The sequence below is a fragment of the Pinus tabuliformis genome, chromosome 8 (genome assembly GCF_031772625.1).
Source record: "Pinus tabuliformis cultivar Carrire ecotype Pingquan chromosome 8, CPIR1, whole genome shotgun sequence".
Classification (NCBI taxonomy): Eukaryota; Viridiplantae; Streptophyta; class Pinopsida; order Pinales; family Pinaceae; genus Pinus; species Pinus tabuliformis.
The window spans coordinates 483,936,063-484,003,984 of record NC_142294.1 but is presented as its reverse complement, the minus strand read 5'-3'; the positions used below and the strand labels follow the sequence as shown (position 1 = coordinate 484,003,984).

The 67,922-nt window shown below is 37.4% G+C and overlaps 3 protein-coding genes across 3 annotated transcripts; all 3 read left to right on the top strand.

Annotated features, from left to right (window-relative positions):
* The first annotated feature begins 10,084 nt into the window (after window positions 1–10,084).
* On the top strand, window positions 10,085–10,597 carry LOC149236189 (S-adenosylmethionine decarboxylase proenzyme-like). Its single transcript, XM_089368803.1, has one exon. It carries the CDS (start codon window positions 10,085–10,087, stop codon window positions 10,595–10,597), a length of 513 nt encoding a protein of 170 aa, XP_089224929.1.
* A 6,082-nt stretch (window positions 10,598–16,679) lies between these two features.
* Window positions 16,680–18,395, top strand: LOC149236188 (galactinol synthase 1-like). The gene is made up of 3 exons (XM_089372330.1): window positions 16,680–17,154; window positions 17,574–18,029; window positions 18,132–18,395. Exons 1-3 carry the CDS (start codon window positions 16,804–16,806, stop codon window positions 18,366–18,368), a joined length of 1,044 nt encoding a protein of 347 aa, XP_089228456.1. The 5' UTR covers window positions 16,680–16,803; the 3' UTR covers window positions 18,369–18,395.
* A 3,513-nt stretch (window positions 18,396–21,908) lies between these two features.
* LOC149236187 (galactinol synthase 1-like) lies at window positions 21,909–23,802 on the top strand. Its single transcript, XM_089372328.1, has 3 exons — window positions 21,909–22,380; window positions 22,815–23,270; window positions 23,370–23,802. Exons 1-3 carry the CDS (start codon window positions 22,030–22,032, stop codon window positions 23,604–23,606), a joined length of 1,044 nt encoding a protein of 347 aa, XP_089228454.1. The 5' UTR covers window positions 21,909–22,029; the 3' UTR covers window positions 23,607–23,802.
* The last annotated feature ends 44,120 nt before the right edge of the window (window positions 23,803–67,922 follow it).

The following is a 67,922-nucleotide window of genomic DNA, read 5'->3' as shown; positions in this document are numbered from 1 at the left end:
GCATAACCAAAAATGCTTTAAAGAATCATTATTCATCCATAATTCTTACAACAAACTATAACATATTCGTATCATACCCCAACTTTATAGATATGTGTAAAAAAGTTCTTCATACAATCGGAAATGAGGAAATCATGAATTCTAATTTGTTATGCTCATAAGCTTTATATGTATGTATCCAAATATCAGAGGAGTTTTTTTCATAAAATGTTTCAATGTGAGATCCAAGAATCTTAAATGTGAATCAGAACTGAAACTTCTCATTCAAATGAAAATTGGAAGTTCTCATTTAAATATGAGAAAAGCTTCTCATTCCAATACCTAAAATATTTATTATGATAAATGATGTTTGAATGTCAAAGACAAGGAACCAATATAGGTCTAAAGATAGCTTCCTAAAAATTCAATATCATTCTTAGATATTTTGCTAGCAAAGGAACGCCAATCTTTACACTAATCTTCAAAGAGATATACCAAGGTTTTGTGTATAAACACACAAGGATATGATATATTATAAAGGACAGAGTTATATTAAATCATGTGTATACATACATGAAATTCTGGCATAGGATAGAGGGAAAGGTACTGTATTTGTGTTCTAATTTGAAATGAAATTGTTTATTAAGGAATAACAATTTATGATCAAAACAAGGTTGTATAGTTAGCGTCTTACGAATTAGTTTAATTATTGAACTTTCAAATATATGAATTAATTTTTATACTTGAATAAAGGTAACATTATAGATGCCTTTGCTTAGTTTAAATAAAGTTAAATTACAATCAAGAACCAAATTTTCATTGGGATGATTGAGAGAGACGTAATTATAATAATGGGAAAAGTATAAAACTTAGTTTTAAATTTTATGTGCATAAAGCTTCGAGTTTGATTGTATTAATCTTGAATTAATCATATTCATATTTTTTAAATTTGTTGTTTCATAGTTAATATTCTTTTGGCCACATTTACAAAACCGTAGATGGTACAAGTACTTACAGTCATTATATTATACAAGGATTTGAGTGAGTGGAATTATCATAGGAATTATAATATTATATATAATTAAATTATTAATATTAAAAATATTGTCTACATACATATTATATATTGAATTAAATTAATAATAATAAAAATAAAAGCTTATAAAAAAATCCTACATGATTTAAAAATGGAGTTAATTTAAATTAATAAAAAATAATATTTCATAAGAGTTGTAATTGTTATATAATAATTAATTTTTAATTAAAATAAATATTATTCAAAAATATGATATTTTTTTTGGTGACGTGATGAAATTTAGTATGGTTTCATGCCTTTCCATATGACTCGAATTCTTTAATAATCATATCTTCACATATTCGAGAAATCAAAAGTAGATCAATTGCTTGCACTTTAATACATTCCTTGAACTCTAGAGAAAGTGGCCTTTTGTCTTAAATTATGACAATGCCAGGTGAAAAATGCAAATCATCATAAACTTTCCTATGTGATATCCCTTAAGGTAGAGAATGGGTTCACAAAACAATTTTGCAAAGCACAAACTTTGCCCAAAGACCATGATGAACAATGACCCTTATATGAGTATTAAATAATATTAACTATTTTTCCAAGAAACTAATATGAAAACCACATTTTAATTTATGCAGTCCAAAAATGGTAAATAAAATAAAATAACATATATCCAAAATTAATATAGGTGGGATAACTTTATTAGTAATACATTTTCACATAATAATTATTAACTAATCAATCATACTTAGATGTCCATATTTATACCACTTGTGATCTAGGTGGATATTGGTGGCCACCTGCCAAGTCCACTTGGACCCCCACCAGTGTTTCTTTCAGCTTTTCAGTTTCCTTAATTGTAGCACAGTTTACTATTTTTAGCAGTTTTTCAGGGGCTGAACTTCCGAAGCCATTTTAAGGCCTAAACGACATTTTTTGAGAAAACTGGGAGCAGCATGGGTCCATGGACCGATGTTGCTCTTCCCAAAGTTGTAGTTCTCGGATAGATCTTTCTAACGAGATACTGTGTGCATCAAACGGAGATCACATGCCAAAGTTACGACCCTGGGAAGTTGATGTACCAATTTACCCAAACGGGGCCCACAGTTTGCCATTTCATCTTCTAGGGTTAGGTTTTTGGATGTTTAGGGTTTTCCATTGTTTCTCAACAATAAATAGGCATTCGAGCCTCATTGTAACACAGTTCAGAGGCATGTAGCCGCCGCATCTCTTCTCAGAGATAAGCTACCATCGCCCTAGCTGGTTTATTTCCATTTCTGTTTGTAAGCATAGTTCAGTATTTTACATTAATGAAATGAAGTATTATTTCCGCTGCATCTTTGTGTATATGGTTATCTCTGTATTTTGTTGCGTTCCTGTTTAAATCTGAATTAGTGGTGTCAGAGCGATCTGTTTTTTTCTCTGTTTTTCTTTGCATGTCCCCAACGAGGTCGGGATATAAGGGGGCTTGAACTGGTCGAACCTTTGCAAGTCCAACCTCACAAATCCCAACAGTCTCCCATGGCGGATGAAAAGAAAGACGAGGGGGCAGGAGATCCTATCAAAATCTTGCTTGAAGAAACCCTCAAGTGACGAAGGAACGCAATGATTGACAACTTTGCCCAGAGCCTTCAGAGGCTACCCAGGGGCGATGCATCGACTTCCAACAGCTACTTTGGAAACACCACACCGTTTAAGGTACAAGTTAGTTTTGAAATCCCCATATTCGAGGGTTAGATAGACGCAAATATCATCAATAAATGGTTAAATCTACTAGAGGGTAATTTTTCTGTTCATGACTTTTCCAGTTGGGAAAAGATTATTTTCGCTCTTCTCAAAGCAACCCCCCACATCAAGGACTGATGGGAAACCTACTGCAAGCATAAGTATGAAAGTACAGGCTCACTATTTTCGGTCGCACCCACTTGGAATTCATTCCGGGATGCCATCAAGGAGTAGTACTACCCTATCAGAAGCTATGAGGATCAATACATAAAGTGGACCATGCTGCGGCAGGGAAGGGACCAAGATGTGCCAGAGTTCACCAATATTTTCCATACCCTTCGCACAAAGTTGGGTATCAAGGATTCATAGCAGGATTTGGTACTCAAATACCGTGGCTGCCTACACAAGTACATCCAGGAAGAAATAGAATTCCTGAACATCTCCTCGCTCGACACTGCATACTGATATGCTGTTAGGATCGAGCAAAAGTTTAAACAAAAGAAGCGAGACTTTGGATCTGTGAATCCGAAGAAAGGGAAAGGTGCCCCCAAACCGTAGAACAAAGGACAAAGCCAAGGCGGGGCATCCCAAGACAACCCGCCAAAGCTGCAAGCAAAGAACAACACCATAAAGCCGAAAAAGGACACGGGAAAGTGGTGTGAGTTCCATAAGAGCTCCACTCAGAACACAAGTGAGTGTCAGGCCAAGCAGTCACTGGTGGTTGAGCTAAAGGTTTCAGAATCGGATGCAGGTTCTGACTCTAAGTCAGAACCCAACAAGGGGAATGACAAAGGGAAGTAGATTATTGATGCGAAGCCCAATACCATCGTTGTCACCATGAAGATCCAGAAGGAGGAACCTGGAGATCCAGAGGAGGAGGAGCGTCTCTTCCACTCCGAGATGTGGGTAAAGGACTCCCCGCTATAGTTCTTTGTCGACAGCCGGAGCCAAAAGAACCTCATTTCGTCAAAGGTCGTGAAGTGGCTAGGCTTACCGACCACAGCACATCCACAACCATACACCATCGGGTGGCTTCACCAAGGACGGGATCTTTGCGTGAGCCAGCAGTGTCGCCTTCCATACAACATCAAGCCCTTCATGGATGGGGTATTGTGTGACATTGCTCCCCTTGAAGTGTGTGATGTATTACTAGGACAACCATACTTGTGGAAGCGACATGTTGTGTATGAATCAATGCCCCGTGTTGTTATTGTTACTTTGGGAGATAAGTTGTATAGGATACCAGAGGTAGCACCACCTACCGCCATCTCTTTGATTACTCGAAAACAATGTAGTAAGCTCGTTTCCAAAACCAGGAAATTTGTTTTCCTGATGATACGCCCTCAAGGAAAGAAGAAGACGGTGGCCACGACCTCCAGACAGGGCCCCTCCGCATGACAACTACAGATGGACAAGGTCATGGAGGAGTACGAGGACATCTTCACCACCCCCGCAGGGGTTCCTCTGCACTATCAGGTCAAGCACTCCATCGATTTGACCCCAGGTGCGCCGCTGCCCAATGGATCAATCTATCAGTGCTCCATTTTGGAGAATGATGAAATCAAGAGGCAAATTCGGAAGCTATTGTATAAAGGTCACATCCGTCCAAGTTCATTGCCCTGTGGGAGCCCGATCGTGTTGGTACAGAAGAAGGATGGAACTTGGAGACTCTGTATTGACTATTGGGCACTAAATAAGATCATTGTCTGTAATAGGTACCCGATCCCATAGATTGATGACCTCTTGGACCAACTAAAGGGGGAAAAATATTTCAGCAAGATCGATTTGAAGTCAGGATATCACCAGGTACCAATCGAACCCTTCGATGTGTGGAACACTACCTTCAAAGCCAAGGAGGGCCTGTTCGAATGGTTGGTGATGCCTTTCGGATTAATGAATGCTCCTGCAACCTTCATGAGGCTAATGGATGACATCTTGTAGCCATTCACCAACTCATTTGTAGTGGTATACTTGGATGGCATCCTAATATTCATCCAGAGTTGGGAAGAGCACCTCCACCACATCCGACAGGTTCTCCAAACACTGCGGCAACACAAGTTATGTGCCAATTTGGAGAAATGCACTTTTGGCATGACCCAGGTTCAGTATCTGGGATACATTATTGATGAACAGGGGTGCATGTGGATCCATCCAAGATCCAAGTAATTCGAGATTGACCATCTCCAACCACTCTGACAGAGCTCCGCAACTTTCTAGGTCTTGCCAACTTCTACCACAGGTTCGTGTTGGTATTTTCTCATATCACTTGGCCCTTGAGTCAAGTCACCAAGGGAGGAGCGAAAGTGAAATCCTTTTGGTCTGAATCTCAATAGAGGGCATTCACAGAGTTGAAATATCGCCTCTGCACGAAACTTGTGCTCGCATTACCAAACTTGCAACAACCAATTGAGGTCGAGACAGATGCCTCTAACTATGCTATTGGGGTAGTCCTAACTCAACACGGGCATCCAGTGGCATATCACAGTGAGACACTTTCAGACACAGTCCAGAAGTATCCCACTTATGACAAAGAGATGTACTCCATTGTGCAGGCTTGCCGACAATGGAAGCATTACATTTTGGGGAAGGAAACAATCATCCACATAGACCACCGATCCCTGCAGTTCATACAAACCCAAGGGAAATTGCAGAATGATCTCCATTAGAAGTGGTCCACATACCTGCAACAGTTCCATTTGAATATCAAGTATAAGAAGGGTAGCACCAATAATGTTGCAGATTGCCTTAGTCGACCACCGATCATGGCGTTAACCACTGTGCTCAACTTTTGTGGGCATGAGACTTCTGATTGGCCACTTCTCTACAAAAGCGACCCAGAATTTGGCCACACATACCAAACACTCTTGGAGGGTTAGCATGTTCCAGATTTTCACCTCCAGGATGCCCTGCTATGCCACCTGGGTCACCTTTGTGTTCCTTCAAGCGAGCGTGCCAATATTATTTGGGAAGCATACTACAGTCGGGCTATTGGACATTTCGGGGTCGAGAAAACAGTGGCAGTACTGTAGAAGTATTTCTATTGGCCAAATCTTCGACATGATGTCGGGAAGTACATCAGATCATGCACTACTTGCGCCATTGCCAAACCAACCATCAAGAAGCAACGCCTCTATACCCCGCTGCCTACCCCTAGTCGACCTTGGGAATCCATCCCCATGTATTACATGTCAGTTCTTCCTTCCACTAAGCATGGAAACAACTGTGTTTTTGTGGTCGTCGACAGATTCTCGAAGATGGCCGTTATGGCCGCCTACAAGAAGAATATCACAACAAAAGCCATTACTAAACTCTTCTTTGAACGAGTTTGGGTACACTTTGGGATCCCATAGTCTATCATCTCAGATCGGGACAACAGGTTCCTCCGTACATTTTGGTCCAGTCTCTGGTCGATGCTCGACACCAAACTCACTAAGTCCACAACGTTCCATCCTCAAACTGATGGCCAGACAGAGGTTGTCAACAGGATGATCGTACACATTCTTTGCATGTACAACTCAAAGCATCCACGCACATGGGACAAGATCCTCCCCTATGTTCAACATAGCTACAACTAGGCTCTTCACAGCTCGAGTGGCCACAACCCTTTTGAGGTGGGCTTAGGATTCCAGCCACTATGTCCCATTGATATGGCCATGCTAGTTGCAGCTACTCATGCAGATTCGGCTCATGTCCAGTCTGAAACAGATAAGGCAAATAGCTTCAATGAGCACATCCAACATATTCGCCAGCAAGTCCATGACATTCTGGATAAATCAAATGGCAAGTACAAGCAGCGACATGATCAACATCGGGTGCCACACAAGTTTCAGGTGGGCGAAAAAGTCTGGTTGCATTTGCAAAAAGAACACCTTACCGGAGTCTATCGGAAACTCAGACCACTCCGATATGGTCCTTACACCATTACCAAGGCTGTGGGAGACAATGCATTTGAGCTCAGCATTCCCCCATTCCTTGGTCTGCACCCAGTGTTCAATGTGGACTGCTTTCGGCCATACTTTCCACCATTACTAGACACATCCGACATTGCAGAACAGCTCACACCCACATAGTTAAACCCAGATTGCATGGAACAAGCTACAACTGATCGGATCATGGACACAAATATCAAGCATGCTCACCAGCAGAATATCCAATTGTATCGAGTTGTCAAAGCAAGCCAACTCCTTCACCAGGGCAAGTGGCTCACCAAGGACCAAGTTCAGCAGAAGTTTCCTCATCTCATGGAGGAACTCAACACAATGGGGACCATTGCTTCCTAAGGGGGGAGGAATGATCCAGGTGGATATTGGTGGCCACTTGCCAAGTGCACTTGGACCCCCACTAGTGTTTCTTTCAGCTTTTCAGTTTCCTTAATTGTGGCATAATTTACTATTTTAGCAGTTTTTCAGGAACTGAACTTCCGGAGCCATTTTGAGGCCCTAAACAACGTTTTTTGGGAAAACTGGGAGCAACATGGGTCCATGGACCGATGTTGCTCTTCCCAAAGTTGTATTTCTTGGATAGATCTTTTTAACGAGATACTGTGCGCGTCAAACGGAGATCGTATGCCAAAGTTACCACCCCGGGAAGTTGATGTACCAATTTACCCAAACAGGGCTCATAGTTTGGCGTTTCATCTTCTAGGGTTAGGTTTTTGGATGTTTAAGGTTTTCCATTGTTTCTCAACAATAAATAGGCCTTCAAGCCTTATTGTAACACAGTTCAGAGGCATGTAGCCGCCACATCTCTTCTTAGAGATAAGCTACCATCGCCCTAGCCGATTTATTTCCATTTTTGTTTGTAAGAATAGTTCAATATTTTACATTAATAAAATGAAGTATTATTTTCGTTGTATCTTTGTGTATATGGTTATCTCTATATTTTGTTGCGTTCTTGTTTAAATCTGGATCAACTTTTCACATGTTTTAACTTAACACATGACCACATAATACACTTATATTAAGAATAATGAAAATTACGATTTCACTTACCATTTTAACTAAGATATATAAAACATAACAATCTATTTACTTGTGATTGGACATAAATAGTACTAATGCCATTGATATGAAATAAAATAGGTTAAACATGGAATCCATTTAATTGGAAAATTCTGACTGTCACATGACCCGGTACCCCGCACCTCCCAACATACATATATCTATATTGTTATTTTCTAAGGTCCAGTACCGCACCTCCCAACTTACATTTATCTATAATGTTATTTTTTACAATAAGTATTGCTTTATGTTATGGAACTTTACTTTAGCTTATTAAACCATATAAGTTAAAATGATTATATCTATTAGCAAATTTGGATTACTAAAATAAATGATGATTATGTAAATTTATAATAAAAATTGACTTTAAAAAATAATCATTTTTTAATTAATGTAAATAGAATTTAAATGTTTTTGTTTAACCTATAACATAAATTAATATTGTAAAATTATAATAAATGAGATAAAGTTAATTTTTTTTAGTTTGATTAAGTTTTTAAATTGGACATATATGAGTGAATTTCAAAGTATGGGCTATATAAACCAACAATTCAATACACTAAAGTATGGAAAGAATATAATATGATATATAAAGAATCAATGTGTGGTAGAGTTGTCATCTATGTTGACTTTTAAACTTATAGTGTAAATAGTTATGTTCCCTTTGGCCTTTCTTAGATATAAATCATATAGAAACAAAGAGCTTATTTATATATGAAAGTGAATAAATTCAAGGTTAAATATTTTATCAATAAATAAGCTTTAATTAATAAAAGATGGCCACCTCTTCGTGGATTCAAATAAATCATATGAACAAGACGCATGATCCCACTAATGCCATTGATATGAAATAAACAACGCGCACAGTCTCCACGTCAGCTATTACACAGGTGTCGTACACTTATGGAGGATCATTGTCATTTCATAGTAGTTGAATGTGATTTGAGTAAGGGTGTTAAATGAATTTTATAGTCAAATTATTTAGAAGTTGTAATACTATTTTTCAGTTCGTATCTTTCTCCATTGGAGCTCCTTCCAAAATAATTTTGGATTATTTTTCCAAGGAAAGTTAGTTCTTCCCTCCTTGAAACCATGAAATTGACCTTTTTCTTTCTTAATATCTACTTCTAAGCTTTGAGCTTTATGTTATCCTTGTTTGACTCTTTCCACATTCTCCTTGCCTTTAATATCTGCTTGTAAGCTTTGAGCTTTATGTTATCCTTGTTGACTCTTTCCACATTCTCCTTGCCTTTTTGCATTCCTTGTCAAACCAAGCATTAATCGTAAAGCAATTTGTTCAGACTTCGTAATTTTTGCTCTTTTGTACTCTACAAGTGCGCTTTGAATTAAATGTGTTAATTTGTGACTATGAAGGCCATGAATTGAGGTTTTCTCCTTCTCGAAGAGCCTCTCTAGCGTCATTTTGAAGGTATTACAATTTTCTCAGTCAAAAGAATTCTGCCCTTTGGGAGACTTTTGTTGAACACAATGAGTTTTTGACTCTATTTTTTTTTCTTGGTCCAAGAGAAACTTAAATAAATTGGCTTGTGATCTGATTTTAAGTCCCAAAACTTATCTCCAATCAAAACTTCCTCCATTTTCTAACATAAACCATGCAATCAAATTACATAATCTACTACATTTGGGGATTAACACTTCAATATAATATTTTTTCTTTCTCCATAGTTCCTTATCCCAAATACAAGGAGCCTGTAGAACTTATCCATAACAAAAGTTTTTATCTCTTTCCTATTTATCCATAACAAATTTTTTTTATCTCTTTACTATTTATAAAACATTTGTTCAAGTAAAAACCCCCTTTACCAAACCATTATTTTGTTAAATCCAAATGTTTTTTGTTTTGCACAATAAACCTTAAAAATATTTTATTAGACTGAGAGGTCTTTCTATTGAATCAGTGTCGTAGTTAACACTTGCATTCTCCTATTGACATCTAGCCTGGTTTCTTATTAACATTTGGGCACAGATTTTACGTCACCTTTCTACTCCCCACTTACATATTTGCACACCAGTTTTATGCCAGAGTCTTTTACGTCGGAGTTCCAGGACAATCCGTTTCAATGCTGCGTGGATTGCTACAATTGTAGATACTATGCATCTTCATTATCAAATACTGTTACTGAATATTTTATTGTACAGTATCTCACATCTGGTTTTGGTTTGCATTTCTGTGCAGTGCGTCCGAGAGCCATCCTAATATTCTCGGAGTAACAACTGTGCACTTAGGATTTAGAATTAGATCGCTAGGAGGAGGTCTGTAAGGCTGTCAGATTAGATTCCTATCCCTCAACGCGCTACCTTGTTTTGTATTCCATCTTTGCTGCAATTCAAAATGGATATGGCTTGTGAAGAAGTGGTTGCCGGCCCGATGACTACAATTGGTTTCAAAGGATTTGAAAAGCGGTTAGATATTGAGCTTTTTGTATCTTCATTTTTTACTGAATCAGAGGGCAGAGGCCTAAGGGCACTCACTCGAACCCAATTGGATGAAATGCTCAACGCAACCGAATGCAAAATAGTTTCTGAGCTCTCTAATGAACATTTCAATTCATATCTCTTGTCAGAGTCAAGTCCCTTTGTTTACCCATTTAAGATCATTCTCGAAACCTGTGGGACAACCAAGCTGCTGCTTTCCATCCCTCCGATTTTAAGCAATGCAACTAGCCTATCTCTTTCTGTAAAAAAAGTTAAATTCACTCGTGGAACATTCATCCATCACGGAGCACAGCCATTTCCTCATCGGAGCTTTTCTGAGGAAGTGTCATATCTGGATAAGTACTTTGGAGCTCTTGGATCTGGTGGAATGGCTTATGTTATGGGAAATTCTGGAACGTTTTACAACTAGCATATCTACTCCGCTTCTTCACTGGCATATCTACTCCGCTTCTTCTAATGATTTCGCATCGGAGGGTGCACCTTCTCTAGTTTTTACATTGGAGATGTGCATCACTCAGCTTGACAACAACTGTGCTTCCCTGTTTTATAAGCGTCATTGTAATTCTGCGACAGAAATGACACTTAATTCCGGTATATCAAAAATTCTTCCTCAGGCGAAATTCTTTGATCTTGAATTTGATCCTTGCAGTTACTCCATGAATTCTATTGAAGGCCCTGCTTTATCTACAATTCATGTAACTCCGGAAGATGGTTTCAACCTTACATGCAGGTAGACAGTTTGAAATGCGTTGGTGAGGAAAGAAGCAGAAGTAGCACAGTTATAGAATATGAGAGAACCTCCGCTTATTGACCAACAAAAACTCCAAATGCCAATGCTAACTTGCAGATTGATCCTTGAAGGGCCTAGAATAAGCATAGTTGAGTTACGTGCATATTAAGAATGTTTGGAAGTTTCTATTTTGAAGTCCATACTATTGAGTTCTATTAGTCCATTGATGATGAATTTTGATTGTAGGTATAAAATGGTATTTATAGTTTTGGGATGGCTATCTATGATGACAAGTTGGTAGATTCAGGGGAGAGAGCCAAACTTAATGAGATGTCGATAGGGCAAACAAAATGGCAACCGTCAAAGTACTCTGAGAAATGACCTTAGAAATTTATCAGGGTTAAAAAGTGGTGGTACAGAGGGTGAAACAAATACAAATACAGGAACTGATACTATGGCTCCATCTGCATCTAAAAAGGCTACTCAATTTCACGTTAAAACAAATACAGGAAGTGATGCTATGGCTCCATCTGCATCTAAAAAGGGTACTCAATTTCACGTTAAAGCTATTGAAATGATCATAGTAACAAATCTCACCCAGGAGATTAATACAAAGTATCTCCATTCCTAATTTTATATGCATATTCCACGTCACCATGCCTTGTGCTAACATGTTGAGGCATAAACCACAGTTCATGTGTATTCTCGTCTCCACTTCGGTAAACACATTCAACATATACATCTTCAATTATATAATCTAATCATTATTTTACACTTATTTTCTATTTTTAGTGTTTTATTAGAAATATATCAAATTAATCTAATCATTATTTTAATTGAATTTAAATAGTGGTTTCCAATCACAATTATTTTCTATTTTCAGTGTTTTATTAGAAATATATTACATTAATGTTTTTAGTGTTTTTAGTTTGAGCTAATCCATAAAACTAAAATATCATCTTTTACAATATCTATATAAAATTTAAATTTAACAATACATATCACATATCACAACAAATCATGATTTCATCTCAATTTCTTCCGCCGGATTCCGTCACCGGAATCTCAAAAAGTCGCATTATAGACAACTCCATAAAGACGTAGTCTTTAACGCGACTTTTTGAAAGTCTTTCCGGCGATTTTTTCCGGTGAAAATCCGGCAGTAATTTATTGAAATCGAAATTTGATAACTAGTTTCTGCACAATGAAAGCGTCCCAGGGGTTTTTGAGGGTGCTGAATCCGAATATGCAGTTAAAAAACCATTTTAACTGCAACAAATCATGATTTCATCTCAATTTCTTCCGCCGGATTCCGTCACCGGAATCTCAAAAAGTCGCATTATAGACAACTCCATAAAGACGTAGTCTTTAACGCGACTTTTTGAAAGTCTTTCCGGCGATTTTTTCCGGTGAAAATCCGGCAGTAATTTATTGAAATCGAAATTTGATAACTAGTTTCTGCACAATGAAAGCGTCCCAGGGGTTTTTGAGGGTGCTGAATCCGAATATGCAGTTAAAAAACCATTTTAACTGCAACAAATCATGATTTCATCTCAATTTCTTCCGCCGGATTCCGTCACCGGAATCTCAAAAAGTCGCATTATAGACAACTCCATAAAGACGTAGTCTTTAACGCGACTTTTTGAAAGTCTTTCCGGCGATTTTTTCCGGTGAAAATCCGGCAGTAATTTATTGAAATCGAAATTTGATAACTAGTTTCTGCACAATGAAAGCGTCCCAGGGGTTTTTGAGGGTGCTGAATCCGAATATGCAGTTAAAAAACCATTTTAACTGCAACAAATCATGATTTCATCTCAATTTCTTCCGCCGGATTCCGTCACCGGAATCTCAAAAAGTCGCATTATAGACAACTCCATAAAGACGTAGTCTTTAACGCGACTTTTTGAAAGTCTTTCCGGCGATTTTTTCCGGTGAAAATCCGGCAGTAATTTATTGAAATCGAAATTTGATAACTAGTTTCTGCACAATGAAAGCGTCCCAGGGGTTTTTGAGGGTGCTGAATCCGAATATGCAGTTAAAAAACCATTTTAACTGCAACAAATCATGATTTCATCTCAATTTCTTCCGCCGGATTCCGTCACCGGAATCTCAAAAAGTCGCATTATAGACAACTCCATAAAGACGTAGTCTTTAACGCGACTTTTTGAAAGTCTTTCCGGCGATTTTTTCCGGTGAAAATCCGGCAGTAATTTATTGAAATCGAAATTTGATAACTAGTTTCTGCACAATGAAAGCGTCCCAGGGGTTTTTGAGGGTGCTGAATCCGAATATCATCTTTTACAATATCTATATAAAATTTAAATTTAACAATACATATCACATATCACAACAAATCATGATTTCATCTCAATTTCTTCCGCCGGATTCCGTCACCGGAATCTCAAAAAGTCGCATTATAGACAACTCCATAAAGACGTAGTCTTTAACGCGACTTTTTGAAAGTCTTTCCGGCGATTTTTTCCGGTGAAAATCCGGCAGTAATTTATTGAAATCGAAATTTGATAACTAGTTTCTGCACAATGAAAGCATCCCAGGGGTTTTTGAGGGTGCTGAATCCGAATATGCAGTTAAAAAACCATTTTAACTGCAACAAATCATGATTTCATCTCAATTTCTTCCGCCGGATTCCGTCACCGGAATCTCAAAAAGTCGCATTATAGACAACTCCATAAAGACGTAGTCTTTAACGCGACTTTTTGAAAGTCTTTCCGGCGATTTTTTCCGGTGAAAATCCGGCAGTAATTTATTGAAATCGAAATTTGATAACTAGTTTCTGCACAATGAAAGCGTCCCAGGGGTTTTTGAGGGTGCTGAATCCGAATATGCAATTAAAAAACCATTTTAACTGCAACAAATCATGATTTCATCTCAATTTCTTCCGCCGGATTCCGTCACCGGAATCTCAAAAAGTCGCATTATAGACAACTCCATAAAGACGTAGTCTTTAACGCGACTTTTTGAAAGTCTTTCCGGCGATTTTTTCCGGTGAAAATCCGGCAGTAATTTATTGAAATCGAAATTTGATAACTAGTTTCTGCACAATGAAAGCGTCCCAGGGGTTTTTGAGGGTGCTGAATCCGAATATGCAGTTAAAAAACCATTTTAACTGCAACAAATCATGATTTCATCTCAATTTCTTCCGCCGGATTCCGTCACCGGAATCTCAAAAAGTCGCATTATAGACAACTCCATAAAGACGTAGTCTTTAACGCGACTTTTTGAAAGTCTTTCCGGCGATTTTTTCCGGTGAAAATCCGGCAGTAATTTATTGAAATCGAAATTTGATAACTAGTTTTTGCACAATGAAAGCGTCCCAGGGGTTTTTGAGGGTGCTGAATCCGAATATGCAGTTAAAAAACCATTTTAACTGCAACAAATCATGATTTCATCTCAATTTCTTCCGCCGGATTCCGTCACCGGAATCTCAAAAAGTCGCATTATAGACAACTCCATAAAGACGTAGTCTTTAACGCGACTTTTTGAAAGTCTTTCCGGCGATTTTTTCCGGTGAAAATCCGGCAGTAATTTATTGAAATCGAAATTTGATAACTAGTTTCTGCACAATGAAAGCGTCCCAGGGGTTTTTGAGGGTGCTGAATCCGAATATGCAGCTAAAAAACCATTTTAACTGCAACAAATCATGATTTCATCTCAATTTCTTCCGCCGGATTCCGTCACCGGAATCTCAAAAAGTCGCATTATAGACAACTCCATAAAGACGTAGTCTTTAACGCGACTTTTTGAAAGTCTTTCCGGCGATTTTTTCCGGTGAAAATCCGGCAGTAATTTATTGAAATCGAAATTTGATAACTAGTTTCTGCACAATGAAAGCGTCCCAGGGGTTTTTGAGGGTGCTGAATCCGAATATGCAGTTAAAAAACCATTTTAACTGCAACAAATCATGATTTCATCTCAATTTCTTCCGCCGGATTCCGTCACCGGAATCTCAAAAAGTCGCATTATAGACAACTCCATAAAGACGTAGTCTTTAACGCGACTTTTTGAAAGTCTTTCCGGCGATTTTTTCCGGTGAAAATCCGGCAGTAATTTATTGAAATCGAAATTTGATAACTAGTTTCTGCACAATGAAAGCGTCCCAGGGGTTTTTGAGGGTGCTGAATCCGAATATGCAGTTAAAAAACCATTTTAACTGCAACAAATCATGATTTCATCTCAATTTCTTCCGCCGGATTCCGTCACCGGAATCTCAAAGAGTCGCATTATAGACAACTCCATAAAGACGTAGTCTTTAACGCGACTTTTTGAAAGTCTTTCCGGCGATTTTTTCCGGTGAAAATCCGGCAGTAATTTATTGAAATCGAAATTTGATAACTAGTTTCTGCACAATGAAAGCGTCCCAGGGGTTTTTGAGGGTGCTGAATCCGAATATGCAGTTAAAAAACCATTTTAACTGCAACAAATCATGATTTCATCTCAATTTCTTCCGCCGGATTCTGTCACCGGAATCTCAAAAAGTCGCATTATAGACAACTCCATAAAGACGTAGTCTTTAACGCGACTTTTTGAAAGTCTTTCCGGCGATTTTTTCCGGTGAAAATCCGGCAGTAATTTATTGAAATCGAAATTTGATAACTAGTTTCTGCACAATGAAAGCGTCCCAGGGGTTTTTGAGGGTGCTGAATCCGAATACGCAGTTAAAAAACCATTTTAACTGCAACAAATCATGATTTCATCTCAATTTCTTCCGCCGGATTCCGTCACCGGAATCTCAAAAAGTCGCATTATAGACAACTCCATAAAGACGTAGTCTTTAACGCGACTTTTTGAAAGTCTTTCCGGCGATTTTTTCCGGTGAAAATCCGGCAGTAATTTATTGAAATCGAAATTTGATAACTAGTTTCTGCACAATGAAAGCGTCCCAGGGGTTTTTGAGGGTGCTGAATCCGAATATGCAGTTAAAAAACCATTTTAACTGCAACAAATCATGATTTCATCTCAATTTCTTCCGCCGGATTCCGTCACCGGAATCTCAAAAAGTCGCATTATAGACAACTCCTATCTATAAATATGTTCCTCTTCCTTATTAGCGTCTCTTTACACCTTTTCAGCACATTGTAAGTTTTATTTATTTTATTTTATTAATGCTTTATCGTAAGCGTGTGAACCCCGCCATTATTGCTGACCTCTGATTCATTTCGAAGACAGTAGATAGATCTACCGTCGACCGAGACACCTTTCCAATGCTCTACTTGACACGTCAACGTCTAGGGACAGTTGTCAGCAGAGAGTGAATAGTAATGGAAATGCTTGCATGTACTTGACACGTCAACGTCTAGATACACTTGTGAGCGTAGACTGAATGGCGACAATAGTGCTTACATGGACGAATAGTAGGACAGGATTTTGATTCCTTTCATAAACCTTATCACGGATTTGTCAGCCATCGTAGATTCTAACTAGGTTATCATTTAGACACGTGTCAGAAATTTACTGAGGGAATCGGGGGAAACACGAGAGCCACAAACTCAACTCTTTTTTATCTCGCAAATCGGGCCGTCGATTTTTGGAGCATGAATCGATCTGAACGGTCCGCCCGGTGCACCAGAAGGTTCTAGTCGTGCCCATAACATGGGTGATTAGCGAGAAGTTACTGGGAGGCGGTTCAGCCGCCGGCGCCCTTCTGGATTCTTCTTCTGGTTTTCATTTCGTTTCATTTCGGATTTCCGTGGATGGTCATTTAATTTCATTTCATGAGGAAGAGCTCTATATAACACCACAGAACTGTGAATAAATTCAAGCAGAGTTCACTTACTGAGCGGCAATTGCTTCCTTAGTAATTGCGAGGTAAGGTTTTCTGGGTCGTCTTCTTGTTGAGACAGAGATTTGTGCTTCAGGGAGTAGAGATGGCTCCAGAGGTAACAGCCGAAGTATTGATCAACATTGCCGGAGGTAAGGCGATGGCGGTGAGCGGCCTGCGCACCGTATACTCGAAGAGAGCTTATGTGACGTTCTTGGCTGGCGCAGGCGACTACGTCAAGGGCGTTGTCGGCCTCGTAAAAGGCCTGCGCAAGGTTAATTCGGCGTATCCCCTCATCGTAGCCGTTCTTCCAGATGTTCCCGAGGAACACAGGCAGCTTCTGAGGAGTCAGGGTTGCATTGTTCATCAAATTGAGCCCATCTATCCTCCGGAGAACCAGGTCCAGTTTGCTATGGCTTATTATGTCATCAATTACTCCAAGCTCCGGATATGGGAGGTATAATTTGAACTAACTTCCATTCGTATTCCGATTCCCTTTTCTTGAATCTTTTATTTATTATTTCTTGAATCTTTTAGAGCAGAAATGTAAAGAACTCTGACATTTCGTATTTTGACTCCCTTTTCTTGAACCTTTTATGTATTATTTCTTGAATCTTTAGGGGAAGCAATAACAATAACTCTTCCGTGTCAGATTCTGATTAACATTTCTTGAATCTTTCATGTTATTTCTTGAATCTTCTAGGCAAGAAATGAAAAGAACTCTTACATTTCGTATTCCGATTCCCTTTTCTTGAATCTTTTATGTATTATATCTTAAACCTTTTCTCGAATCTTTTAGGGAAGAAATGAAAAGAACTCTTACGTTTATCTAATTTGTTAAATATCTGAAATCTGTGTTGGTTTGTGCTGGTCCAGTTCGAGGAATACAGCAAGCTTCTATACCTGGATGCAGACATTCAAGTGTATGAGAACATCGATCACCTCTTCGATCTTCCGGACGGCCATTTCTATGCTGCGATGGACTGCTTTTGCGAAAAGACGTGGAGCCACACTCGGCAGTACGAGATCGGTTACTGCCAGCAGTGCCCGGAGAAGGTGCAGTGGCCAGAGGAATTAGGACAGCCCCCTTCCCTCTACTTTAATGCGGGCATGTTCGTGTTCGAGCCCAGCAAGCTGACGTACGATACGCTCCTTGAAACCCTAAGGGTCACCCCTCCCACGGCCTTCGCGGAGCAGGATCTTTTGAACATGTTCTTTAACAAGGTGTACAAACCAATTCCCTTGGCCTACAATCTGGTCTTGGCCATGCTGTGGCGCCACCCGGAGAACGTGGATTTGGACGGAGTGAAAGTTGTCCATTACTGCGCTGCCGTAAGTATTTTCATTTCGGCCTGAACTGCAGTAACTATTTCCCAAATCTTTGGAAAACTTTAATTCATATCTAAAATATGTGCGGTGATGGACGTGGTGCAGGGATCGAAGCCGTGGAGGTACACAGGCAAGGAGGAGAACATGGACAGAGAAGATATAAAGATGTTGGTAAAGAAGTGGTGGGATATCTATAATGATCCGTCCTTGGACTTCAAATCATCTGACTCGATGCCCGATTCGGAGACGCTCTCAGAGCTGCAAAAGATGACTAGCAGCTCCATACTGGCTGCAGCCATTCCTGGACCAAACGCTTGGCTCTCTCTTTCGCCTGCCGCTTAGGCAGCTGAATTCCGTTATCGGTCGGCAGGAGTTCGATTCTTATGCAATACAAAGTATGCTCGTCGAAGTGGTCACGCAGTTCCGTCTCATTATTTGCGAAACATACCACTGAAATCGTCTGTATTTTTGTATTTATAGCCGAGAGGCTCGTTGTGCCCTGCAATGCCCTACAGGCCATAAATGAAAATGATAATTGATATTTCAAAATATATTGGTTTAAAGGGATAAAGCCTGATATGTGATGCGGAAAACTCTTGAATTTATAATCACAATTTTCTGTTTACTACCGCTCAAAAGTCTCACTATCTGATTCAGCGGCACACACTGCAAAGCGCTAAATATGTGATTTAGAAAACTCTTGAAAGTATTATCTCAGCTCTCCGGTTGCTACCATTCAAAAGTCTCGCAATCCAATGCACTCGCTACAAAGTACTGACAATTCAGAACCGAGTTTTCAATCACGACAGTGGCATGTTGAGATAAGTGTATAAATGATTTTTATGTGTATAATATGCACTAATACTGTTTTGTGTTTTTAGTCTCGATGACAAGACAATGTGACAATGTGTTTTTTGTATTTTTAATGAAAAGATAATAATGTGTTTTTAGTATTTTCAATGAAAAGATAATATCAATTCATTGAGGCTAATATGATATCATAATTGAATGCATCACATTCTGAAATGAAATATTTTTTTCAGTTCAGTTCCTTGAAAGCATTATATTCATCTTCTGAAGAAGTAATTTGAACTATCGTGATATGTTTTTACTTTGAAGTGTCTTCCTATTAGGTATGAATACAATTTATTAACTGCATATAGTATGGCTAACATTGATTTTTAATAGATGGGTTTGAGTAAGTTCATTCCTTTAAGTTCACTACTTTCAAAGACAATGAGCCCTCTTCCCTGCATCAAAACTACACCAATGTTATGTCCTGAGGCATCAAACTCCACAATGAATATTTTTGTGAAGTCATGTGTCACTAAGATGGGAGTTGTACACATAATCTCTCTAAGTTCTTCAGATGCTTTGGTTGAGTCGCAGAAAATGCTTCCTTATTCAACAATTTTTTTAGAGTTGTTGTTATTTGACCATAATTCTTGACAAATTTGTGATAATATCTTGCCAAACCTAACAATCTTATGAGCTTCTTCAAGGTATTGTGGATTGGTCATTCTCTCATTTTTTTTATTTTGTTAGGATCCACCTTGACACCATCATGTGATACAATATGACCCAAATATTCCATTTATTGAATCCTAAGGCACAATTGGAAGGCTTTCCATATATATTTTCTCTTCCAAAAATGTTAAGACCTTGTCAGCGTGTTGTACATGCTCTTCCAAAGATTTGTTGTAAATTAGTATATTTTTTCGTCATTTTCATCATTGCATTATTATTTTTCCAAATTTAAGAGAATCATCCAAAGTGAAATTTATGAATCCATTTCCCTCTTCACATGTCTTTACCCTTCTATGTTAGATATCTTAATATCTCATTGCTTTGAAAAATGTGTATAAACTTAACCTTTTTGGATTATGTTTGAAGTTTATTATTATTACAAAATTATATTGTGACATTCTCATTTGAAAAATATAGTGACATTTTGATAAACATAAATCTTAAATTATAGTATTAAATTTTTGAACATGATTGACTTTATATAGTTTATGTGGGCTTAATGGTTAAGAGTATGTGTTTCTTCATAAGAGGTCACAAGTTCAAAACCAGAGGGGTAGAGTGTGTATCTGCCAAACCTAATCTAAGGAAGACCCAGGATCATTGCTTTGAAAAATGTGTATAAACTTAACCTTTTTGGATTATGTTTGAAGTTTATTATTATTACAAAATTATATTGTGACATTCTTATTTGATAGTGGAAAAATATAGTGACATTTTGATAAACATAAATCTTAAATTATAGTATTAAATTTTTGAACATGATTGACTTTATATAGTTTATGTGGGCTTAATGGTTAAGAGTATGTGTTTCTTCATAAGAGGTCACAAGTTCAAAACCAGAGGGGTAGAGTGTGTATCTGCCAGACCTAATCTAAGGAAGACCCAGGATCAATTCTTGTAGCTACCACTATAACACCAAGAGTACATTCAACAACTTGCAAGCCAGATATACTAATTTCTTATGATTTTGGCAAGAGCGGAGATTCACGCTAGGGGGAGTCCTTTAACTGCACACCATAGCAAGACAATATACTCAATGTGATTTGAACCTTGACCTCGTGGGTTTCACCCAACGAACCCAACCGTCTCACCACACATCACTGTATGTATGTCTTTGTAGACTTAGCAGTCAAATTGCTATGCGGAGGTTTCATACACCAATTTCTCCCACAAATAAGAGAGTCTCATACACTAATTTCACTACGCGGAGGTGGGTGAGTTCCTTGTACCACAAACAAGGGGTCTCATACACCAATTTGTCCCACAAACAAGAGAGTCTTATACACCAATTTGGTATCTTACCGTGACCTTAAAAATCTATTTAGCGAGGGTTTTGCCAAGAAGCTGGGAGCATTTATTGTGAGGCCTCACAGAAAAATGGTCAAATACATCAAGCACATGAAGAAGCAATTTGTCCCATAAACTATCTTTAGCCTCATGGACTTTAAAATAATTTTTTTCTTTTTTCTTTAAATATTATATAATTTTAATTTTTTATTTATTTTTAACCTATCAACCTTCATACACTTTTATAATTTTATTATTAATATAAAATTTCTAAATTAATATTTTTTTTTAATATAAAATATAAAAAATAAAAATTAATATTTTTTTTTAATATAAAATATAAAAAATAAAAATAAAATTATTTTATTAAAAATAGATATTAAAATATTTTATTTATAATGAAATGAAAAATATTTTATTTTATTAATGCTTTCTCGAACGCATGTGAACTCAACCGCTATTGCTGACCTCAGATTCATTTCGAAGACCGTAGATAGATCTGCCGAGACACATTTCCAATGCTCTACTTGACACGTCAACGTCTAGGTGCACTTGTCAGCAGATAGTGAATAGTAATGAAAACGCTTACATGTACCTGACACGTCAACGTCTAGGTACAGTTGTGAGCGCAGACTGAATAGCGACAATAGTGCTTACATGGACGAATAGTAAGATAGGATTTTGATTCCTTTCATAAACCCTAACACGGCTTTGTCAGGAATCGTAGATTCTAACTAGCTTATTATTTAGACACGTGTCAGCAATTTACTGAGGGAATCGGGGGAAACACGAGAGCCACAAACTCAACTCTTTTTTATCTCGCAAATCGGACCTTCGATTTGTGGAGCACTAGGCGATCTGAACCGTCCGCCTGGTGCACCAGAAGGTTCTAGTCGTGCTCACAACATGGGTGATTAGCGAGAAGATACTGGGAGGCGGTCTCAGCCACCGGCTCTGGGAGGCGGTCGCGATTCTTCTTCTGGTGTTCATTTCGTTTCATTTTGGATTTCCGTGTAATGTCATTTAATTTCATTTCATGAGGAAGAGCTCTATATAACACCACAGAACTGCAAATAAATTCAAGCAGACTTCACTCACTGAGCGGCATTCGCTTTCTTAGTAATTGTGAGGTAGGGTTTTCTGGTTCGTCTTCTTGTTGAGACAGAGATTTGTGCTTCAGGGAATAGAGATGGCTCCAGAGGTAGCAGCCGAGGTATTGATCAACGCTGCCAGAGGTAAGGCGATGGCGGTGAGCGGCCTGCGCCGTGGATACTCGAAGAGAGCTTATGTGACGTTCTTGGCTGGCGCAGGCGACTACGTCAAGGGCGTTGTCGGCCTCGTAAAAGGCCTGCGCAAGGTTAATTCGGCGTATCCCCTCATCGTAGCCGTTCTTCCAGATGTTCCCGAGGAACACAGGCAGCTTCTGAGGAGTCAGGGTTGCATTGTTCATCAAATTGAGCCCATCTATCCTCCGGAGAACCAGGTCCAGTTTGCCATGGCTTATTATGTCATCAATTATTCCAAGCTCCGGATATGGGAGGTATAATTTGAACTAACGTCCATTCGTATTCCGATTCCCTTTTCTTGAATCTTTTATTTATTATTTCTTGAATTTTTAGAGCGGAAATGTAAAGAACTCTTATTTCGTATTCTGATTCCCCTTTTTTTGTATGTTTTATGTATTATTTCTTCAATCTTCTAAAGAAGAAATGAAAATAACTGCCATTTCGTATTCCGATTCACTTTTCTTGAATCTTTTATGTATTATTTCTTGAATCTTTTCCTGAATCTTTTAGAGCAGAAATGAAAAGAACTCTTACATTTCGTATTCCGATTCCCTTTTCTTGAATCTTTTATGTATTATTTCTTAAATCTTTTCTAGAATCTTTTAGGGAAGAAATGAAAATAACTCTTACGTTTATCTGAGTAATTAAATATCTGAAATCTTTGTTTTATGGGGTTGTGATGGTCCAGTTCGAAGAATACAGTAAGCTTATATACCTGGATGCAGACATTCAAGTGTATGAGAATATCGATCACCTCTTCGATCTTCCGGATGGCCATTTCTATGCTGCGATGGACTGCTTTTGCGAAAAGACGTGGAGCCACACTCGGCAGTACAAGATAGGTTACTGCCAGCAGTGCCCGGAGAAGGTGCAGTGGACAGAAGAATTAGGACAGCCCCCTTCCCTGTACTTTAATGCGGGCATGTTCGTGTTCGAGCCCAGCAAGCTGACGTACGATACGCTCATTGAAACCCTAAGGGTCACCCCTCCCACGCCCTTCGCGGAGCAGGATTTATTGAACATGTTCTTTAACAAGGTGTACAAACCAATTCCCTTGGCCTACAATCTGGTCTTGGCCATGCTGTGGCGCCACCCGGAGAACGTTGATTTGGACAGAGTGAAAGTCGTCCATTACTGTGCTGCCGTAAGTATTTTCATTTATGCCTGAATCGTAGTAACTATTTCCTAAATTTTTGGAAAACTTCAATTCATATCTAAAATATATGCGGTCATGGTGGCGCAGGGATCGAAGCCGTGGAGGTACACAGGCAAGGAGGAGAACATGGACAGAGAAGATATAAAGATGTTGGTAAAGAAGTGGTGGGATATCTATAACGATCCGTCCTTGGACTTCAAATCGACTGACTCGATGCCCGATTCGGAGACTCTCTCAGAGCTGCAACAGATGACTAGCAGCTCCAGACTGGCTGCAGCCTTTCCTGTACCAAACCCTTTGCTCTCTCTTTCGCCTGCCGCTTAGGCAACTTAATGCCGTTATCGGTCGGCAGAAGATCGATTCTTATGCAATACAAAGTGTGATGTCAAAGTGGTCACGCAGTTCCGTCTCGTTATTTACGAAACATACCACTGACATCGTTTGTATTTTTGTATTTATAGCCGAGAGGCTCGTCGTGCCCTGAGCCATTAATGAAAATGATATTTGATATTTTAAAATATATTGGTTTAAATGAATAAAGCTTAATATGTGATGTTGAACAACTCTTGAAATTATAATCTCAATTCTCTGTTTACAACAGCTCAAAAGTCTCACTATCTGATTCAGCGGCACACTACAAAGCGCTAAATATGTGATTTACAGAACTCTGGAAAGTATTATCTCAGCTATCTGGTTGCTACCATTCAAAAAGTCTCACAGTCCAATGCGACGTCACTAGCTACAAAGTGCTGAGTTATCAGCACAACCAATTTTCAATCACCACAAGTGGCAAGCACAACCAGTTTTCAATCACTACAGGTGGCAATCACCACAGGTGTGATAGGTTGAGTGTTTCATACACTAAGGGTCTTATACAAATGTGCTTAGTCTTAATTTTAAAATTAATAATATATATATATATATATATATAAAATAAGTGTTTATTTTGTTAGTATAGGTTGGTCTTAATTTTAAAATTAATAATATATATATATATATATGTTTGACTATGATTGATTTGGATGAACCATGTTTTACTATGATTAAATTTGGTTGGTCTTATTTGACTATATTGAACTACAATTGGCCATGGTTGGATCTGTTTGATCATGTTTGTCTATGGTTAATGATGCTTATCATGGGTAAAAATGTTGATTATGGTTACCATGGTTTGTTATAGATATATTTAGTTAATCATGGTCGTCTATGGTTGATCATGGTTAACTTTGCTAGGCCTTGGTTGTCTTTGGTTTACTTATAATTGATTTGTTTTATGCTTGGTTGAGTTATGGTTGAATTTGATTTACAATTGTTTACTTATGATAGACTCTAGTTTATGTTTAGTTTACTAAAGTTGCCCTCATTGACTTAGATTTATTATGGATTCACTATGGTGAACTTTGCTTTATTATAGTTAACCACATTTGATGATGTTTGACTATGGTTGAACATGGTTGATATAAGTTTATTATAATCGACTTTGGTTCACCATGACTGCATATGATGGTTGATGTTGTTGATTATGTTTAACAATGGTTTACTATGGTAATGTGGCATCACCATGTTCATCATGGTTGACTATCAATAAATTGTTACATTCCTTAATGGATGTATCACAATTTGTCATCTATCAAAAGTTATGTCACATTGCAACATTCCTTAGGAGTTATGTTAGGTGTGATGTTCCTTAATGATTATGTCACATTAGAACATTCAAAATCATTTTGTTATGTTCAATTGCTATGTTCCTCAATATTTACATCACCTTGTCACATTCATTAAGGGTTATGTCACCTTGAATGTTATGATCCTTATGCCTTAAAAATGATAAGAAACCAATAATTACAGTGCATTTTGAGGGGAAACCTTCTTTTACAATAAATACAATGAACAAGACAATATTTGATGCTCCTAAGACTAGGCCTCCTTAGTGTGTGTGTGTGTGTGTAGGAGAGAAAGGGTACAATTATAATAAAATGGGACCATGAGCAGTTCTAGCCTACATAACAATATAACAATAGAAATGTAATCACTCAATATCTAGGACATAATCAGGGGTTTTTGGGTTAACATGGGGCTTATATAGGGTTAACATGACCCTCCCCTTCAAAAAAGTATTCTCCTCAACATTTCACTATCCGTGAGTGTTTCTACATGAACAAATCATCTTCCCACGTTGCTTCTTCCACTGGTAGGTTCTCCCATTTAACAAGGTACTCAATAAGTGTTTGATTTCTTAGTTGCCTAGTCCTTGTTTCCAAAATTGTTTCAGGTTCTAGAATTATTTTCCCTTCTTCATTAATCTATGGTATAAAATAATCTGGATTGGGATCTTATCACAAATTACCTTCTTTGTGCAAGAAACACAGAAGACTTGATGTACACGTGAAAATGAAGGTAGCTCCAATTTGTAAACCATTCTTCTAATCCTCTACAACACATTATTGTCCTTCTTTTATTGTCCTTTTATTTCTTGAGGTACATCTATTTATATGGTTATAGTATTAGAAATAACCAATCCCCCACTTCAAAGTCCTTTTCACTGCGATGTTGATCTTCGTATTGTTTCATGTTATTTTGTGCCATAACCAAGTTGTCCTTCAATAGTTTGAGAAACTCTTGTTGGTGTTGTATGCGGTCCGTTGCTGGTTGAGCCTTTATAGTCCCTTTCAAGAGTGATGTAATGGATGGAGGATGATATCCATAAAGTGCCAAAAATTGTTATATTTTTTATGAAGTATGGAAGGTTGTGTCATACTGATGCAGGAGCATGAGACTGGGAGGGAAAAGGCTTCAAACTTATTCCAAAATTACAAAAAAATTACAAGCAAAGGAGTGGGATCCTTTAGCCATCAGTTTCCATGTTTTTCTAGTTAGGCATAGAGCTAGAATATAGGATTTGATCATGATGTAATAAGTGTTAGTTAGTTAGCTGTAGTGGAGATTCTCGAGGAGAATGCCTCACAGAACATATAGGATTAATAAATTTTAGCCTTTGTATTAGGATCTGGTTGTTAGGATGAACCAGTACTTATGTAATTTTCACGCTATTGTAAAGGGATTTTGACTGTTGAAGAAATTTGGCTTCCTTGGAGCGAATTCAGTAGATTGAGAAATCTTAGTTTCTGTGTATGTGAATGACAAATTCTCTGTCAAATCCCGAAGAATAATCTTCTTCGAAATCTCTGTTTTATTGTGAAATTCGAGGTTTAAATGGTGTTTTGTGGAATTGGATGGAATTGTGTTGATTATGGTAATTTCCATGGTTTTCTTTTTTAATTGAATTGATCATAAAACCCTGAGTTTATTAAGCGGAAGGTCGAGATTGTGGAGGAAGACCACAGACAGAGGCTGAGGCAGATCAACAGGGTTCAGACGCAGAGGTTAACTGATAGTTAACAAACTGAAGAGGTTTGAAGAAACCGCAAGTGGTTATCGGGCGCAAGAAGGGCCGTAAGCGATATTCACCATTTGGGCTCTGATTCCATACAGACGGTGACACGTAGCGGAGAGGGAGAGAGTTAAACCGCTTATCGGGCGGGTTTCAAGTGCACAGGTTAGCCACCCGATATGTGTTTAAGCCATCAGATCTGTTGATGTGAGATCAACGGTTGACACAAGTGGAGCAGGTTCAGAGATCGGGAAACGTTGTGACCGTTGGATCTTAGATAAGATCAATGGTGTAGAGGAGCCGACGACAATTATAAGTGTGGTTATATAATCTTTAAAGTTCGGCTTTTGTGTTGGGTGCGTTGTTTTCCTATGTAAACCTATGTCTTCCGATAGAGGGTTGTAGTCCTGATTTATAAAGGAAAATCGGTTAAGTTATATGATCGGGGTTTTTAAAGGCTAAGGCATGGTTAAACGCTCTGATAGGTTGTGGCCATAATAAGTTTTAGAAGGCGGATTTCAAGGTTTATTAAGTTATGGTTTATATCACCGTCGGGTCCAACTAGTGGAGGTTTAGTGGAACTCTACGGTTCTTAGAGGGGTCCGCTAACCTAGTGATACAAAAAGGTTATCGGTGGATGACAGAGAGTCCATTGAACGAGAAATTACACCCCGAAACGGAAATAGAAGACATAATTTTATAGTTTGGGAGATTATCACTCCTTCCTATACCTAGACCGCCATCATTAGTGGTATCAGAGCAACATGTTGACATTGAATTGAATCTCAAAAGAAAGAGAAGGAAACCTAATATGGCTTTCAGAGTTGGAAGAGGACGGGGACATGGTAGAAGAGGACGACCAATTGCAAATGCTGAGGTGATGGAAGCTATGCAACAGATGCAGGCTAGATTGGAAGCATTTTTAGGTCCATATAATACTAGTGATTACCCCATTACTATTATAGTTGTATCCCTTATTAACATTGTTGTGCCCCTATTGTCCCCATATTGTTATTACTATGCCCCATAGAATCCCTCTATTGTTATTTTTGTGCCTTTATATTATTATTGGGTTATATTGTGACTCCTTAGACTCCTATATATAGAAAGGAGGTTTTTTCATTTGAATCATCAAAGAATCATTCATTTATGTAATGTAAAGGAGGTTTCCCCCTTGAAGAGGCTGAATTCTAAGGTGTTGATCTATCTTTTCTATCTTTTTGTGAGCTGGTTTCATAACATTTGGTATCAGAGCTTTGGATTTTAGGGTTTCGCTGCTCCAAATAGGTCATCGTGGCATTTTCGCTATAACTTTTTTTCTGCGACGTTTCAGAAGCGAAAAAAAACCCAATTGAGACAAAATTGCACTGAACCTCGGATTCGAATTTCAGATCTTTTTGCACTATATTTGCGGAGATATGATTGAGGAAGTTGGTCTTTTTGCATACTTCTAAATTACATTCCAAACAGGTGACCTGGGGAAAATCGTCATAACTTTCTCTTTGAGCATCGGATTGAAATTTTGTAAGAAGGTACGGGAGAGGATGCGTAAGCATGACTCGACCAATGGGAGAGGATGCGTAAGAATGACTCGACCAACGGGAGAGAAAGAAGATGGACTGTAGTTTCTTGTATATATTTTTCAGACCCAAAGGTTGAAACAGGGACACGTGGCACATCGTACAAGTTTGCTCTTCTGAACTAGTCTATAATCAGGTCACTGTGGGATATTTGGCATAAATCTTCCTTGGAGAATCCAATTGGGATCAGACTAGTGGCATTGGAAAGAGGACAAAGAGGGATACTACAGGTCACAATTTCAAAATTAGATGATCCAAAATTATAGAGATACACCAGAGGCAATATAAAGCTCCTACAAAGTTGAAAAAGGTGTGTAGATTTTTTTTAATTTTTTCTTAAGCTTGGTTTGAAAAATTATTTTGAAGGAATTCAAAGGGCATAGTAGAGAATTATTATTGGTAACTGATACCTTGAGGAAGGAAAATGCAAACACTTAATAAGCAACCTGAAAGCTCTAGCATGACTCATGAGGAAGAGGAAGAAATGCTACATGATATATCAAAATTACAAGACCAAGTGCAACAAACTTCACTCTCACAAAAGCTAACAGAAGCTAAGATAAATGGTGTGGAATCTAAGATAAAGGGCGTGGAAGCTAAAATTGACGATTTGAAGATAGATTTGACAAATTTTCTACAAGAAATACTTAGGTAGTAAAGGAAACTCATGATGTGAAGAAAAGAAATGTTAATCATGATTTCATAGACTCTAATGTTGGATCGAAGACCCACCATATTCGAAAAAGCGATATGAGGAAGTTTGATGGCAAGGATCCCACAACATGGATATTACAGAGGGAGTAATTTTTCGATCTCAATAATACGCAAAACACACAAAAGGTATGTATTGCAACTTTATATTTGGAACCAAATCAGTTTGTATGGTATCAATGGCTTTGCTCTCGTAAACAAATTATCACTTGGGAAATTTTTATGGAAGAATTGACAACACATTATGAGGATACAAAAAGCAACACTTTTTTTAACCAATTGATAAGTCTCAAACAAAAGGGTTCAATAATGGAACACATTGAGAAGTTCCAAAAATTGAACATAAGGGTAAAAAATATTCCAAAGGAGCATAGGATTGATGTGTTCATAGGGACTTTAAAGGATAATATCCAACATGATGTTCGCCTTTGGGAACCTGATTCATTAGAGAAGGAATTCAGGTTAGCAAGAAAAACGGAAAGCAAAATTATGGCAACCAGGAAGCATACCATTCACAACTATAAAGATGGAAGTGTTGTTGCCCCTAGTCTTCCACAACCTATAAGGTTGACACCACAACAATTGGAAGAAAAAAGAGCAAAAGGGCTTTGTTACAGTTGTGATAGCAAATACACTAAAGGTCATAAGTGTGCTGAGAAGAAATTATTTTACATAGATTGTGAAGAGGAAGAAGAAAAGGAGCAAGAAAGGTCAAAAGAAGAGGATATACTCCAGGAACAAAGCCTAGATAAAGAAGAAATGAATCCGACCATATCTTGTAATGCATTGGCTGGAATTACCACTCCTCAAACCATCAAGATAAAAGGACAAATCAAGAAGAAAAAGGTAATAGTGTTGATTGATTCAGGAAGTACCCACAATTTTATTCATTGTAAGGTAGCAAAAGAATTAAATTACTTCCTATATCCAACACCAGAGTGTTAAGTGATGGTTGCAAATGGAGGAACAATAAATTGCTCTGGAAAGTGCCATAATATCAAGCTATCCATGGGAGAATATGTATTGACTAGCCCAATGCTTTCCATTACAATGGGAGGTGTTGATGTTGTACTAGGAGTCCAATGGCTACAATCCTTGGGTACAATAGCTTTTAATTTTCAAGAACTTTTCATGAAATTTTCTGTGGAAGGAAAGGAAGTTGAATTAAGGGGTATTGTAGGGAAACCGGGAAAGATAATCAGCTCTAACAGTATGACAAAGATTTTAAAAAAGGAACAAAGAGGTGTAATTGCACAATTATGTTCGCTAGATGTTTCCACATCGAAATCATCTATTTCTCCAGATCTCCAAAAAGTCTTGAACAATCATTCCAAGGTATTTGAGACTCCCAAAGGTCTCCCACCTATTCGTGATCATGATCATGCTATTCATCTGGTTCCAGGAAGTGTTCCTCCAAACATCAGGCTGTACAGATATCCCTATGCCCAAAAGAGTGAAATTGAACTTATTGTTGCAGAAATGCTAGAGGCTGGTATAATTCAACCTAGTCAAAGTTCTTTCTCTGCTCCAGTAGTATTGGTGCACAAGAAGGATGGATCATGGTGCATGTGTCCAGATTATAGGGAGCTCAACAAGTTCACTATTAAAGATAAGTTTCCCATTCCTGTCATTGATGAATTACTGGATGAGTTGCATGGATCAGTTTACTTCACCAAGTTGGATCTTCGTTTAGGATATCATCAAATCAGAATGAAGACTAAAGACATTCCGAAAACAACATTTAGAACTCATGAGGGTCATTATGAATTTTTGGTTATGCCTTTTGGCCTTACTAATGCACCTTCTACATTTCAAGGTTTGATGAATTCCATTTTCAAACCCTTCCTTAGAAAATTTGTGTTTGTATTTTTTGATGATATACTAATCTACAACAAGTCTTGGAAGGATCATGTTGAACATGTTGACAGGGTGCTACAACTATTGTAGGAGAAACAATTATATGCAAAAATATTCAAATGTTTCTTTGGAGTACAAGAGGTGGAATATCTGGGTCATATTGTATCTCATGGAGTTAAGGTAGACCCTAGCAAAATTAAAGCCATTAAGGAATGGAAAATCCCCACACCCATAAAGCATCTGTGAGGATTTCTCGGGTTGACAAGGTATTATCGCGAGTTTGTTAAGAATTATGGGAGAATAGCAGCACCTCTAACAACATTATTGAAGAAAGATGCATTTTCATGGACTCCAGAAGCAACAAAGGCCTTTGAACATCTTAAAGAGGCAATGTGCCAAGCACCGGTCTTAGCTACACCGGACTTCACAAAAACCTTTATTGTGGAATGTGATGCTTCAGGAAATGGAATTGGTGCTATTTTTATGCAAGATGAAAGACCCATTGCTTTTGAAAGTCGTCCAATCGAGGGAAAGTTTTTACACAAAGCTATTTATGAGAAGGAAATGTTGGCAATACTACATGCACTTAAGAAATGGTGACCCTACCTAATGGGAAGACACTTCAAGGTAAAAACGGATCATGATAGCTTTAAATACTTTTTAGAACAAAGATTATCCTTTGAAGAGCAACAAAAGTGGGTCACAAAGATGTTGGGTTATGACTTTGAAATCATCTACAAAAAAGGAAGCAAAATGTGGTGGTAGATGCACTCTCAAGAAAGGATGAGGATGTGGAAGCATTGTTGTGTGCCATTTCTATTATCCAACCAGATTGGATAAACAAAGCAAGGAAGGAATGGAAGAATGATGAGGAAGTGTGGGCACTTATTCGAAAGTTACAACAAGATTCCAGTACATCTAATACATTTAGCTGGAAAAATGATTCGTTATGGTACAAAGATCGCTTATACCTTTGTAAGAATTCCCAACTCAAACAAAAGATTCCTATGGAATTGCACACTTCTCCCTTAGGAGGGCACTCGGGATTTTTAAAAACTTACCACAGGGTTAAGAAGGAATTTTTTTGGGATGGCCTTAAATCGGATATTCAAAAGTTTGTGGTGGAATGTTTGGTTTGCCAACAAAATAAAGTTGAAACAATTAAGACCCCGGGTCTATTACAACCTTTATCCATTCCAAGCCAACGTTGGGAGGATATTTCAATGGATTTTATCACAGGTTTACCCAAGTTTGAGGGAAAGAGTGTCATCATGGTGGTAGTTGACAGACTTACCAAGTATGCACACTTTTGTGCATTATCACATCCATTTAAAGCCAATACAGTTTCTACTGCATTTATGGAAACAATTCAAAAGCTAAATGGAAATCCAAAGATTATTGTAAGTGACAGAGACCACATTTTCACTGGAAATTTTTGGACAAAATTATTTTCTTGTCTTGGTACTCAATTAGCTCATAGCTCATCTTATCATCCTCAATCTGATGGGAAAATTGAGATAGTAAACAAATGTTTGGAAGGATATCTTCGTTGCTTTGTATCTGATAAACAGAAACAATGGGTCAAATGGTTGCCTCTGGCTAAATGGTGGTATAACACTTCCTTCCATACAACAACAAAAATGACCCCATTTATGGCACTTTATGGATATCAGCCACCATCCATCACATCATATTTAAGAGAAAATTCTAAGGTTCAAGCAGTGTAACATCACATCGAGCATCAACAACAAGTCCTCCAACTCTTAAGGGATAACCTCGTGTTGGCGCAGAATAGAATGAAACAATAGGCAGATCAACATCGCAGTGAAAGAAGTTTTGTTGTAGGTGATTGGGTATTCCTACGACTACAACCATATAAACAAATGTCCCTCAGGCAAGCTAAGAAGGGTAATAAATTATCACCAAAGTATTATGGTCTGTACAAGGTGTTGCAAAAGATTGGTACTATGGCATACAAATTGGAGCTTCCTGCAGCTTCTCGAGTGCACCCAGTTTTCTATGTTTCATGTTTAAAGAAGGTTATAGGCAACAAGCTCCTAGTTCAAACAATATTGCCAGAACTTGACGAGGAAGGAAAAATTATATTGGAACCGGAAGCAGTCACAGAAACAAGAACTCGACAGCTACGAAATCGATCAATTTCGGAGTAACTATTCAAACGTTGAGGACAACACTTTTTTGAAGGAGAGGGGCATGTTAGGTCCCTATAATACAAGTGATTATCCCATTACTATTGTAGTTGTATCCCTTATTAACATTGTTTTGCCCCTATTGTCCCCATATTGTTATTACTGTGCCCCATAGAATCCCTCTATTGTTATTTTTGTGCCTTTATATTATAATTGTTAGGTCGGCTGGGTTATATTGTGACTCCTTGGACTCCTATATATAGAAAGGAGGTTTTGTCATTTGAATCATCAAAGAATCATTCATTTATGTAATGTAAAGGAGGCTGCCCCCTCGAAGAGGCTGAATTCTAAGGCGTTGATCTATCTTTTCTATCCTTTTGTGAGCTGGTTTCATAGCAAGCATTAACAATAGGGAGAAATATAGATGATGGGGATGTTAGTGAGCCTGAGGTTGAAACTGAAGAAGAGGAGGAAACTGTAGCAGTTACTCCTGAGATGATGTTCTTCCAGTCAGTGTTGAGATCCACAACTAGGCCAAAGACTAAGGTTTCAATATATGAAGGAGGATTGAATCCAAAAGAATTGATAGACTGGATTAATGGCATGGAGAAATTCTTTGATTATGAAGAAACAGAAGATGAGAAGAAAGTAAAGTTTGCTGTCACCAAGCTAAAAGGACATGCAGCACTTTGGTGGGATGGAGTGCAGGCAGAAAGAAAGAGCCTTGGCAAGCAACCAATCAGAAATTGGAACAGGATGGTAGCAAAGCTAAGAGGTAAGTTTCTACCAAGTAATTATCAACAAACCTTGTTCAGACAGATGCAAAATCTTAGATAGAGGTCTATGACAGTGAGAGAATATACAGAGGAATTCTATAAGGTAAGTATAAGAGCTGGACAAACTCAGGATACAGATGAGAAGGTGGCTAGATATGTGAATGGTCTTAGGATGGACCTTCAAGATGAGATAAGTATACTGTCTCCTAAAATAGTAGAAGAAGCTTATCAGATGGTACTGAAAGCTGAAGAAAAACTCATGAGGAAGCAGTCTGCCAGAGGAAGAGGTACTTTTTGAGGAAAAGGAAGTCAAGGTGGTAGAGGAAGATCTACAACACCTAAAGATGGAGCTAGTAGCAGCTCAAACTAGCATGCAACCACAGGAGGTGATGCAGGTGGCAGAGGGAGTTTTTCTAGAGGAAGAGGAGGCAGAGGAAGAGGAAGAGAAGTAAGATGTTACAAATGTAACAAATTGGGACACAGAGCTTTTGAGTGCCCAGAGAATGCAGGAACAAGTTAGAGGAATGCAATTGTTGCTCAAGTTGAGGAAGAAGCAAGAACAGAGACAGAAGAAGAAAATGTACCAGAGAGAGGAGAATCTTTGGTAGTTAATAAAGTTTTTCTCAAGCCAGCAAAGGAGATAATTGAACCATCACAAAGAAAGACTTTGTTCAAAACAATGTGTAAGGTTCAAGGGAAATGCTATCAAATGATCAGTGATAGTGGCATCACTGATAATTTGGTCTCTACAGAAGTGGTGGAGAAATTGAAGCTGAAGACAATGAGACATCCAACACCTTACAAGGTGTCATGGTTACAAAAGGGACATCAGTTTTTAGTGAATGAACAATGTGAAGTGGAGTCGCAGTTGGGCAAATATAAGTATAAAATTGTATGTGATGTGATGCCCATGGATGTGTGTCAAATATTGCTTGGAAGACCTTGGTAATATGGCAGAGGAGCTATATACGATGGGAAAAGAACACCTACAAGTTTGGTAAAGATGGTCTCAATCATACATTGGTTCCTATGGGAGAAGAAGATGGATCAAGAAAGAAGACTGATACAAAAACTCTATTACTAGGAGGAAAGGAATACTTACAGCAGATTGAAGAAAATGAGGTAAATTTTGCTGTAATTTGCAAGCCCAAGGTAATAATGACTTCTACTAAAGTTTCTGATTTACCCATTGAAATTCAAGAAATGTTGGACAACTATTGTGATATCATTGTTGATGATTTGCCTAATGAGTTACCACCCATTAGAAGAATTAGCCATCATATATATTTGATTCCTGGAGAAAATCTACCAAACAAAGCAGCTTACAGAATGACACCCACAGAAAATGAAGAGGTTAGAAGGCAGGTTCAGGAACTACTTGACAAAAGACTGATCAGAGAGAGTTTGAGTCCTTGTGCAGTACCAACAGTGTTGAGTCCAAAGAAAGACGGAGGTTGAAGAATGTGTACTGATTCAAGAGCCATCAATAAAATCACAATCAGGTACATATTTCCTTTACCTAGAATTGAAGATTTGATGGATTGTTTGAGTGGAGCAAAGTATTTTAAAAAACTAGATCTTAAGAGTGGGTATCATCAGATAAGGATAAGAGAAGGGGATGAGTGGAAAACTGCTTTTAAGACAAATGAAGGATTGTATGAATGAAGAGTAATGCCTTTTGGGTTGTCAAATGCACCAAGTATGTTTATGAGACTCATGAATGAAGTTCTTAAAGGGTTTATTGGTAAATTTGTAATATTATATCTGGACGATATATTAATTTACAACAGGTCTAAGGAGGAGAACATGAGACATTTGAATTATATCTTACAAAGGTTACATCAAGAGAAATTATTACTGAATTTGATGAAATGTTCATTCATGAAAGAGGAATTAGTGTATTTGGGTTTTTTTGTTTCTGCTGAAGGATTGAAGATGGATCCAGAGAAGATCAAGGCAATCATGGAGTGGCCTTCACCTAAAAGTATATTTGAGGTAAGAAGTTTTCATGGTCTTGCTAGCTTTTATAGGAAATTCATAAAGAATTTTAGTAAGATCAATGCTCCTTTTGTTGAGACTATAAAGAAGGATAAAAAACCATTTAGATGGACTACCGAGGCAGAAAAGAATTTTGAGCTGTTGATGAGGAAGATCACTGAAAAACCTATTTTGGTTCTAGCTGATTTTAGTAAACCTTTCCAAGTGAAATGTGATGCCAACGGAGAAGCTATTGGAGGTGTTTTAAGTCAGGAAGACAGACCTATAACTTATTTTAGTGAAAAGCTGAGTGATTCAAAGAAGAAGTATTCTTCTTATGATAATGAGTTTTATGCAGTTGTGCAGTCATTGAAGAAGTGGAGACATTATCTAATGTCAAAAGAGTTCATACTTTATTCAGATAACCATGCATTGTAGTATATTATGCAGCAACCAAAGCTTAACCAGAAACATGCCAAATGGGTAGAGTATCTTCAGGGCTTTCATTTTTTCTTGAAGCATATAAATGGCCAATCAAAAAAAGTTGCAGATGCTTTAAGTAGGAGAAATACATTACTTCTAGAGAGTCAAATTCAAGTGTTGGGTTTTGATTTTCTTAAAGAATTGTATGAGACATATTTAGATTTTAAAGAGGCATTTGAAGCTTGTAAGAATCCTGTTTTGATGGATAGGAATAAATGGTTGGATTATTTCTTACAAGATGGATTGTTGTTTAAGAGAAATCAGCTGTGCATAGCAAATTGTTCGATGAGAAAGAACTTAATCAAAGAGAAACATAGTGGTGGACTTGCAGGACATTTTTGTATAGATAAGACTTATGAGGAGTTGAACAGATTTTGTTGCTGGCCGAAAATGAGATCTGAAGTGGAAAAATATGTGAAAACTTGCAAATTTTGTCAATATGCAAAGGGAAGAAGCCAAAACACAGGTTTGTATGTTCCATTACCAAATCCAAATAGGCCTTGGGATATGGTAAGTATGGATTTTGCTTTGGGCTTACCAAAGTCTCAAACATGAAATGATTCAATTTTTATAGTGGACAGATTTTCAAAAATGGCACATTCTATTCCATGTTATAAAACCAGTGATGCTACTCACATTGCTAATTTGTTTTTCAAGGAGATTGTAAGATTGCATGGGTTGCCTAAGAGTACTGTCTCAGACAGGGATTCCAAATTTGTTGGACATTTCTAGAGGACACTATGGAAAAAGTTGGGAACTAAACTGAGTTTTAGTTTTTCCTATCATCCACAGACTGATGGACAGAATGAAGTTGTGAACAGAAGTTTGGGTAATCTTTTAAGGATTCTTACTTCACAAAATCCAAAGCAGTGGGATCAAGTATTGGCATAGGCTAAATATGCATATAATGACTCACCTAACAAGAGTACAGGACATAGTCCATTCCATATAGTTTATGGAATGCATCCAAGAGGAGTGTCTGAGTTAAGAAACTTGCGAAAATATGAGATGAGAAGTGCAGAGGGAGGAGATTTTGCTTCAGAAATACAAGCAATACATGAACAGGTGAAACAACAACTATAGGATAGCAACATCAAGTAAAAAAACAGAGCAGACATGAGAAGAAGAGAGGTGAACTTTGAAGTTGGAGATTTGGTTTTAGCACACCTAAGGAAGGAAAGATTTCCAAAGAGGGACTATAACAAATTGAAGTTCAAGAAAATTGGACCATGCAGAGTATTAAGGAAATTTTCTGCAAATGCATATGAAATTGAATTACCCCCTGATGTTGGAATATCACCAATTTTCAATGTTGCTGATCTGTATAAGTATGAAGGTGAAATTGCAAAAGATATAGAAGAAGACCAAGAGACACAGGAAATTGACTGGGTAAAACAGTTACCTACAGCAAAGGAATTGTAGCCAGAAAGGATTTTGGACAAGAAAGTGTTCAAGAAAACCAGAGGACAGGAGTACTTTCAGTATTTGGTCAAATGGAAGGATCAACCAATTGCTGAAGCTACTTGGGTAACAAAAAACATGCTACAGAAGTTGGGCAGTTCTGTAGAAGAGCTCATGGATAGGAGCCCATGAAGAATTTTGTCCTCAGGAGTCTGATGCAGGAGCATGAGACTTGGAGGGAAAAGGCTTCAAACTTATTCCAAAAATACAAAAAAATCTACAAGCAAAGGAGTGGGATCCTTTAGCCATCAATTTCCATGTTTTTCTAGTTAGGCATAGAGCTAGAATATAGGATTTGATCATGATGTAATAAGTGTTAGTTAGTTAGCTGTAGTGGAGATTCTCAAGGAGAATGCCTCACAGAAAAGATAGGATTAATAAATTTTAGCCTTTGTATTAGGATCTGGTTGTTAGGATGAACCAATGCTTATGTAATTTTCACGGATTTTGACTGTTGAAGAAATTTGGCTTCCTTGGAGCGAATTCAGTAGATTGAGAAATCTTAGTTTCTATGTATGTGAATGAAAAATTCGCTGTCAAATACTGAAGAATAATCTTCTTCAAAATCTCTGTTTTGTTGTGAAATTCGAGGTTTAAATGGTGTTTTGTGGAATTGGATGGAATGGTGTTGATTTATGGTAATTTCCGTGGTTTTATTTTTTAATTGAATTGATCATAAAACCCTGAGTTTATTAAGTGGAAGGTCGAGATTGTGGAGGAAGACCATAGACAAAGGCCGAGGCAGATCAATAGGGTTCGGGCGCGGAGGTTAACCGATAGTTAACAAACTTAAGAGGTTTGAAGAAACCACAAGTGGTTATCGGGCGCAAGAAGGGCCGTAAGCGATATTCACCATTTGGGCTCTGATTCCATATAGACGGTGACATGTAGCGGAGAGGGAGAGAGTTAAACCGCTTATCGGGCGGGTTTCAAGTGCGCAGGTTAGCCACCCGATATGTGTTTAAGTCGTTAGATCTGTTGATGTGAGATCAACGGTTGACACAGGTGGAGCAGGTTCGGAGATCGGGAAACGTTGTGACCGTTGGATCTTAGATAAGATCAACGGTGTAGAGGAGCCAATGAAAATTTTAATTCCGCTTATATAATCTTTAAAGTCCAACTTTTGTGTTGGGTGCATTGTTTTCCTATGTAAACCTGTCTTCCGATAGAGGGTTGTAGTCTCGATTTATAAAGGAAAATCGGTTAAGTTATATGATCGGGGTTTTTAAAGGCTAAGACACAGTTAAACGCTCTGATAAGTTGTGGCCATAATATGTTTTAGAAGGCGGATTTCAAGATTTATTAAGTTATGGTTTATATCACCATCGGGTCCAACTAGTAGAGCTTTAGTGGAACTCTACGGCTCTTAGAGGGCTCCGCTAACCTAGTGATACCAAAAGGTTATCATTGCATGATAGAGAGTCCATTGAACGAGCAATTACACCCGGAAACGGAAATAGAAGACATAATTTTACAGTTTGGGAGATTATCACTCCTTCCTGTACCCAGACCGGCATCACATACCATCATTTTGCCAAGGGAATCTATTTGACCCATTGTTTTTATTTATTAGATGCAAAACAATTGAGATATCCTTGTAAACATTTATTTACAATCTCAATTTTCCAATTAGATTGAGGACAGTAAGACGAACTATGAGCCAACTAACTACCTAAAGAAGACAATAATTTAGTCCAAAAATTTCTAGTGAAAATTGGATCTTTGTCACTCACAATGAATGCTTCTACCACAATACTTTCTTTAAAAGGATGGAAAGAGAGAAAAAGTGGGAATACTTTGTCATTCCATCTACCATTACCGTAATGACACTCTTTCCTTCAGATTTGGGTAAACTTGTAATAAAATCCATTGAAACTTCTTCCTGACACTGGCTTGGTATGAATAATGGCTGAAGGAGCCCTAGGATCTTGATAGTATCTCCTATATTTTGTTGGCATACCAATAATTTTTCCTCAACATTTTTCACATCCGCTTTAAGACATTCCCCCAAAAAATATTTATTGATCCTATGGTATGTATTGGAGACCTTGAATGTCCCCCTTTAGGAGAAGTGTGTAATTCCAATATGGCCTTCTATTTGAGCTGATAATTCTTACATAAGTGATCTTGATAGGTCCATAACAAATTATTTTTCCATGTAAATTTTCTATTACTTTAAGATCCTCTTGTAGTTGTTGATTGGTCTTGCATATCTTCTCACCATGTTATCATTTTATCCTTTCTTCTTCCATCCAGTTAGATTGTGGAATGGAAATAGCACATAGTAAATCATCTATGTTTCCTCTTTCCTTGAGAGTACATCTACCACAATATTTTGTTTTTCCTCTTTGTAGATAATTTCAAATTCATAACCCAACATCTTTGTAACCCATATTTGTTGCTCTTATGAAGATAGTATTTTCTTGAAGAATTAATTCGAACTATCATGATATGCTTTTACTTTGAAGTGTCTTCCTATTAGGTATGGATACCATTTCTTAACTGCATATAGTATGGATAACATTGCCTTTTAATATACGGGTCTGAGTAAGTTCATTCCTTTAAGTTCACTACTTTCAAAGACAATGAGCCCTTCTTCTTGTACCGAAACTACACCAATGTTATGTCATGAGGCATCAAACTCCACAATGAATATTTTTTTGATGTTAGGTGTGAGCAAGATTAGAGTTGTACACATAACCTCTTTAAGTTCTTCAAATGCTTTGGTTGAGTCCAAGAAAATGCTTCCTTATTCAACATTTTTTTTAGAGTTGTTGTTATTTGACCATAATTCTTGACAAATTTGCAGTAATATCCTGCCAAACCTAACAATCCTCTAATTTTCTTCAAGGTATTGGGGATTGGTCATTCTCTCATATCTTTGATTTTGTTAGGATCCACATTGACACCATCATGTGATACAATATGACAAGAATATTCTACTTATTGAATCCCAAGGCACACTTGGAAGGTTTTTCATATAGCTTTTTCTCTTCCAATAGTGTTAATACCTTGTTAGTATGTTGTACATTCTCTTCCAAATTTTTTTTGTAAATTAGTATATCTTCAAAAATAATAGCCCAATTTTTTTAAGGGTGGGTTTGAAATAAGAATTCATCAAGCTTTGAAATGTTGAAGGTGCATTTATAAGTCCAAATGGCATAACCAAAAAATCATAATGACCTTCATGGGTTATAATGGTTGTTTTAAGAATGTCTTCTTGCCTCATTATGACTTGATGATATCTAGAAAAAATGTCCAACTTAGTAAAGAAAAATGTTACATTAACAATTCATCAATGATAGGAATAGGAAATTTGTCTTTGATTGTCATTTTGTTGAGTTGTCTGTAGTTTGGAACATATACCGCAAACCATCATTTTTTATAACCATCACCACTATTGAACATAAATAACTTTGTCTAGGATGAATGATGTCTTCCTAACATTTCTCAAACAATATGCTCAATCTCACTTTTTTATGCATGTGGATATCTATAAGGCCTAATGTTAGGTGGTACACTTCCATGTCGCGAATGAATAGCATGGTAATCATCTTGGAAAGTTGGAAGACCCTTAGGCGTTTCTCCAATTACATTAGCATGATTGTTGTTAATGTTTTGAAGATCCATTGAAGAAGAGGATATATATGTTTGAGTGTCTAATGAACACGATTGTGCAACTACACCCTGGTGTCCCTTTTTTAGCAAAATTTTCATGCTATTAGAGCTTATCACTTTATGGGTTTCCCTTGGACACCTATAAGCTCAATTTCTTTTCCTTTTGAGAAAAATATTATGAAAAGTTCTTTGAAATTATTGTTCCCAATTAGTGTGACCACTGGACCCCTTAAAAACGCCAACACCACCCATTTGGATTAAAATCATGGAACTAACCAATAAATACTCCCCCATATTTAGCTTAATATTATTATGTTTCTCTGAACAATTTATGATACCTCCATCTCCATTCATCTCTTGAAATTTTGGTGTTGGGTATGAAAAGCAATTAAGAAGTTTTTCCAATTTGTAATTGATGAAGTTATGGGTACTGCTTAATCAATCAATATTGTTACCCTTTTCCTTTTGATATATCCTTCTATCTTGAGGGTTTGTGGAGTATTGATGTCGCCAATGCATGAAAATAGATTGTTGGAGTATTCTCTTCTAGTTCTAGATCTTATGATGTTCACTTATTGATCTTCTTCTTATTCATAATCTATGTAGAATAATTTCCTTTCATTGCATTTATGCCCATTACTATACTTGTTGTCACAGTTGAAACATAATCCCTTTTCTCTTCCTTCATCCATTTACCGAGGAGTCAACTTTCTTGGTTTAGGAAAGGGAGAAAGTTTTTCTCTATAGTTATTAGTGATCAATTTTCTATTGGGCATATTTTCACTTTCCACTTTCCTTATTAGACTAAAAACATTCTCCATAGATTTAGGTTAAAAAAGACACACCTCATGTTGGATGCTTTACTTTAAAGTTCCCATAAATAGGTTTAACAAGTTATCCTCTGAAACATTCTTTACTCCGAGACTCAACTTTTGGAATTGTTGAATGTTCTTTGTAATTGGAAAATTTTTCAAAGATTTACCAATTGAATAAAGAATATAGTTATCTTAATATCCACATAATGTGGTATCAATTTCTCTGTAAAAATGGACCAAGATAGAACAAAATAATTTTTTCTTTCACAAACCCAGCGCTACCATACATGTTGGTATTGTTCTAAAAACATTAATGCAATATTTACCTTTTTCAAGGATGCCACTTGGTGTAGATAAAAGTGTCACTCCATTTGAAATATCCATGTTGCATGATCATTATCATCAAATTTCCTCATGTCAATCTTTAGAAGGTAGTAGTTCCTTGGTGTTGATTTGAAGCCTCGATGTTGTGGATATTGGATTGAAAATTCATGATTATGTTCCTACGCTTCAAAATTTGAGCTCTCCAATTTTGATAGCATACTCCCCATATGAGATTGATTCTAAAAAATATTCTTCTCCTTATGTTCACGATTTCCTTGGATCTCCACATCCCTTCTAGAAAGCCTCTCCAAGAGAAGAAATATGTCACCTCGCAACATTCCTTAAGGATTATGTTTCAATGAAATGTTATTGAATGGTCATGAAACATTCTAACATTCATCTTAGTTTGCTTAAAATTTATTTATATGTTCCTTAGTCGCTATGTCCCATTGCAACATTCATGAAGGGTTATGTAACATTTGTGATGTTACTTAATGTTATGCCACATTGAAATGTTAATGGTTATGCCAAATTTGGATCAATATATTGCATTACACTGTTCAAACATGGTCATCCTCTATATGACTATGATTTACTATGGTTATGCCACATGACACATTAGTTGAATTATATCAAATTACTATATTATGTAATGTTATGTCGTGACTTTATAACATTCATAAGGGTTACGTTGCATTGAAACATACCTTAATGATTTTGTTGGATTGTGAGATTCCTCAATGGGTATGTTGCTTTGTGACCTTCATCTTGGTTGACTTGTGTTGAGTTGCTAAATTATTAAATGATTTTTTTGTGTTATGTTCTAAAAGAAATATGTTGGATTGAGATTTTTATGTTTATTGACTTATGTTAAATCCTATAGATGACTATGATTGACTAGGTTATACATGGGGGCTTCACTGGGGGAACAATACCATACCACTTGCATTCATATTGGTGGATATCTATTGAGCAAAAAATGACATAATATATTGGGGGATATATAGGGGGTAAAGGGTTTTTATATTTCCAAGTATAACAAATGGAGCTCAAACTTAATGAAAAAATATAAAGGGGTATAAAAAATGTTAATGAAAAAATGAATACTTACAATAGCTAGTGAAAATAGGGTTTTTTAAATTGGGAAGGTATATTGGGTTCGTATTGGTAGGGGGTAAAAAAATGTGATTTTTAGAGTCATTTTCCAATATGTAGTCAAATTAAGGGTATTGTTTAATATGCAATGAATGCATGTGATACGTCGAAGGTTCATAGAGTGAAGCCCCCGTGTGGTTATGTCACATGATACATTAGTTAAATTATATCAAATTACTAAATTTCGGAATGATATGTCACACAATTACATTCATAAGGGATATATTTTCATCGAAACATACCTCAATCATTTTGTTGGATTGTGACATTCCTCAATGGGTATGTTGCATTGTATTTTTCATCTTGGTTGACTTGTGTTGAGTTGCTACATTCTTATATAGTTTTTTTGTGTTATGTTCTAAAAGAAATATGTTGGATTGAGATGTTTATGTTTATTGACTTATGTTGAATGGTTATGTTGCAATGCAATGTGTTGATGTGGGAAAATTTTCCCTCATTTAAATGGAAACTTTCCTAATGGTGAATCCCAATTAGACTCATTCTAATTTGGAATAGCAACCTCTGACTAAAATGTAGGCTTAGTTAACCATTGAAAGACTTTTAGTAGATTTACAATTAATAAAACATTAACTAATTAAATATATATGTGTGTGTGTGTTATTACAAAAGAAATTAAATAAAACAGTGATAAATGACTTGTTGAATTGTAAAAAATAATTCGTTAACTCAACAAAATATAAACTCAATTGCACATAATGTTATGTTAGAAAACCAATGATTATTTGAAGTACTTCACATACATTTTTATATTTTATTTGCCGATCAGCCCCAACTAATTGTGCAGAGTGCAAAGCAACCTCTACACAATGAAGACTGTTAGCTAACTAGGATTTGGAATATATTCTTCTAGAGCGAGAATTGCTCACGGATTGAACTTGTGTTTTCTTTCCACAAATTGATCCCAATACCACCCGAAATGCCTCTTCCATTCCATTCTTTTTCATAGATATCTCTTTTCAATACCCTCTCTTTTGCATAGACCAAGAATCTCCTCTTTGTTTGCAAGTGTGCTCTCAATGGAATTACAACCTCTAAATTTGGTTGAATAAAATGTAGAAATCCCACTAGGTAGAGTATATCCTCGTTAGGCATTGTTGTAGACATTCAAAAATCCCACTTGCAACACCCATATCCTATAACATGGGCTAGCAAAACAAACTAAATTTAATAATCTTAACCATTCAAACATAAGATTCACAAGAGAAACATACTATAATTACTTGCTTTTTTTCAAAGGATATAGGACGAAATGTCCTTTAATGCTATGTTTAAGAATCCATTTCAAACCTTGTTATCAAAGCATGCAATTTGAGACTTTGGTATGACTAAATTATGAGGAGCATCCCACATTCTAGTGGCTCTAGCCGAGATCTCTTCACCATGTACAAAATTAAGAAAATCAAAATATGATATGTTAATGTCGTAGTTCAATATTTTTATGAAACTCAAAGGAGCCAACATGTTCTCTTATTGCAGCGCAAATGAATTGTTCAATATCATGTAGGGAAAAACATTATCATCTAATAAAACCTTATTCAAGGTCGTGATATCAGTTTCATTGCCATAATATAAGGCCACCCCTATGCAATAGAAATCGGGCCTAAATTGGGAGACATGAGTGAATAATAAAAAATGGTGTTGCTCATCTTTTTTAGACTCGATCATTTAGTTCCTTGTGTGCAAGTGCAGAGGAAGCAGAATGAAAACCTCCTACACATCTATGCACTCAAGAATGAAAGAAACATCCTCATCACCCATAGTACTGAATATAGGTGATCTATGATTTAATTCATCAATATTTTAATCTCAATGTATTTAAGTATTAAATTGTTGGATAAGTTAAATACAACTAGCTTCTGTAGTTCTATGTTATATATGTTTTCTTAAATTCTATGATATGAAATTCCAATTCTAATATACTTGTAATGTGTATTTTATCATAGCGCGGTACATGTGTATATATCTACAGGATTGATTTCTCCTGGATTTGAAGTTACGAAATTTGGCATGGTTGCATGAGGCCAAAAATTTGACTTTATCCATGAATTCTTTACATGGCATTCTCTAGTATCATAGTTGAATTGTTCAAATGTGCACATGTCTGTTTAGGATCCCCCCATATTTAGTTGTGATGGGTTGCAAGAAAAATGATGGCATAAGAATGTTAGTCGACATTTTTCTCCCATTTCACTGGAGAATTGGAGATCATTAGTAATCTTCATGAACACAGATCTCTCGTTGTGTAGGAATTTCATGAATTTTGACCTTCACAAGCTTAATATGGAACTAATATCAATGTGGGACACTCTTTCATTTGGACATATGATCATTTGGTCTAACTGAATGATTTTTACGTCTCAACAACATAAAACACACCATAATTGTTCAAAAAGGAGCTACAGTTTTACGTCAATATGAAAGAAATTATCTTCTCATAAGGAGTACAAGAGTGTAGAGGAAGTACAATGAAAGTCGCATCCTTAGGTGAGAATCTCACGTAGTGAAACCATCAAAATTTTGATGCTCTTTGAACTTCAAATCCACTAAAGAACCTTCACTCTAACCCCTCAAAATACATACATTCACACGTGTTTCTCCCTTCCTCAGGTGGAAAAATACCTTTTGTTTTATAGAAATTTCTTAAAAAAATTTCCTTATAAACTCCCAACTGACGACCACACATATACATATATTAATGTGGGTCATGTTGGAGCAAGACGGAGGTCGGCCCTGGTTTGAGGTTGGAGGTCATACCTTCCCCTCACAATTTTCCTCCATGTACTTCTAACTCCACTATGACCCGACCATGTTGATGATCAGGTGTTAGTCTCGACTAACTTGACGGAGGTTGGTCTAACTGTTTTGATTTCGTTGGGCTAGTCCCACACTTAGAAAGGGTTGGTTGTATGGTTGTTTATAAAAATTGTGTTACTGTAGGACTTGACTCCCAATTACTATAAACCAATGGTGGCCTCATATTTATTTTTCTCGACGTTGTCATGTTGCAAGCCCTCAAACCATGTGTTTTTTTGAAACACAAATTCTTTTGAACTAGCTTCCTCCTGTATTATTCTTTGAGGTGTAGCGAACTTAGGCCTAGAGATTTTCTAGCCACACTAGGACTTCCCTTCTTTTTATGCGGTTCTCCTTCGAGATCAAATGAACTCTTATCACCACACCCATGCTAGAGTAATTGTGTGGTCCCCTTGTAATTTAATCCTAACTCATGGAACTCACACCCAACACTACATAGTCTTAATAAACTAGACTCTATTCCCCTTCACATAATCAATGTTAAATGAGAAAATGATACTTGCAGGAATATTGAACAAATATCACCTTCTCGATTGAATGAAGATTATATATAGAGGTTGAATGATGACCCACTTAATCATAGTCTTTATATTTCATTTCCTTAATCGCTTACAAATACCAAATCCAAATCAAGAGATTTCCCTATCCAAATTCCAAACTAGTAGAATTCAAATCAACAGGAAAACCACACAGAGAAAACATGCACAGGTACACAAAGGAGTTGCAAGACTCATTCTCATTCTCTAATTAGAAAATGTGTACAAAATTCTTATGGACCACCTGTCTAAATTCTTCCTCGTACTATACTAAGAGTCACTTCTCCCTATCCTAGACACACACACTTCTATACAACTTCACTAGCTAGAAATATCTCAACAAAAATAGTAGGAATCTGACATATGTCCAATAACCTAAAACTACCAGATTCCTAGCTCTGCACATGTTACATCGACAAAGGCCCACTTGGAAAACAATTATAACTAACTAACACCTCAACATATTTACAATGAACCACATGCTAATTTACACTCAAATTCCTACTAGAATTTCTAGTATGTACAATTTATGATGGAGATTTCTTCCCTTGCAAAAATTTCATGAGTCCTCTCAAGTTTAAACGAAATAGGGTTGTTTGGTGGTTTATGCTCCTGCATCAAAATCCCCAGGTAGAAATTATTTGACCTCCTAGTCAAATTCCTTCAGTATGTGAAACCCACCAAGGTCCAAAAATTTATGTTACAATTTCCCTCTTAGTTTGACTTGTTGTCTTGATGTTGCATTCAATTCTCCTAGATCCCATACCTTACTTTGTAGTTGTCCATATGCTTGATTTTGGTATTGCTCCAGCCTTGACTTTAGTCTACCAATATCCCAAGTTTGATTTTGTTGCATTCCACTTGCCCTGTGTTGATGGTGCTAGACCCACCAACATCTAGGGGATATCCCCGATATGAAGTTTCAACTAGACCTCACACCCTTTGGATTAGGAGTCCCTGTTGGGTCCCTATAATACTAGTGATTACCCCATTACTATTGTAGTTATACCCCTTATTTATATTGTTGTGCCCCTATTACCCCCATATTGTTATTTCTGTGCCCCATAGAATCTCTCTATTGTTATTTTTGTGGCTTTATATTATTATTGTTAGGTCGGTTGGATTATATTGTGACTCCTTAGACTCCTATATATAGAAAGGAGGTTTTGTCATTTGTATCATCCAAGAATTGTTCATTTATATAATGTATAGGAGGTTGCCCCCTCGAAGAGGCTGAATTCTAAGGCGTTGATCTATCTTTTCTATCTTTTCTTGAGTTGGTTTCATAACATTTGGTATCAGAGCTTTGGATTCTAGGGTTTCGCTGCTCCAAAAAGGTCATCGTGGCATTTTCGCTATAACTTTTTTCTATGACGTTTCAGAAGTCGCAAAAAAAACCCATTTGAGAAGAATTGGTGCTGAACCTTGGGTCCGAATTTCAGATATTTTCGCGTGATATTTTAGGAGATATGATCTGAGGAAGTGGGCCTTTTTGCAAACTCTTGAATTACATTCAAAACAGGTGACCTGGGGAAAATCGTCATAACACTCTCTCTGAGGATCGGATTGAAATTTCGTAAAAAGGTACAGAAAGAGGATGGACTGTAGTTTCTTGTGTGTGTGTTTCAGATTCAAATGTTGAAACAGTGACTCGTGGCACGTCGTACAAGTTCGCTCTACTGAACCAGTCTAAAAGCAAGTCACTGTGGGAGAGTTCACATAACTCTTCCTTGGAGAATCCAATTTGGCTCAGACTTGTGGCATTGGAAAGAGGACGCAGAAGGCTACTACAGGTAGCAATTTCAGAATTGGATGATCCGAAATTACAGAGATACATCAGATTCAATATCAGGCTTCTATAAAGTGAAAAAAGGTGTGTAGTTTTTTTTTAAATTTTTGTGTAAGCTTGGTTTAACGGAATTAAAAGGGCATAGTAAAGCATTATTATCGGTAACTGATGCCCCGAGGAAAGAAAATGCAAACACCTAGTAAGGAACCTGAAAGCTCTAGCATGACTCATGAAGAAGAAGAAGAAATGCTACATGATATATCAAAATTACAAGAACAAGTGCAACAAATGTCACGCTCACAAAAGCTAACAGAAGCTAAGATAAGTGGTGTGGAATCTAAGATAAAGGGCATGGAAGCTAAGATGGATGATTCGAAGACAGATTTGAAGAGAGACATGGCAGATTTGAAGACAGATATGGAAGAATTGAAGAAGTTGCTACAAGAAAGGGTCACTAATGGTGAAAAGGTAGTAAAGGAAACTCATGATGAGAACAAAAGAAATGTTAATCATGATTCCATAGATTCTAATGTTGGATCGAAGAATCACCATATTCCAAAAATCGATATGAGGAAGTTTGATGGCAAGGATCCCGCCACATGGATATTACAGATGGAGCAATTCTTCGATCTCAATAATGTGCAAAATGCACAAAAGGTACGTATGGCAACTGTATATTTGGAACCAAATCAGTTTGTATGGTATCAATGGCTTTGCTCTCGTAAACAATTTATCACTTGGGCAATTTTTACGGAAGAATTGATAGCACATTATGAAGATACAAAAAGCAACACTTTTTTTAGCCAATTGATAAGTCTCAAACAAAAGGGTTCAGTAATGGAGCACATTGAGGAGTTCCAAAAATTGAACATAAGGGTAAAAGATATTCCAGAGGAGCATAGGATTGATGTGTTCATAGGGTCTTTAAAGGATAATATCCAACATGATGTTCGCCTTTGGGAACCTGATTCATTAGAGAAGGCATTCAGGTTAGCAAGAAAAATGGAAAGCAAAATTATGGCAACCAGGAAGCATACCACTCACAACTATAAAGACGGAAGTGTTGTTGCCCCTAGTCTTCCACAACCTATAAGGTTGACACCACAACAATTGGAAGAAAAAAGAGCAAAAGGGCTTTGTTACAATTGTGATAGCAAATACACTAAAGGTCATAAGTGTGCTGAGAAGAAATTATTCTACATAGATTGTGAAGAGGAAGAAGAAAAGGAGCAAGAAAGGTCAAAAGAAGAAGATATACTCCAGGAACAAAGCCTAGATGAAGAACAAATAAATCCGACCATATCTTGTAATGCATTGGCAGGAATTACCACTCCTCAAACCATCAAGATAGAAGGACAAATCAAGAAGAAAAAGGTAATAGTGTTGATTGATTCAGGAAGCACCCACAATTTTATTCATTGTAGGGTAGCAAAAGAATTGAATTGCTTCCTATATCCAGCACCAGAGTGTCAAGTGATGATTGCAAATGGAGGAACAATAAATTGCTCTGGAAAGTGCCATAATATCAAGCTATCCATGGGAGAATATGTATTGACTAGCCCAATGCTTTCCATTCCAATGGGAGGTGCTGATGTTGTACTAGGAGTCCAATGGCTACAATCCTTGGGTACAATAGCTTTTAATTTTCAAGAACTTTTCATCAAATTTTCTTCGGAAGGAAAGGAAGTTGAATTAAGGGGTATTGCAGGGAAACCAGGAAAGATAATCAGCTCTAATGGTATGACAAAGCTTCTAAAAAAGGAGCAAAGAGGTGTAATTGCACAATTATGTTCGCTAGATGTTTCCACATTGGAATCATCTATTTCTCCAGATCTCCAAAAAGTCTTGGACAATCATTCCAAGGTATTTGAGACTCCCAAGGGTCTCCCACCTATGCGTGATCATGATCATGCTATTCATCTGATTCCAGGAAGTGTTCCTCCAAACATCAGGCCGTACAGATATCCCTATGTCCAAAAAAGTGAAATTGAACGTATGGTTGCAGAAATGCTAGAGGCTGGTATAATTCAACCGAGTCAAAGTTTTTTCTCAGCTCCAGTAGTATTGGTGCACAAGAAGGATGGATCATGGCGCATGTGTCCAGATTATAGGGAGCTCAACAAGCTCACTATTAAAGATAAGTTCCCCATTCCTGTTATTGATGAATTACTGGATGAATTGCATGGATCAATTTACTTCACCAAGTTGGATCTTCGTTCGGGATATCATCAAATCAGAATGAAGATTGAAGACATTCCAAAAACGGCATTTAGAACTCATGAGGGTCATTATGAATTTTTGGTCATGCCTTTTGGCCTTACCAATGCACCTTCAACATTTCAAGGTTTGATGAATTCAATTTTCAAACCATTCCTTAGAAAATTTGTGTTAGTATTTTTTGATGATATACTAATCTACAGCAAGTCTTGGAAGGATCATGTTGAACATGTTGACAGGGTGCTACAACTATTGGAGGAGAAACAATTATATGCAAAAAGATCCAAATGTTTCTTTGGAGTCCAGGAGGTGGAATATTTGGGTCATATTGTATCTCATGAAGGAGTTAAGGTAGACCCTAGCAAAATTAAAGCCATTAAGGAATGGAAAATCCCCACATCCATAAAGCATCTGCGAGGATTTCTTGGGTTGACAGGGTATTATCGCAAGTTTGTTAAGAATTATGGGAGAATAGCAGCACCTCTAACAACATTATTGAAGAAAGATTCATTTTCATGGACTCCGGAAGCAACAAAGGCCTTTGAACATCTTAAAGAGGCAATGTGCCAAGCACCGGTCTTAGCTACACCGGACTTCACAAAAACCTTTATTGTGGAATGTGATGCTTCAGGAAATGGAATTGGTGCTGTTCTAATGCAAGATGAAAGACCCATTGCTTTTGAAAGTCGTCCAATCAAGGGAAAGTTTTTAAGCAAAGCTATTTATGAGAAGGAAATGTTGGCAATACTCCATGCACTTAAGAAATGGCGACCCTACCTAATGGGAAGACACTTCAAGGTAAAAACGGATCATGATAGCCTTAAATACTTTTTAGAACAAAGATTATCCTCTGAAGAGCAACAAAAGTGGGTCACAAAGATGTTGGGTTATGACTTTGAAATCATCTACAAAAAAGGGAAGCAAAATGTGGTGGCAGATGCACTCTCAAGAAAGGATGAGGATGTGGAAGCATTTTGTGTGCCATTTCTATTATCCAACCAGATTGGATAAACGAAGCAAGGAGGAATGGAAGAATGACGAAGAAGTGTGGGCACTTATTCGAAAGCTACAACAAGATTCCAGTACTTCTGATACATTTAGCTGGCAAAATGATTCGTTATGGTACAAAGATCGCTTATACCTCTGTAAGAATTCCCAGCTAAAACAAAAGATTCTTATGGAATTGCACACTTCTCCCTTAGGAGGGCACTCAGGATTTTTAAAAACTTACCACAGGGTTAAGAAGGAATTTTTTTGGGATGGCCTTAAATCAGATATTCAAAAGTTTGTGGCGGAATGTTTGGTTTGCCAGCAAAATAAAGTTGAAACAATTAAGACACCGGGTCTATTACAACCTTTATCCATTCCAAGCCAACGTTGGGAGGAGGTTTCAATGGATTTTATCACAGGTTTACCCAAGTCTGAGGGAAAGAGTGTCATCATGGTGGTAGTTGACAGACTTACCAAGTATGCACACTTTTGTGCATTATCACATCCATTTAAAGCCAGTACAGTTTCTACTGCATTTATGGAAACAGTTCAAAAGCTACATGGAAACCCAAAGATTATTGTAAGTGACAGAGATCCCATTTTCACTGGAAATTTTTGGACATAATTATTTTCTTGTCTTGGTACTCAGTTAGCTCATAGCTCATCTTATCATCCTCAATCTGATGGGCAAACTGAGATAGTAAACAAATGTTTGGAAGGATATCTTCGTTGCTTTGTATCTGATAAACAGACACAATGGGTCAAATGGTTGCCTCTGGCTGAATGGTGGTATAACACTTCCTTCCATACAGCAACAAAAATGACCCCATTTATGGCACTTTATGGGTATCAACCACCATCCATCACATCATATTTAAGAGAAAATTCTAAGGTTCAGGCAGTGGAACATCACATCGAACATCAACAACAAGTCCTCCAACTCTTAAAGGATAACCTCGTGTTGGCACAAAATAGAATGAAACAACAGGCAGATCAACATCGCAGTGAAAGAAGTTTTGATGTAGGTGATTGGGTATTCCTACGGCTACAACCATATAAGCAAATGTCCCTAAAGCAAGCTAAGAAGGATAATAAATTATCACCAAAGTATTATGGTCCGTACAAGGTGTTGCAAAAGATTGGTACTATGGCATACAAATTGGAGCTTCCTGCAGCTTCTCGATTGCACCCAGTTTTCCATGTTTCATGTTTAAAGAAGGTTATAGGTGACAAGCTCCCAATTCAAACAATATTGCCAGAACTTGATGAGGAAGGAAAAATTATATTGGAACCGGAAGCAGTCACAGAAACAAGAACTCGACAGCTACGAAATCGATCAATTTCAGAGTATCTTATCAAGTGGAAGAACTTATCCGCTGAAGATTCCACATGGGAGGATGAGAATTTTATGCAGAAGTATCCAGAACTACTCAAGCGTTGAGGACAACACTTTTTTGAAGGAGAGGGGCATGTTGGGTCCCTATAATACTAGTGATTACCCCATTACTATTGTAGTTATACCCCTTATTTATATTGTTGTGCCCCTATTACCCCCATATTGTTATTTCTGTGCCCCATAGAATCCCTCTATTGTTATTTTTGTGGCTTTATATTATTATTGTTAGGTCGGCTGGATTATATTGTGACTCCTTAGACTCCTATATATAGAAATGAGGTTTTGTCATTTGTATCATCCAAGAATTGTTCATTTGTATAATGTAAAGGAGGTTGCCCCCTCGAAGAGGCTGAATTCTAAGGCGTTGATCTATCTTTTCTATCTTTTCTTGAGTTGGTATCATAACAGTCCCAGCAGTGGGTGGTGGTGTTATGTCTTTACTGGGAAAATGCGCAGAGCGAAGTATGGTAACTTTGGGTGAGAGAAAGTGCGTGACCTTGCTGAGAGTCAAGTGTGATGCATGAAGGTTCCAACACACAAAGGGAAAAGGAAGTGCGCCCCTTGGAAGCATGTAATAGTACGCATCTAGAAAGGAACACATGAGCATAATGACATCACAAGCTAAGATGCGGAATAGTCCACAAGTTATAGTGATGAATTAATACAACAACATATATTCGACAACATTCATACAAATGAAAATGAAATAGTTCATAAGCATAAGCGTAAGTAAAATAACATACATTGAAAATACAAATGGGAATAGTCGTACTATATTCAAAACATATGCATGAAAGAATGTCGGCTCTAATTTGATTATTATAAGTGAAAGTTCCATTCATACATACACCATTAATGAACCACTAGCCCCAATAGTGGAACATTAAAGTCAAGAACACCTACTCCTCCAAATAAGTATACTCGCTCTACGCTATAGAGAAGCCAAGGCTCTTCACAATACTCCCAAGCTCCTCATAAGCTTAAGCCTAGCCAAAAGCTTGGATCCCAAAATCCCTTTACATGAGTTATGAGGTTCTATTTATAACCAGAGGGGGTGACTCTTCAACTCCCCTTTGTGACCTTTAGACTACCCTCATGACTCTTCAACTTCTTTACAAAATGACTCATTACATTACATCATGACTCTTCTTATTCCAATATTGACAATTAAAATTTCAATTACAACATAATTACAAATAATATTACAATTTACACTTACACCCATATAGGACAAAATAGGGTAGAGACAACTTTATAGCCTAACAAGGCAAAACATTATGATGCTTGAGTTTGGGGAAACTCTAGCTCAACAACTTCCACTTGATGCTTCTTGGTCACATCTTGGTGCCAAGCTTGGTACTGTTTGATGACATCCCCAAACTGTGTAATGGTGTTTGGTTGGAAGTGGACTCTTGCCTCCATGGCATTTGGAAATTTGTCTCAGCTGCTCCAACTACTCTTCGATATCCTACATAACTTGATGTTTGTGCTTAGCTTTTGTGAGTGAGATGATTGATGGGATATCATGGGTTCTCACCATGAAATCCAAACTTTTCTATAAACGTACATATGATGCCTAAATGTTTCCAATGAACAAGGAGAGATGCTTATTGTTTTAAATCAACATTCAAACTCTTGCTTTCTCCAGTTCTGCCTGCGGCTTCATATTCTTTACCAAAATAAGTGGTGCCCCTTTGTATCACATTGTCCATTCTTGCACGACGGTGATGGAAGTTTGCACATTCCTAAGAGTCTTGAAAAAATCCTTGCTCTGCTACTGCAAGCTATGCAAGTGGACAACTACCTTATGTACGGTCATGAGCTCCTCATAGAGGTCCTGCATGGTCTCTCCAAGTGTTGATACTTCACCAAGTATCGCTACTCTCATTTCCCCTAAGTATACCTTTGTGGAGACTGCATTCTGTGTTGTTGCACAAAGTTTTTCTATCTCTTGTCGGGAAACATGTAATTTTTGTGCCAATTTCTTATTCTTGGTCATCAAATACTGAGTGTTTGATCTTGTTGCGCCTGTAAAGGCCAACTTGGCTCTGATAATGGAATTTGGATTCTTACTGGTGTCCGCCACTATCACACTTTCTCTAATGGATGTAGGTGATGCGTGATCATCTGGAAAATTATTTCTCCGCGTTTGTACAATTCTCTCCCTAAGTTCATTATATGACAGATTGTACACATCCATTACCATATCATCATCAAGGGGAAGTATGTCTCCTTCCTTTCTTGGGGCTAACTCTATAGTTGGAGGTGGTGGAGACTGAACGATGACCTGCAATGCACTAAGCATCAGATCAATATCTTCATCATGCGGCTTCGGTCCCAACTCCATGTCTGCAACTTCAATCAAATATTTGATCGACTGAGCAAACTCTTGGTCCTGCATCAATTCGTTCTCTCCCTGTGCTGCTGGCTGGTTTTGTTCTTGCTCTTCAACTTGAATTGATGATGTTTCTTCTGTCATTGCACCTTGCCTTTCTTCTTCTTCTCTTCTTGTTCTTTCCTCCTCAACTCCCATTCTTCCTTCGGTTCTTGTTCTTCTTGCTTCAAGATCAGTTCTGCTTCCTGCAAGATTTGCTTTTCTCTCTTCCTCTACTCTGCTTTTTGTATCCTCTTCTTCCTCTTTGCTTCCATTGCCAAAGCTTATTTCATAAGGATTGAATACACTTTCACTCTGCAAATTTGTTCTCCCTCTATTCTGTCAGCAACCTTTCCCTTTCCCTTATCTTGTACTAGATTGTTGACTTCTGTTACTACTGTTAGAATCGTTGCCATGTTAGCGTTGACTACTTTTCTATAAACAACTGAGTGTTTGCATACAAAAGCAATTCTACTGGTGTTTTCTCAATTTCCTCCCTAGTATTGCTTTCAACGGTCTCTTTTGAAGCAACTCTCTTTAGTGCATTGGTAACAGTGACTACTGGTGAGAGGTGCTCAACAACTATTGTACCTTTGGGATGGGAAAGACACTCATGGCAAGAAAACATCAATCTATAGCAAATTTACTTACAAGGCATGATCAAGTAGAAAACTGGGCATTTGATGGGAAGGATTGTGTAACTTTAATTGGAAAGGGGGACTAGCTTCCTGTGGGAACTCCACATTGTGCATCTCCAACCTAAGTAGAGACTAGGAGAGACTACACATTGCATAGTCTTAGTGGCCAAGGTGATAGGATGATAGCTGGAATTGCACAGTGCATAGTTGGAGCCAAATTGTATTGTGCACTGCGTAGTTTCATAGGCCAATATTGTGGCTTGATCCTTAGGATTGTGTAGTGCCGAGTTAGGAAAAGTGAAAACTAGCCAACGAAAGTGCAGATCTGGCCAAGGGAAGTGTGGAAAATGAGCACGTCTGAGAGATAGTGTGGGCTTGAGTGAAAATCTAACTAGGTATGAATAAATCATGATAGATCAAGTATAGAAACTGAATAAATGGGAAGAAATTCAAATTGGTGAGGAGAGTCGTCATAACAACGACCATCAGTGAAAAAACAAAGAAATCAATGCGACACTTTTGAAAGGAAAAGGATAACTTCAAACAACACTTCTGAAAGCTAAAAATAGTTGAAACACTAATAATAATGAAGAGAAACAAGCAGACAACACTTACATAAGTGAAACGACAAAAAATAGACAAAAAACTAGCAAAATAAAATAAAAGATAAACTCACCCGAAAAAACAACCACGACCGCACCGAAGGTTCCTTGATCTCCTCAGGAATTATATAGCTCCAAGATCAGATGTGAAAATGTGCTCTAGAGGCATCGATTAACTATATTTGAGTAAATGAGGTTTTATAACGTGCATGCCTAAAATCAAGGAAAAAGTGGCACTTGGCAAAAACTTCTAAAAATATAATTTTTCCACCTTCGGGAAGCTAATAATGGATCCCTACTTCCTCGGAATGCTTTTTTCCCTTTATTTTTCTTTTTTTCTAGGGAAACTTTCCATGCACATTGCCGGGAAAGATTGTGGAATTCTGGTGATCTGAGTAACTTTTCGACTCAGTGTAGTATGTAATTTCTGAGCTTAGTGAGGGATTGCATAGTTTATGGGCTTAGTGTTGGGCTGCCTTTCATGACTACACATTTTCTGAGCTCAAGGATGACTGCTAGCTAGAACTGCTCAATTCCCATCATGAAGGCTGCTTGCCCTCAATGATTGCGCAGTTTCTAGAGGCAAGCCCAAAATTGCTGTGTGACCAAGTCAGGAAGTTATTTTGTGACACAGAAAGATCAGTTAAGTGTGAAAACAAGTGAACACAAGCACAAGTGAAAAATATAAATCTCAATAAAAACAAGAATACTTGATAGTAGTGTGATATAAGCTCTTGTGAATAGAAGGTTAGGCTCCAAAATCTAAGCATAGGAAAAATTTTGCAGGGTGTTGTAGTCACTACAACACATTGCTAAGGCAATCTCATGTAGTCATCTTTTGCTAGCTATCCTTCTCCTTTCATGATCCCAAAGTTTAATTTGTAGTTGTCTCACCCTCGTCATGTCGATGCAATATTCTACAATCAACCAAATGCTGAAACAAATTTGGCCTTCCTCATCATTGTACCATTCTCTAGGTACCTCCTCCATTAGTATAATTACTTCTTCATCCTCCACGTCTAATATGCCTTCTTTTTGGAACATGACGTTTCTTCTTTGTTGACCTAAACTATCAGTACCTGTTAGCTTCTCCAATGTCTTCAAGGCTTCAAACTTTACTTCACCTTACGAATACCATTTTTTATGATAGAAAATTATCATTCCTTTCCATGAATTTCCTATGGACAATAGATTTCCATCTTCCATGCATTGAATTGATTCATATGAGAAATCTTATTTCCTATTGCTTCCCCTAACAAAGTATATCATTGCAAACTATTGGCCATTTTCTAGAACAAGTTCAAGTCCCATATTCTCTATTTAATAATGAAATAATTTTTCATGAGACAAAATATCTCAGGTCTCTTCACCTCTTCTTCTCTTGATAGTATATATTGTCCGTCCTTTACTCTTGCAAATATGCCTCCAGTAATTTTCTTGCCATATAAATTTGTTCCTTCGAGCATTTCAACCTCTTTCGGTCCTTGGGTTGCACTCTTCATGCAATCTTCTTTAGTCTTGGGAATGTTGAACCAATTTTCTAAAAAAAATAACTCATTTTCATATTGTGACAACAAAACATCTGAGCATTGTCATATTTCCTTGCTGTGAGTGCATCCACAAATTGTCCTTTCATCCCTACCTCCGGTTTTAACAACTTTAAAGATTTGTCTCTCATCTTGCATGTAATTACTTTCATAAATCAACCTCAATTTAGTTTTAGAAATAATTCCTTTTACTCTATGACAGGAATTGTTTTGATCGCCACTGAGAGAAAAATTCACTTCTTCATGCCCTTGCTTCAAAAAATCAAACTTGGCGCTTTCCTATTCTAGGAAAACCTTGCCATCTGTAGTTCCCTTCTTTATAGGATCATTTGGAATGTCATTCTCCTTTACCACCTTAGATTTGTTGCTCTTCCTTTCACTGGCTGAATTCTCCTCTTTATCTCTATCTCTTAGGGACAAATTCATGTTATCTTTCTTCATTAGGGCAACCTTGAATGGCTACCCTCCTTCACTACCTACAAGACCAACATCCACACACAATTTATTAGTGTCAAAAACAAAAGGCTCTTAAGCCTTCTCTTTTGTCAACAACTCCTCCTGTTGTTTTGGACTCTTTGCACATTCCATGAGAATTTCCACTAGTCTACTCTCCTTATCTCCAAGAAGCGTTCCTTCCGCTGGTTTGCAGTAATGAACTTCTCCTTCCACGGGCTCAACTACTCTTAGCTCTTCTTTTTCCATCCATGCTTTTATTAAAGGCTTCATCCTCTTTTTCCCCAACTCCTTAGCTTTTAGGGATTTCCTCTTAAATTCCTTCTATTTAATAGATAACTTGAGCCTCCTACTTAGGTTCCATCTCTAGCCTTATTCCCTCTCTTGTAGTAGTTGCATTGATATGAAATTGGATTAGGTGATTTATTCCTCTTTTCCAAAATCAAATAAAACAAAAATTAGGACCATGTCGACGCTTTAAAAGGTAAAAATGGGTCTTGAAACAACATGTTTTTCCAGTGTCTCTTCAATTCATGAATTACTCTTCATATGTAACTTAACATAATGAACATAAAAACACATAATCCATGCAGGCACAACAAAGAGAAAAAAAAGGTTTGTTGACGGAGTTCACCCCTCCCGAGCTACATCTTTGGGCCTATCAACGTGACTAGACCACTCATATATTCAGTATCAAATGAAGTACATAAACATTTGTTGCAAATAAACATGTGACTATTACCCCTACAAGGTAATGTTCTCCTACAAATAACTCTAACAAACAACAACAACTCAAAGCATAGCCTACAAATATGACATACTCCAACTCAAATGAGCTAAAAAGAGTATGTAAACACTTCAATTCCACATTGAAGCACATAAACAAAACTTCATGTTGAGAGAAGTTAAACCTGAGATGGACCCTACAAGTTACAGCTTCTGCAACAGACTTCTAAAGATCAGAGTACCCCTACAAGATCTTCTCCATGCCCAAATAACTTCCCAAACTGCTTCCAAACCCTGACTGATCCATACACCTTTAGTCTCAAACCCAGACAAAAACTTTGTATATGTGCTCACATCATAAATTAGAGGTCACCAATGGATTCAGAACGTCCAAAAACCCCTAAGTGGACCCTTTTTGAGCTCAATTTGGTCAAAAAAATTAAAAGCTATGAGCTACCAAGCTCTCTCATGAACTTGATTGTTAATCATCCTACAAATTCAACCTTCTCTCTAATGGTCCTACAAATCTGCCCCGAAATTCGCTAATTGAGCAACAAATTCATCCTTCACCGGTACATTATGTTGGATGATTAAATTTCCCAATGACCCCATAAGTCTGAAAATTATGGCCATATGGGCCACATAGAGTTGAGGGTTGGGCCTTAACGTCTGACCTCGCTGGTTAAGCTCTTAAATCTCATGCACGTAATCATATGGGGTGCCACGTGTCCAAGGTCTAGGCTAATCACTCGCCCTTCTCGTTGGGCCCCTTAAAATTTGGTCCACTTAAAATGGGGTCCAAAGGACCTAGGGTTGGTCTCTATTCTAGAGTGCTCTCCCATCTGGCACCTTTGACCTAGGGAAATGGTCCTATAGATGCACATGTGACCCTAGGGCTGGCCCTTTGCCACAAGCTCCTCCTTCCTAGCCTGTGACACGGTCTCATGGCATGGAATGTGTCCTCGACCTGGGGCCACCACCGAGCCCTCCACCATTGACGCCTTCCACTGAATGCTATGGTCATGTGCCTACCTCTGTGACTTGGGGCCAGGTTAAATTTCCTGAGCCCCTTTGACTATTGCGCCGAGGTTATATGTAAATCAATGTGACCCGGAGTCAGGGCTAGCAGCCCGACCCCTTCCTCTGAAAGGGCATTAAGGCAAACCTTAAATAGTTTTTTGATTCTATATATAATAAGAACCACCATACAACCTAGTGGTAAGGGGTTCTGCTGCAAACTTGGAGGTCACGAGTTTGATTCTTGTGGAGGCTAGTTCGGCCATGAACCAAAATTTTACACCACTCCCGGGGTGCCATGTGGTGGCCCATGACTGGGCCACGTGACACCCATTCATTGGTCCACTTAACCATAGTACAAACCAATCAAATTCGACCATCAACCAATAAACCAAAATCTGCCAAGTGTCAACCTATCATTGGGTTGTACCCTGCACAGTCACCCTACTGACTCAGCAGTATGAAATCCCAGTCAGTTGCCCAGTCAACTTTCCTCCTCAAATTTTAGTAGTTTCGCTAAATGGTAAATATACGATAATGTAAGCATACATTGTCGGATTGAGGTGAAACAAACGTTGTTGGATTCAAAATGACAGACACTTCGATTTGGCGCTAGTTTTAAGAATTTATGGGTGCTTTAATTTTTGAGCTTAAAATTGATCACTTGATCACACCTCCCCACTAGGAACTTTTGGACTCCAAAATTTTACTTCCGTAGTCAATATATAGAGGATCAAACTCAAAAACACCCAAAAACCCAATCCAAAATGAAAAATTTTCAATTGGTGCGCTCCAAGCCCCAATCAAGGAACTTCACCTTTATTTTTCGTGAAGACTTGTTGTCCTGGAAGAATTGAGCCAACATTCTTATCGTTGTTGCAGGAAAAAAATACTGATGAATGGAATCTGAACATTCTCTTTACTCTCATCTTTACATGGCTAAAAAAACACTTCATCTTGAAGTTAAAATGTTGAAGACAAACTTGACTCCATCTTGGAATTCAGAAGAAAAATAAACTTGCTTTAACGTCTTCAACTTGAGCTTGTACATAAAAAGTACACTGATGCAAATTTTTCCATGATATGATTGACCTTGCCTACAATACATAGTCATATTATATAATATTGAAAAAAAATTATTCTATTCACACAAGTTTCAAAGCGAATACTTGTATCCGTGAACATATGACAAACTTGTAGAGAACTTTGAACGACAATCTTGCACATTCACAAAATTCCTTAAACATGTGGACTATAAAGAGCTAATAAATACATCAATGAAAATCATCTACTTGTTGAACATAGTGACAATGATTTTTCACTTTACAAAAGTACCTAAATAAGTAATGACAACAAGTAATTACAAAATTTTACAAAACAACTTTACAATAAGTCTACCCAAACTTTGCCTCTCCTAGGCTTATGGGTTCTCTTCTTGCATCATCTTTGTCTTGAAGGTCGCTTAGGATTTTTATGAGTCCTCTTTCCCACCTCTTATTTCCCTTGCATTATGTAGAAAAATCTCTTTACCTTTCTTTGAACAAAACTCTAGATGTAACTTCCAACATCATTAAGTGTCATGTCCATGCACCTTGCAATGAGTACAAAAGAACTTCCTCTTGTTTGCTAACATAGAAGTTCTCTCATGCGAAAGAGAGTCATTATGCTTGATGCCTAAAATTTGGTTCATTATTTTAACCATTATCATACGTTGCTCACATACGGCCACACAATGGTCAAATGCATCACAAAATGTACAAGAGTACTTATTCCATGAGTATTCAAAATTTCCATCCATTGAAAAAAACTCTTGAGAGTTATACCTGTCTCTAGGGTTGTAGCTTCGACAGTTGTCACAAGGTGGTGACATTTCATTCTCAGATAGTTGATTTTCCTCAAGCTGTTTTGAGCATTCTCCAAACTCCCTTCGACCATATCCGAATTCGATATACTCCGGTCACTCCTCAACCATAATTGGATTGGTAATACCTTGGTCATTTATGCCAAGACCTTCACCTTCATATCCCATCTTGGAAACCAACTTCATACCTATGTCTTTGGTATTTTGCTCAAACACTGCAAAAGACTTGGTATGCACATAAATGGAAGGAGTTGTACTTGAGATGCTAATTACCTCCTCAAACTTGTCATTCATCTTTTCAGCTTTTGATGATGACGATGATGGCCAACTTGTAGATGATTCTAGCCACCCACTCTTATCCACTAGCATATAGTGTGCTTCTTGAACATTTTTGTGAAATGCACATGCAAAATCTTCCACATATGGTCCAAAACCACTATTTGAACCATGACCACATATTAGCTTCGCTCTGGAGGTTTCTCTTGCTGTTACAAGAGTAGAAATTTCTGCAAGTTTTTCATCAAGCACTTGTTGCAATACAAAGCGCATGAGCCTCTTCTCCTCTTCATCTATCTCTAACATCCTTCTCAACTCTATGTTCTCCATATGCAAAGCCAAATTCTACTCCTCTAGCTCTTGGAGACTCTTTTTGTTGCCCATTTTTGCAACTTGGTCAATTGGTGCTCTGATACCAAGTTGATCTGAAATTGGATTAGGTGATTTCTTCCTCTTTTCCAAAATCAAATAAAACAAAAATTAGGACTATGTTGACGCTTTGCAAGGTAAAAGTGGGTCTTGAAACAACAATTTTTTCCAATTTCTCCTCAAGTCATGAATTAGTCTTCATATGTAACTTAACATAATGAACATAACAACACATAATCCATGCAGACATAATGAAGACAAAAAAAAAAAAGTTTGTTGATAGAGTTCACCCCTCCTGGGCTACATCTCTGGGCCTATCAACATGAATAGACCACCCATATATTCAATATCAAATGAAGTACATAAACGTTTGCTACAAGTAAGCATGTGCCTATTACCCCTACAAGGTATGTTCTCCTACAAAAAACTCTCACAAACGACAACAATTCAAAGCATCTCCTACAAAAATGACATACTCCAACTAAAATGAGCTAAAAAGAGCATGTGAACACTTCAATTCCACATTGAAGCACATAAACAAAAATTCATGCTGAGAGAAGTTAAACCTAAGATAAATCCTGTAAGTTACAACTTTTACAATAGACTTACGAAGATGAGAATACCCCTACAAGATCTTCTCCATGCCCAAATACCTTCCAAAATTGCTTGCAAACATTGACTGATCCATACACCTTTAGTTTAAAACCTGCAAAAAGGCTTTGTAGATGTGCTCAAATCAGAAATTATAGGTTACCGATGGATTCAGAACATCCAAAACCCCTAAGTGGACTCTTTTTGAGTTCAATTTGGTCAAAAAATCCAATATCTATGAGCTCCCAAGCGCTCTCATGAACTTGATTGTTAATCATCCTACAAATTTGATCTTCTCTCTAACGGTCCTACAATCCACCTTGAAATTCGCTAACTGAGCGACAAATTTTCCCTCTACTTGTGTATTTTGTTAGATGATTAAATTTCCCAATGACCCCATAAGTCCGAAAATTATGGCCATATGGGCAACATAGGGCTGAGGGTTGGGCCTTAATGCCCACCCCCGCCAGTTAAGCCCTTAAATCTCTGGCACGTGGTCATATGGGGACCAAAGGACCTAGGGTTGGTCCCTATTTTGGAGCGCTCTCCCATTTGGTGCCTTTGACTTGGGGCTATGGTCCTGTGGACGCACATGTGACCCTGGGGTTGGCCCCCTGCCACAAGCTCCTCCTTCCTAGTCTTCGACACGGTCTCATGGCATGGTATGTATCCTCAACCTGGGGCCACCACCCGAGCCCTCCACCATTGGTGCCTTCCGTTGAACGCCATGGTCATGTGCCTACCTCCATGACTTGGGGTCAGGCTAAAGGTCTCCAGCCCCTCTCCTTGTTGCATCGAGGTCATGTGTAAATCAATGTGATCGGGGGCCGGGGCTGGCAGCCCAACCCCTTCCTCCGAAAGGGCGCAAAGGTAAACCTTAAATAGTGTTTTGGTTCTATAGATAATAAGAACCACAATACAGCCTAGTGGTAAGGCATTGTGCTGCGAACTTGGAGGTCATGAGTTCGATTCCTATGGAGGTCAGTTTGGCCATTAACCTAAATTTCACACCAGTCCCGAGGTGCCACGTGGCAGCCCATGACTGGGCCACGTGGCACCCATTCATTGGTCCACTTAATCATAGTATGCACCAATCAAATTCGACCATCAACCAACAAACTAGAACCTACCAAGTGTTAGCCTGTCATTGGGTCGTACCCTACACAGTCACCTTTCTCACTTAGTAGTACAAAATCTCAGTCAACTGCCTTGCTGAAATTTTAGTTGTTTCGCCAAATGGCCAGCACACGATAACTTGAGCATACGGTATCAAATTGAGGTTAAACAAACGTTGTTGGATTCAAAATGATGAGCACTTCGATTTGGCGTTGGTTTCAAGAATTTCTGGGAACTTTCATTTTTGAGCTTAAAATTGATCACCTGATCATGCATTAACACGTTAGGTTGTACCTTCAACTCAATCATCTCTTTTTCAAATTCCTCCTAGCTTAGTTTCCTCATGCCATTTCTCCTGGCATCCTTCTCCCCTATGATGTAGCTTTTACTTGACCCTTCATCATGACTAACAATGGTCACCTTCTTCCTTCTCTGCATATGCTCCTCCATGTTCATCATGAGCTACAACCTAGCCCGGTAACAAGCCTCACCTAACTTGTTACCCGAACACCTCACCACTGCCTGGATATTGGTATCCCTCTTGGTTCCCTCCTTTGGAACCTCTTGAGCACTCCTTGCTCCTCTCTGGCTATTGCACCTTCTGCTCACTTCTTGAGAGCTTCTCTTGTTCTCTTCACCTTGAGTACTCCCTCTGTCCCCTTTTCAGATGTAGTGCTTATGCTGCAAAATATTTCTGCCACAGTGTAGAGAACATTGCTAGTTCTCTCCTCAAAGATTATAATGGCTACTACCATTTTTTTATTAAATAAAATTTGAAGGCCATATTTACCTCCTTAATATTGGAATCTCGTCCTCTGCTCGGGTGTACTCTACTCCCAAATCTTTTACATTATGTGTTAACAATCCTTCTTTAATTCTCTATCTCCTTCGAGTGAAAATCCCCAATCTTCTCTGCCATGGGACTTTTTACTTCCTCAACCCATTCCATCTCCCGCTTTTATGAAAAAACATTGAGTTATAAACAAGAGAATTCAATACTTTTTGGGATTTACTCCAAATTTCCACGAGATTCTTTCTTCTCTTGTCTTCAACCATTCTTTTTCATCGGTTGCAATCTCCCTTTATATGTCAATGTTCAAAAAAGAACTTGACTCTGATACCACTTGACACATCATAAATTGCAAAATTCCATTGCTTTTCACACTTCAAATCCACTAAACAACCTTCACTCTAACCCCTCAAAATCGATGCATTCACACATGTTTCTCCTTTCTCTAGGTGGAAAAACACCTTTTATTAATCAAAAATCCCTTTAACATTGACCCAAGTCCCCTTTAACTTTGGTCCTCATCTTCTTAGTTCTTTCTTACAAATCCTTATTATAAACTCCCTACCGACCATCACACATATACATATATCAATTTGGTCACACTAGAGCAGGTCGGATGTTGGCCCACACTTAGGTTAGATGTCAGGCCTTCCACGAAGGAGCGGAAAATCGCAAGAGCTGAAGAGTTAAGCCTTCGAAAGGTTGGGAGATTGTAAGATGCATTGATGTTCGAAAAATATATATCCTGAGGTTGAGTTTATTTGTTGAATTATAAAAATTTCTAAGTCAAAAATTTGAATGCTACAATTTATGAAAGAACTGTAATTAAATTAAAAAATGTGAACAAACGTGCGACGAGATGCAAATGAAGACTTTTACTTCCTTGACGTGAAATAAAGGGACTCTCTTGAGCGCACCTGACAATGAATAATTTGTTATGTGTTTCCCGTTACTTATGAGGTCTTGATTTTTTTGGCCGTAGTTTAACCATATTTTACTTTTGGTAGGGATTTTGTAAATTTAAATTAAAGTTTTTAAATTTCAAGATTTTAGGTGTCTAAGAGGTTTTTGATGGTGCTGAAATCGATTGCCACCTTCAAAAACATGATTTAAACACTGGTTCTGCAAGATTTGTTGAAATGTTTTAGCCAGATTCCGACTAAAAGTGGCCGTCCGAGCAATTTCTCCACTTGTGTAGACTTGTCCATCTTTTTATAATTGAGAGACTCACTCTACAATTTAATAAGAGAGATGTGTAATTTTGTGCATGTTCAACTTTAAATTAACACTTATTTTAAATATATATATATTCTTTAAATAAAAAAATAGACCATAATAAAAAACAAAAATTAAAATACATGTTTTACCCTAACTTTCAAATATTTAGATATCTATAAGTAAATCACTCTGCAAATTTTAAATAAATATTTTATGTATGAAATATTTACATTGTTATTGGGTTTCAATGTTTATATCAAGTTGTACCTGTAAAAATTTAAAATAAATATATATTGTATGAAATATTTACATGGTTCAAATTTTAAATAAATATTTTATGTATGAAATATTTATATTATTGTTTGGTTTCCATGTTTATATCAAGTTGTACTTTGTCAAAGTAAGAGATGCTATACTATTTTTTCCTTGTAAGGTTATGTGTGATAATTTTATCGTTTAAAAATTTATGCATGTTTCCAATTTTTAGTTACATGTTGCATTATTTGGATTTTAATGATTGTATAAGTATAAATTTCTATATGAATTTTCTTTAGTTATGTAGATATTTTAAAATCATTTCATTTAAGGAGAAATGATAGATATAAATCCCATTTCTAAGAAAAGACTAGAACGATAGTGACATGTAATATAATTTTATTTATATTTATATATTTATCATTGTCATCGATGGAACAAAATTAAACATATTATTTCAAGTTGATTGTCACTCTATATCTTATGTGAGCACTAGAATAATCAGGTCAATTCATCTCTCTTTATTAGCCTTTTAACACGCTTAACACAATCTAAGATGATAAGTGACATCAATTAATCCCATTTTCCGAACTTTGATGTAAGGATGATATATTGGATGGTTCCTTAATACCTTTAGAAGTATGATAGAAGCAAGCATATGGAAACCTAGAACAAGTTTACTAAATTATTTTGTTTTTCAAAGAAATAGGTAGGAATTTGTATTACAAAATATGGTTACTAGGCCA

Coding starts and splice junctions, on each gene's coding strand:
- LOC149236189 (XM_089368803.1), top strand. CDS start 10,085: ATGGATATGGCTTGTGAAGAAGTGGTTGCCGGCCCGATGACTACAATT.
- LOC149236188 (XM_089372330.1), top strand. CDS start 16,804: ATGGCTCCAGAGGTAACAGCCGAAGTATTGATCAACATTGCCGGAGGT. Junction 17,155..17,573: donor CCAAGCTCCGGATATGGGAG/GTATAATTTGAA, acceptor GTGCTGGTCCAG/TTCGAGGAATACAGCAAGCT. Junction 18,030..18,131: donor TTGTCCATTACTGCGCTGCC/GTAAGTATTTTC, acceptor GACGTGGTGCAG/GGATCGAAGCCGTGGAGGTA.
- LOC149236187 (XM_089372328.1), top strand. CDS start 22,030: ATGGCTCCAGAGGTAGCAGCCGAGGTATTGATCAACGCTGCCAGAGGT. Junction 22,381..22,814: donor CCAAGCTCCGGATATGGGAG/GTATAATTTGAA, acceptor GTGATGGTCCAG/TTCGAAGAATACAGTAAGCT. Junction 23,271..23,369: donor TCGTCCATTACTGTGCTGCC/GTAAGTATTTTC, acceptor ATGGTGGCGCAG/GGATCGAAGCCGTGGAGGTA.